A 63,961-nucleotide genomic window follows, 5' to 3' on the forward strand; every position below is an offset into this window, starting at 1 on the left:
CCGTATTTAATGTTAAATTAAAATGACTAAACTACAATTGTCGTATATAATGTTAAATTAAAATGATTAAACTACGAATTGCCGTTTTAATGTTAAAATAAACTACGAATTCCGGTATTTAATGTTAAAATAAACTAAACCACGAATTGCTGTGTATGTTAAATTATAATGATTAAACTACGAATTGCGGTAATTAATCTTAAATTAGAGTGACTAAACTGCATTTTATGTTATATTAAAATGACTAAACTATGAATTGCCGTATTTAATGTTAAATTAAAATAACTAAACTACAAATTGCCGCATTTAATGTTAAAATAAAATAGCTAAACTACGAATTCCCGTTTTAATGTTAAAATATACTACGAATTGCGGTAATTATTGTTAAATTAAAATGACTAAACTACGAATTGCCGTAATTAATGTTAAAATGACTAAAATGTGCGAATTGCACTATATTATGTTAAAATATAATGACTAAACTACGACATGCGGTAATTAATGTTAAATTATAATGAGTAAACTATGAATTGCCGTATTTAATGTTAAAATAAAATGACTAAACTAAGAATTGCGATAATTAATCTCAAATTAGAATGACTAAACTGCCAATTGCGATAATTATTGTTAAATTATAATTACTAAACAGCGAATTCCCGTTTTTAATGTTATAATAAAGTGACCAAACTACGAATTGCAGAATATAATGTTAAATTTAAACTACGAATTTCCGTATTTAATGTTAAAATAAAGTGACTAAACTACGAATTGCCATATTTATTGATAAAATGAAATGACTAAATTACGAATTGCCCTATTTTATGTTAAATTAAAATGACTAAATTACGAATTGCCTTGTTTAATGTTAAAATTAAGTGACTAAACTGCGAATTGCCGTTCTAATGTTAAAATAAAATGAATAAACTACGAATTGCCGTTTTAATGTTTAATTAAAATGACTAAACTACGAATTGCCATATTTAATATTAAATTTAATTGTCTAAACACTATATGATGTTAAATTATAATGGCTAAACTGCGAATTGCAATATATAACGTTAATTTATACGAAATGCGGTAATGAATGTTAAATTATAATTACTAAAATACGAATTGCCTTTATTTTTGTCAAATTAAATTATCTAAACAATATATGATTTTTTTTTTTTTTTTTTTTTTTTTTTTTTCTCTTTAGCTTTCACCTTTTCTGGTGGTAAGCTCCTTCAACATCTCTCTCCACTTTATGTTATTCGTACAATCTCTTTTATCTATTTTATACTTCTTTATATTGGCTCTAACTTTATGGCCCCATTGAAGTTTTGGCCTTCCTCTTTTACGTTTGCCCATCACTTCCAATCTTTCAACTTTATTTCCTATGTAGTTCATAGGCCTTCTCATTGTGTGCCCATACCACCTAAGTCTGTTTACCATTAACTTAGTCTTAATGGGCACTACCTTTAAACTATTTAGTATTCTTGTACTGCGCACCTTATCCTTTCTTGTTACCCCAGCAATCATCCTCAGCATTCTCATCTCCATAGTTTGTAGACTTCTCTCGTCTGATTCTTTGGTTGGCCATGTTTCCGAACTATATAGAATAGTTGGTTGTACTATGGAACTGTAAATTTTTCCCTTTAATTTGTGTGGGATTCTTTTGTCAAATAGCACTCCAGATAAAGATCTCCACTTTAACCACCCTTGATTAATCTTATTCTTTATCTCTTTTTCTATTGTGCCGTTTGTTTGTATAGTGGAGCCCAAATATTTGCAGCTTTCAATTGCGGATATCTGCCAATCATTTATATCAATACTCTCCGTTTCATCTCCTCCTATCACCATATACTCCGTCTTTTCTCTATTTACTTTTAATCCGTGCGTTTCTAGGATATTTATCCAATTCACTAACCTTTCTTTCATTTCATCCTTGGATTCGGCAAGTATCACAATATCATCTGCAAATATCATATTCCACGGGACTGTTTGAGGTATAGACTGTGCTAATACATCTATTACTGTAATGAAGAGAAGTGGGCTGAGAGCCGACCCTTGATGAACTCCTTCGGCTATTGTGAAGCCTGCTGAAGTACCTGTTGTGCTACGGACCATTGTTGTATGTCCCATATACATATCCTCTATTATTCTTATATATTTTTCGGGAACTTTTTTGTGGCGTAGCGCCCACCAGATAAGTTTTCTTGGGATTCTATCGAAGGCCTTTTCTAGATCGAGAAAGACCATGTGTAGCTTTTTGTTCTTTTCCCTGTATTTTTCACTCATTTGCCTAATTGCATGGATAGCATCGGTTGTTGATCTTCCAGGCATAAGCCAAACTGTGTCTCTCCTATTTCGATTATATCTCTTAATCTTTTTTCTATTATTTTTTCGTATAGTTTTAGACAGTGTGACATTAGTTTTATGCCCCTGTAATTTTGACAATTGTGTGGATCCCCTTTATTTTTGAAGATAGGAACTAGATAGCTCTGCCTCCATTTTTGGGGGACCTCTTCATTTCCAAGTATTTTATTGTACAGATTTGTGAGGAGATGTATTCCATCATCTCCTAGTGCTTTAAGGCTTTCTATTGGAATATCGTCTGGACCCCTAGCTTTGTTGTTTTTCATATGCTTGAGGCATGTGATTATTTCTTGTTCCGTTATAGGTTGTACAAGGTTTTGACAAGTCGAGATGCAATATGTGGGAATTAAAGTTGAGAAGCTCCTGAAAATATTCTTTCCATCTATTCATTATTTCTTTTTCCTTTATTATCAATTTCCCATCTTTATTTTTGATTACTTTCGGAGCTCCGTTTATATCCTTAGAGTTCTTTTCTCGCTGTTTGGCTAATCTGTATATTTTATTTTGCCCTTCTTTGGTATGTAGATCTTCGTACATGTCATCGTATGCCATAGATTTGGCCCTAGCCACCGCCTTTGTAGCTAATGTATCTTGACTTGTCATCTGCATTTTTGGATTTGTACCATATTTTATAAAGGGCTTTTTTCTCCTGTATAGTGGTTTGTACCTCTTGATTCCACCACCATAGTTCTTTGTGTGATTTGTTGCCTCCTCTTGTCAAGCCTAGCGTCGATTTTGCAGTGTCTATTAATCTGGATGAAAGGTCTGTCCAGATTTTTTCACTGACTTGTGAGCAATTTATTGTTTCAATGTTTGCATTGATTGCAAAGGCATTGTCATTGTTTTTAATTTGCCCCATTTGATGCATGGTTCCAGTTTTATCTTATTTTGAGTGGATTTATTTGAGATTTGTAAATCCATGATTAGTAGCTTGTGTTGAGCGGCGATATCTTCTCCTGGGATGACTTTGCAGTCTATTACATCTTTTAATCTTCTGCGAGAGATTAGCATGTAATCTATCTGTGTTTTCCTAGTACCACTTTCATATGTTATTAAATGACTGTCTTTTTTCCTATAGTAGGTGTTGGTTAAGGCAAGGTCGAAGGCTTGCGCAAATTTCAGTACGTGCTCTCCTTCATCATTTCTTTCTCCATATCCAAAACCACCATGATGCCTTTTGTAGCTATCTCTTGCTTTCCCCACATGCGCATTTAAGTCACCACCAATTATGACTAGGTCATCCTTAGGGATTTCCATTACGGCTTCATCAAGGATAGCTCTAAAGTCATCTTTCTCTTCTTCCTTGCAACCCGTTTGAGGAGCATATACTGATAGGATGTGTAGTATTGATTGACCAATGCAGAGTTTTATCCTCATTAGTCTATCAGAGATCCTGTTGACTTCTACAACTGAGGAGGTTAGATCTTGACTGAGGATGATGCCGACACCGTTCCTATTGCTAACAAGTCCATTATAGTACAATTTATACCCATCTCCAATCATCAAAGTCTTCTGTCCTTTCCATTTCGTCTCTTGTATGCACGCTATATCAACTTTTCTCCTGTTCAACATTGATGCCAATTCTCTCGTCTTACCTTTAAGCGTCCCAATATTCAAACTTGCCAGTCTTGTCTTCTTTGCTTTGACCTTTACTTTATTTTTCACAGGATGGAGGTCTACACCCTGCGCGTCGCATGGAGGGAACGCCCTAGCTTTCATATTCATATTTTCATTTGTGTCCTTCATTTTGTTTATTGGACAGGTATCCTTAGCACCCGGCTGTCCAGGCCTGTCGGTGACCGGGGTGTCATCTCTAAGCTCCGAAATTCATCATACCATATGTCTTTACACATCAGTCATCGAAGAAAAACTTGAAAGTTTTTATGGTTCTTACCAGGATTGAACCCGCGTCCTTGTTCATACTCATGTTTCCAAGCCTACATCTTACCCATTAGGCCACCCCGGCGATATCTAAACAATATATGATGTTAAATTTAAATTACAAAACTGCGAATTGCCGTATATAATGTTAAATTAAAATGACTAAACTACGAATTGCGGTAATTAAAGTTAAATTAAAATGACTAAACTGCGCATTGCCTTAATTAACATTACATTTAGATAACTTAACTTTGATAGAAAATACTGATGATAATCACCAAACTGCTAATTTTTTTAATTGGTCAAAAATATAAGATTTTATCAACTATATTACCCTACATTCATACTATCCTTTCCTCAATACAAAATTTAAACATTTTCCTAATTTATTAATAAAATATGCTGCAATTATTAGCGTTTATAGACATAATCCTCTCTATATATTCAAAAAAATTTAGATTATTAAAAATAACATAACATATTAAAGAGGTATTTTATTTTACAATTTCATAATATATGAATCAAAAAAATGTATTTAGAAAAAATTATAATTATTGACTAATTTTATTTAATTTCAATATAGATATTTATTATAAATAATTTATTTAGTTCATAAATTTACAAAATATAAATGCATTAACAATTTTCATCCGATTATTTGTTAAGAAGCTTTTATGTTATGAATGTACTTTATATATTTACTTAAAATAAAAATAAGTTATATAAATAATTTAATTTATAAATTTACAAACATTATTGATATCTGTTTGGATTTCCTTGTGATTTTTGATAGGGAACTCCTTAGTGTAGTGTCGCAAAATGTTAAATACAGCATATATAAATTTATATATTTTATCGCATATTTTATAAATAAAAAAGGAATTTTACGATTGCAATTTTTTTTCATGTTGCAAGCTCAGGTTATCCATATATTAAAAAATTATAATCATAAATGTAAAGATTCTATCTCAATTTTATTTTATAAATATTAAATTATAAATTAGTATATCTAAATAGTTTACTATAGAAATGAACGTTTTGTAAATAAAATCCCCTTATTTCTCCTTTATTATAAAATAACTAGTTGATAACCCGTCAAAAATGACGGGGATGAGAATTTTATTCGTTCTTTTACGATAATCCCTCCCCCTCCTCCTTCATGCCAATTCCAACCCATTAAGACTAAGAGAGAGGAATTGTCTTTTTTATTCAATGATTGATGAATAATATATTTTACCTTTATTTGATGATGGATGAATCAGACATTTTCCTTTTTATGAGATGTGATTTCGAAATTTATATTTTAAATTACAAAAATTAAACAATATCTCTTATTAGCACCCTAAATACTAACATTATTTACCAGAGCTCCTGTTAGTCAGAATTACTGTTCACTCCCCACCGCGTGAAGGTAGGAGATGGATATTAGGGGAGCAAAGAAATGAAAAAAAGAATGAAAACAAGAAGGAAGAAATAGAAAAAAAGAGACAAAGATATGAATTATAAGAAAATATAATAAATATTTATACTTCAAGAGTTGATGATTATCGGGTTACAACACATATGCATTTGTAGCCATATAAAAAATATAATATAATAAATTTTATAATATAGAAAATTTTACCTAAAAAAGGAGATTTCAATCTCTTTTCTTTGCTCAAGGTGGTTTCGTTTTTGAAGATGATGTTGTGATTTCCTTGCTCGTAGTTTGTCGTAAATAACCTGAAATAAAACGTGTAAATTGAAATTAAATAGAATATACTGTTGTTGGTGAGGAAGATGGTTTAGCGATGGTGAAGAAGTTCTCTTTTCTTTGCTCAAGGTGGTTTCGTTTTTGAAGATGATGTTGTGATTTCCTTGTTCGTAGTTTGCCGTAAATAACCTGAAATAAATCGTGTAAATTGAAATTATAAAATAGAATATACTGTTGTTGGTGAGGAAGATGGTTTAGCGATGGTGAAGAAGTTCTCTTTTCTTTGCTCAAGGTGGTTTCGTTTTTGAAGATGATGTTGTGATTTCCTTGCTCGTAGTTTGCCGTAAATAACCTGAAATAAATAAATTGAAATTAAATAGGTGGGATTTAAACACTATTTGTAGGAAGATCAGAATTGCTGCGTGATAGCCCATCTCCAATTTTAAGTAACCAAGCATTGTAATCAACTTGATCTGATGAAATACGCATATTATCAATCAAATGTATTATTTTAAAATGACTCCATAAATATGAACTTTTTATACAGGACTCTATAATATCGACTTTAAGCCTTAAGGCACTACTGGTAAAGTCTGTCTAAAATCACCACCTAATAAAATTACTTTTCCGCCAAATGGGTGGGAATTTTTCATAATGTCTTTAAGTAATCGGTCAATGCATCGCAAAGCGTGTTTAGTCATCATTGTGGCCTCATCAATAATAATCAATTTGCTATTTTTAATATCTAGAGCTAGCGAACTATGTAAATTCATATGGGATGTAGAAGTTTCAAAGATAGGCACAGGTAATTTAAATCCGCTATGGATGGTTCTTCCCCCCTTTAAAATAATAGAGGATATGCCGGTGGTTGCAAAAGGCAATACAATTTGATTTTTTGCTCTTATATAACACATTAAGGTATTGTAAAGATACGTTTTACCTGAACCTCCAGGGCCATCCACGAAGAAATATCTTTCTGGAATATTTTCTAATTCAATCGCTTGTATAATTAAATCAAAAGCATATTTTTGTAATTGGTTTAATTTAGATATACGCTCGATTGAATCGGCAGCTTCAACATGGGCATCATAATGTTGTTTTGGGGGGATTTTTGTAGGTGAAGGAAGATCAAAACTTTGACAGCATAAACCATGATCAAGAAAAACGTTTTCAATGTCCATTAAAGCCATGTTTATTGCAATTACTTCTGAATATTGACGCAAATAATCTTCAATCATCATAAATCTGAACCTATTCCATAGATATGCAGGATTTTCAGGCTGACAAAAAATGCAGATAAAGGCAAAAGTACTCCGTAGTTGTGACGGCATTTGATATATTGATCCCTCTTCTAAGCATGATTCCCACTCTTTATCATCTGATAACAAATTTCTTTTAATAGCTGCCTCTTTAAAAGTACTCATTAAAATTCCATTAATAGTTTTTAAATAATCAAAACTTGTAGCCCCGCAAACATGAAGTAATAATAATCGAAGGAAGAATCGTTCACCAGAATTAGGATGAACGGAATACATTCTCGAAATTACATTTAATCGTTTTTTTCTTAGTTTCCAATGGTAATTTGTAAACACATAATGATAAGGTATTTCCCCATAAAGATATTGTCTAGCATTTAGATCTGTCTTATTTAACTCAAACCATGCCGTTAAAGTAGTATGTTTATTTTCTGATCTCAATAAAGCATCTCTTTCATGTCCAGCAGTGAAATATACTGGCTGTTGTAAAGGTAAATGAATTCCTAAGCGAATAACAGCGTGCGAGCGGTCATGCATATTATTTTCTAATAATCTCCACATTGATTCACATGCACTCACATATCGCGCATTTAAATGTGATTTAATTTCGTCATGAATATTTATATTTGAAGCAACATTAATGTCGACATTAGTACAGTCATAGCCCTTATAAATATACTTAAAGATATATTTTACCGATTTAATAGATGTACAAATTTCCACGTTAATATGAGCATTGAATTTTAACATTAGATATCGATTATATGGAATAACATAACGATTATCCGTAGGTTTACCGGAAAGAATTGTAATACCATTATCTCGCCTTTTATAATATGGATACCCATCAATATTTGGTCTTGTTTCCATTTGAAAATCCTTCGGAAATTTTTTGGTACATATGCCATTTTCCATGCAAGGCGATTTGGGGTTAAATATCCCGCAAGGACCATGTATCATAAAATGGGTAACAATCTGAAAAAGTTTAGGATCGAGAATTTTATCTGGCATTTCGGCACAAACAAATTTATCTATAGCTTGAGATGTTTCAATTTTGCTATCATCGTTTAAAATAATAAGTATATGGGCATGAGGCAAACCTCTTTTTTGGAACTCGATTGTATATATAAAAGCCATAGATTTACCAAATAAATTTTTTTTATTTATATCGAACAATAATTCATTTAATTTCAATTTAAAAACACGGGCTATTAAATCTGGTCTATCTGTAGGACTTTGCCCGGGAAATAGATTTTCCTTAATTTCACGCCAATTAGGATTGCATGTAAAAGTAATAAAAAAATCAGGTTTGCCAAATTTGAGCACAATGGCCATTGCATCGTGATAGCGTTCTCGCATATTTCTTTGAGAACCTTGAAAAAATGATGGTAATATTACTGCTTTGCAGGGAATTATATTGTTTGACTTTGTTTCCAAGTAGTCCATTAATCCAGAATATTCATCTACTCGTAATTTTGGCTGATTTTGTCTAATAAAATTTAAATTATTCGCCTCGACCTGTAAATAGGAATCAACAATATATTGTTGTGATAATTTCCCAACAAAAAGGATTGGGTTGAATTCATTTTCACGAATTGCTAATCTAAATATTTTAAACTGTAGTAGTGAGATATTTGCCCTTGTACGCCCTGTATCTTCACCCTTTAAATCTGGTTTCCAACCAGGGTCACCAAAAGGAAATAATAGAGGATATACCATTGGATCAAGATTAGGGCTTAATATATTTATATTTATCAGATCACTACCATCAACTCGAGGATAGACCTTGATATCCCGTTTAAATGGGGGTTACTATTCTCCTGTAGACTTCTATATATTATTAAAAAATAATATCAAGCAAGTTTTGGAGGTCTGTAAATAGCTGCTTAAAATAATTAAAAACATTCGGCTAGTGGATAAGATAATAAATATTTAAAAAAAAATAATTTGAAGATATTCCATAATTTATCATTGTAACTATAAAATTCAATAAGATATTCAGTTAAACCAATTTAACTAAATGGGTCTCGGGATTTTTTTAAAACTATTAGCAATACATATATTATACTTTTATTTACAATATCAAAAGATTAAGAGATATAATCGAAATAGGAGAGACACAGTTTGGCTTTATGCCTGGAAGATCAACAACCGATGCTATCCATGCAATTAGGCAAATGAGTGAAAAGTACAGGGAAAAGAACAAAAAGCTACACATGGTATTTCTCGATCTAGAAAAGGTCTTCGATAGAATCCCAAGAAAACTTATCTGGTGGGCGCTACGCCACAAAAAAGTTCCCGAAAAATATATAAGAATAATACAGGATATGTATATGGGACATACAACAATGGTCCGTAGCACAACAGGTACTTCAGCAGGCTTCACAATAGCCGAAGGAGTTCATCAAGGGTCGGCTCTCAGCCCACTTCTCTTCATTACAGTCAGTGGCGTAGCTACGGGGGGGGTTTTCGGGTTTGGACCCCCCCCCCAGAGCAATTAATTTTTTTTTTAGAATATTCGTTTAAAAGACTCAAAAGTGACTTTATATCAAATAAATACCATGAATATTAATATTTTTCTGGTTTTGATGTTTGTGGAAGGATATTATTACTTTTAATTTTAAATATATATATATAAATTATTCTGTATATTATTTTAAAGTCATTGATAATAATCTATTAATTTTAATAATATATTATTGATGCATTTTTAAAAAAATATTTATTATAAATTATCCAAGATATGGTTCGAAAATAATAATATGAAATAAAAAAGTGCATAATCTACCCCCCCCCCCCCTCAGAGCAATTTTTTTAGATTATTCGTTCAAAAGACTCAAAAGTGACTTTATATCAAATAAATACCATGAATATTTATATTTTTCTGGTTTTGATGTTTGTGGTAGGATATTATTACTTTTATATATATAAAAATTATTCTGTATATTATTTTAAAGTCATTGATAATAATCTAATAAATTATAATAATATATTATTTATGCATATTTAAAAAAATATTTATTATAATTTATCGAAGATATGGTTCGAAAATAATAATATGAAATAAAATAGTGCATAATCTACTTTCTCATGCTTTTGAGGTTAAAAAATATTTAATCCAGTGTACTAATTAATATCTTATGCATTATAGGCTCTATTGAAAATAATAAGGATGATGTAAATACACCAGGTCAAAATAACATTTAATATAAAAAATATTAAAAATTAATAGCTAACTATTTTTATTTTAGAATTAAAATTAAACACCTAGTCATAGTTTTAACTAAATTAAAATTGCCAGTACAAACCACTTTGGGTAATTTATTATTTTAAATAATTTTGGCTAACCAAAATATTTTGACATTTATAAGATATACCCAAACGTAGGAGGGAAGAAAATGATCTTGATACACTCATTTATATACCCAAAGACCATATAAAATCACTACCTAGTACAAGTAATATAATCTATTAAGATTTAAATATTTTTTATTATAGATTTAGATATATCAAGTATTACATTTAATAAAAATGATGATAGTCAACAAAATGAACACACCAAATCACTAATTAATATAGAAAATCAAAATTTTAATGATGAACTTGATATCATAAGCAACAATTTACTACCCACATCAGGTATTTTATAATGACCTTATTTAAATGAATCACTAATTAATATAGAAAATCAAAATTTTAATGATGAACTTGATACCATAAGCAACAATTTACCACCCACATCAGGTATTTTATAATGACCTTATTTAAATGAATCACCAATTAATATAGAAAATCAGAATTTTAATGATGAACTTGATATCACAAGCAACAATTTACCACTCACCTCAGGTATTTTATGAACTTATATGACCTTATTTAAATGTATTCATTTAAATTTTAGAAATACCTAGATACTCTATAAAAAATTATGATAAAAATAAGCTAAATACACTTGATCACTTCAAATCTCTACCTAGTAAAAGTAATGTTAACTATTACCTTTAAATATTTATATCATAATTTTAGGTATATCAAGTATCACATTGAAGAAGAATGATAGTAGTCAACAAAATTTTATAGGCTGTATCAATTTAGAATTTAAAGGTTATCTAATATGTTGTTTTATTTTAATTTATTTTTATAGGAATATCTCAATTAATATTCACACCAAGGGGTAAAAAAAATAGTGATAACAAACAAAAAAATACACTAAGTCACAACAAATCACTATCTAATAAATGTAATGTAATCAATTACTTATTAATATTTACATTAAAATTTTAGATATATAAAAAATCTAGGTAGAATTTAAATGGAAATGAAGTTCCACTCATGTCAGGTATTAGTCTTATTTAAATTATATTTATTTAAAATCTTAGCAATTCCCACATACTCCAGAAAACTAAAGGATAATAGACAACCAATTATACTAGATCATTTAGAACCATCACCTACTACAAGTGATATAGTCTATTACTTTATACTTATAATAATCAAAAGTTGGTTCCAAAGCTAACATGTCATCTATGATTATTAGCCTAGGTTTCTCAATATTAATTTTAAACATCTATCATATATTGGTAAAAAAATATTGCCAACACAATTTTGATTTTTTCACTTTGAAGGATATCGACTTAAATTTACAGTTTAAAAAAAAACATTTATTTTTTAATCTATAGTTTTAATGTGTTTACTAATTATAAAATATATCATTTATAATTAAGGCAATATAATATTTATAATTAAAGCAATTTATATGTGTAATACTAATATTTATAATTAAGGCAATATAATATTTATAATTAAAGCAATATAATATTTATAATTAAAGCAATATAATATTTATAATTAAAGCAATATAATATTTATAATTAAATCAATATAATATTTATATTTTAAATAATCGCTTTTTATTTGTAAATAACTTCTAAAAGTATAATAAAATGAAACGTATATCAATAAAATTGTGTCAATGTGTTATTTTAATTAAAATTAGTGGCTCAATTTTAGCCGATATGGCTAACTCAATATATTAGCCAGAAAATTTTGCTCATGGAGATACAAGTTTTATATTATTCGAGAAATCTCTAGGCTTGAACAATATTTTTTGGCAAAAATATTGAGTTAGCTGTTTATAAAAATCAGCTCAAGTCGAGCCGTTTAACAACACTAATTAAAATAATTAATAATTCTAGGACTTATATATTATAAGAAAAACCAATATGATTTTTAAGATAAACCCGGCAGGCTTTTATATATGGACCCCCTCTAAGGAAAATTCCTAGCTACGCCACTGATTACAGTAATAGATGTATTAGCACAGTCTATACCTCAAACAGTCCCGTGGAATATGATATTTGCAGATGATATTGTGATACTTGCCGAATCCAAGGATGAAATGAAAGAAAGGTTAGTGAGTTGGATAAATATCCTAGAAACGCATGGATTAAAAGTAAATAGAGAAAAGACGGAGTATATGGTGATAGGAGGAGATGAAACAGAGATTATTGATATAAATGAATGGCAGATATCCGCAATTGAAAGCTGCAAATATTTGGGCTCCACTATACAAACAAACGGCACAATAGAAAAAGAGAATGTTTAGAACCAAGTTATAATTTAATAGGACTGGTGCAGCCATTCATAGATGCCATCAAGTAGAGTGCTATTTGACAAAAGAATCCCACACAAATAAAAGGGAAAAATTTACAGTTCCATAGTACAACCAACTATTCTATATAGTTCGGAAACATGGCCAACCAAAGAATCAGACGAGAGAAGTCTACAAACTATGGAGATGAGAATGCTGAGGATGATTGCTGGGGTAACAAGAAAGGATAAAGTGCGCAGTACAAGAATACTAAGTAGCTTAAAGGTAGTGCCCATTAAGACTAAGTTAATGGTAAACAGACTTAGGTGGTATGGGCACACAATGAGAAGGCCTATGAACTACATAGGAAATAAAGTTGAGAGTTTGGAAGTGATGGGCAAACGTAAAAGAGGAAGGCCAAAACTTCAATGGGGCTTTAAAGTTAGAGCCAATATAAAGAAGTATAAAATAGATAAAAGAGATTGTATGAATAACATAAAGTGGAGAGAGATGTTGAAGGAGCTTACCACCAGAAAAGGTGAAAGCTAAAGAGAAAAAAAAAAAAAAATCAAAATAATTCAAAACAAAAAAGAAATATATTCAATTATAAATATAATCATTTATCACTATTCTGCACTATTTATTATAAATTTATTTTAGGCTGTTGGACTTTATTTGCTGATTATCTCCACTCTCCTTATTTATTTCACAATTTAACCATGATTTACGAAAACTCCACCAAATTTATCTTTATAACCTAATAACCGATTCAAATAGATGTCATTGTTTTTGATAAACTCCTAAAATACGAATTGCTAAAAACTACGAATTGCCAGGTAAATTGCGAATTGCAATGACTAAACTACGAATTGCGCAAATTAATGATATTATGATAAAATGTTGCAAAATAGGATGACTTATATAAAGTTAAAAGGAATAAACTACGAATTGCCGTATTTTATGTTAAATTAAAACGATTAAAGTGAATCATGCTGTTATGCAATTAATATTTTTATATATCACTCGCAATCCAATCCAGTGGATAATAATAAAATCTTTTTTCATTTTTGTAATCTAATATACGCTTATTGACTTTTTTATTCTTCACTTTTATATCTAATAATTAAATAATATTTTATTCCTTTCCATGTCAAATCGATCAAACACTTTCGGCCGATCCCTTTTAAAATTCTTAAAAATTTCATGAATTATTAAGATAGGTAAATAAATGAATGATAAAGCCATTTATTTTAGCTCGCTAGCACACCTGGTTCCCGAGTAGAGGCTCAAAGGGGAATCTGCAAAATTTTTAAAATACCTCTATCTCAAAAACTAGTTATAGTAAAAAGGTATATTATATATCAAATTGTAGGTAAAAAAAATCTCTAAAGGGCTTATAAAAACAATAAAGATTGGCGCCAATTTGAGCCGTTAATTGGTTTACTTATTTTGCTTTACCTGTGTTTTTAAGTAAAAAAAGAAGTTTGTTTTCGAAATTTTTTTTTGCTTTTTATTTTGACACCTTTGCTAAATTATATACAATGTTAAAACTTTGGCGATGCTATCGACTCTTCCAAATTAGACATTTTTATTAAAAACTTTAAAAAAAATAGATGGCGCAAATGTAAAATATTATTCCTAAGGAAAATGAAAATATTCATACATTTATAAGAAATGTGATAAAAATTTCCAGTTCTTCCCCCACCCTCCACAATCCTTAATAGTTTTACATTTTTTATATCTCGACTTTGCTACTATAGCGGATGCTTATCCACTCGATAATATATAACAAAAACTATTTTATTAGACATTTTCTATTATATTTTATGAGCATATTATTTAACAAAATAAACTGTTTAAAACTATCTCTCTTTCTATATAATATTTTTTACTTGCCCGTTCAGATTTATTTTAAACAATCGTCTGTCTACCAAAGCATTCAGGATTTGAAGAATGCAAAAACATATATTCTAGGTGCAGATCTTTTTATTCCATATAATAGATGGACGTACCATGTTATAATATCAAAATGTTGCAACCCATTTAATCTAAAAAGACATGCTCATTATCGTAAGAATCTAAGAATGATTATACCCTGAATGACCACAAAAAATTTAGCAATCAATTTTTGTTTCTATATTAAAAAATAGTGAAAAGATTCAAGTTCAAAAATTATTAATTTTAATTTATTTACGATAGCTATATCTTAAATTTATAGGTATTCATTAAAATATTAAAATTGGATTATCTAAATTTTGTAATCTTCGCCCAGATAATTGTGTATCACTTGGCAGCAACGGTACCCATTCAATATGTGTTTGCTCCATTCATCAAAACACAAAATTAATACTGATGAATTTGCCCAAAATTACTTCTGCTTTTCAGATGGAGCAGCAGCTAAATATAAAAATCGCAAAAATTTAATCAGGGGATTTCGAGATAAAAGCTGACTGAAATTTCTGGGCCACATCTCATGGCAAATATGCCTATAACGGGGTCGGAGGTACTGTCAAACGTTTAGTGGCCAGGACTAGTTTATAAGACCTGTTTCAGAACAAATCAGGCGCGTGCTTAGCGGGGGGTGGGCAGGGGGACAATTCTCCCCAAAGCCAAAAAAAGCAGATGCCGGATTATATTTTTCAAAAATATTATTGTTAATATTAATTTATATTTGTTAATATTTATTCCTATCTCGTATATATATTTAATTACATTTATTTATCACATACATTCATCTACTAAGTTATTATCAATTAATTTCGATTTAGAGTTTTTCTTGGCTTAATTTACCTATTATTTTCAAATTTTAGTGGCGTATTATTTATCAAAATTTCTAGTCAAATAATAATTATCTCTGAAACTCCTTGTCCAACAGGGAGAAAGATATTGTAAGCTTGTCCAACGAGATCGAGTGTTCACCATCAAGCAGTAACCGCTTTTATTGTGTTAGAAGAGCCGATTATTAATGCTATTACTGAAATATCACAACGGCCTGAAAGAAATATTTTCTCAAAAGCAAGAAAATTATTGTATTCAATACTTATTAAAAAAAATTTTCTCATTAGAATGTATTATTTAATTATACAACTATTTTATGTAATACTTTTCAAAAACATGACATTGACTTGATTAAGAAGATGAGAATAGCGGAGAGCATTTTATTAGAACTCAAGCAAATTAGAGCTAATGTTGATGAAGAATTTCATATTTTATAAGTGATTGTTGAGTCAAAAGCGAGCTATCCATGTTTAATATTTGTCCCCCTCGACTTGCAGCAAGCAAGCTCATCGCCAAAACATTAATATAGGATCAATAGTAGAGTATTATAAAACAAATGCCCTTTTTATTTCATCATGCAATACTTACAAATCCGCAGATATTACTTCTACAAAAGCCTTTTCAACCTTTTTCAGATGGTGATAGGAAAAAAAAAATATTTGTTAGATTTTTATCATGAAGATGTTAAAATATCTTATGATGCCTTATTAGCAGGGATGTGAACCCTTCGACAAAAAAAAAGGGTCCGGGTTCGGGTCTGGTAATAAATTTAAAAAGGACCCGGGTCCAGGGTTCGGGTCCGGGTTCAGAGGAAACATAAAAATAATGACTCAAAATAAAAAAAAATTTCATTCATTTTTTATTATACTTCAATATATACACATTTATAATTCGAAATGAGATAATTTATATTTTAAATATTTTATTCAATCGCACAATCATGATATCTTCTAAAATATCATCCTTCAGATTTCCACGTAAATTAGTCAACGATGAAAATCCACGTTCTACGCTTACCAAAATAGATAGTCATTTTTATAATACATAATTTTTTTTTTTTTAATAATATATTTTTATTCAATATAGTTTTCTCACATCAAATATAAAATAAAATAAAATAAAACAATATTATATAAAAACGGAGGTGGGACTACAAGTTCCCAAAAAACATGCGTAATTATATTTTAAAATTGTGATTTGAAGGTTTTGTTTTAAAAAATAAAATTCTTTAGGTTCTGATGTAAGGGCTCTTGTTTATCCCCTATATTTTTTAAAAACTTTAAAGTTCCGCTTGGCATATGTCCAAGGGAAGAGATAACAATCGATGTAAAAATATAATTTGTGAATTTGGAATATTTAATTTTTTTTTCTCGGCTATATAAACCGGATTAGAATTTAATTTTTTTGGGAAAGAAGATACGCCTGTGAAGTCCCAAATTAAGGATTTCCCTAAAGACCAAGGCACGGAAGTTAAGCCATCATCTAACGATAAATTTGTAGGCTCCAGGATGTTTGCTATTCGGGCCCTGGTAAGAGAACGGCTAATAGCTAAATTAATTGCTGCATGCCTTGCATGCCTGCCTTGACTATATATACAATTTAGACCATATCTCTATTTGGAGTCAACTAATATTTTACATTTGATGCATGTATGTGGTTGAACAATGTTACATCCAAGTCGATGGCCTATGGCAACTCTTAATTGTTCATCTGATAAGAGGTTACCTAGGTTACGACTTGGTAATGCTTCCAATCATTCATAACCACTAGTACATTCAGCATTCTGTAATAGTTGAATATACTCCAAAGGGGGGTTTGATGAGATTATTTTAAAAAAAATTTTAATTAAAGGTTCGAAAATAGATTGGTGTGTTAAGATCGTGGGTAAGACAGCTTCAGGTGGAGCTAAAGATACCCAGGCTGTCAAGGCTGAGTTTAAAAGGTTATCTTTAGGAGAGATAAAAGAAGATATCATGGCGTTATTCATCAAACGCGATGCCAAAAATGAGGAAAGAGATATAAGATCAACTTGATTACCAAAACGATAAACCATTTGGACAACAAACTCTCTGTGACTTCTCCGATGAAATTATCAGAAGAGAGAATGTTGCGTTATAATCTAATTCTTTATTTTACTTTTTGTTTTTGAACTTTTTGTAATCTAATTTTTATTATTTTTTGTAATTCAATTTTATAACTTTATTGCGTAACCTTATTTTTATAACTTTCGGCGTAACTTTACTTTTTATATTTTATAATATTTTTACTTTTTTGTTTTTCGTTTGTATTCTAATTTGGACTTATAAAAATGTATATAAACGAAGTGTGAATTGGAAAAGACAGTTATAATAAAGTTAAATATAAATAAACACATTTTTACTTTTATACACATTATCATGTTACTTTGCATGTTAAAACAGTTTCTAATTCTTATTTGATCTAAATGTCTCCTCAAAATACCTTTTCTGTCTTAATTTGGAACATCATATCACTTTCTTTATGTGTGATCATACCTTTGCCTAATTTATCATCACCTTGTACTTTGTACCAAACAAAATCTCCTATGTTAAAGGTTCTATTACGTGGTAAAGTAACGTTTATTTTGTTCTCCTTCTCCTCCAACGGTTTTAATAAGTCCCATTTAATTCTAACATCTCGATTGAACATTCTCTGAGAAGGTGTAACACCTGTAGTATCATTACGCGTATTTCTGTAATTAAATAAAAAATTGCCAAGTGCGATATCTAGGTCAATTTTAATATTCCTTTTCATATGTGTTTTGAACGTTATCACCATGCGTTCTATCTGGCCATTGGATTGCTGGTGATACGCAGATGTGAGCACATGTTTGATACCGAAATTGTTGCAAAATTTTTCAAAATCGTTACTCGTAAAGTTAGTGCCGTTATCAGTAACTATAGTTTCAGGTATTCCATATAGCGAAATAGTTTTAAAGATTTCTTTTAAAGTAACATCTGTCGTAATATTTTTAACAGGAATAATAATTGGAAATTTGCTGTAGGCATCGACTATTATCAACCAATTTTTTGTGAAAAACGGACCCGCATAATCTATATGTATTCTTTCAAACGGTTTGATTGCCGAAACCAATGGTTTTTGTATCTTTATAGGATTATCATGATATATGTTACAATCGTCACAACTTTTCACTTCCATTACTATGTCATTATTTATACCAGGCCACCACATGTAATCTTTGGTTAAGGATTTTATTTTTCCTGCTCCCAAGTGACCTTCATGTAATGACTGTAGTATATTTTTTCTCATAGAAGACGGAATTATGATTCTGTTGCTTTTGTAAAGACAATCCTTAATTATACTTAATTCCAATTCAATATTTTTATAAATGTTATTCATTATAAGCCTGTTGTTATTAATATCATTTATGACTTGTTTTAATTCCATATCTTTCAAAGTTTCATCACGAATTTGATTAAAATTAATAGGTAAATCCCCATATTCATTTATTATAGTGATATTTTCAATAGTTTCATCATGACATTCTTGTGGTAATCTTGAGAGACAATCAGGAACAACGTTATATTTACCGGCTTTATACTTTATATTAAAATCATCTCCTCCTAATGTAATATTCCACTTCTGGAGTCTTAAGGACATGGTGCTATTATCCTTAAGACCCTTAGTAAAGATGTGAACTAGAGGTTTATGGTCAGTAAAATTGTAAATTTTGTGCCGATTAAGTATTCCTGGAACCTCTTTATAGCGAACATAATGGCGACAGCCTCACGCTCAATATTGGTATAGTTCATTTCGAATTTTAATAAAGTTCTTGACGCGAAAGCTATAGGTTTTTCTTTACCATCTTTTTCAGTATGAAATAGTACAGCTCCTAAACCACATTTCGATGCGTCAGTGGCTATCCCTATAGGTAATTCAGGGTTAAAATATGTCAAAGCAGGTGGAAGACTAATTAACTTCTTAAGATTATTAAAACTTTTAGAGTGTTTAAGGTTCCAAGCCCATTTTTCTTTGTTGACAATCTTATATAGAGGATCAGCAATTTCTGCAAAATTGTTCAAAAATTTTCTATAGTAGCCAGCCATTCCTAGAAATATTGATAATTCAGCAGCTGATTTTGGTTCTGGCATATTAATTATTGCTTCAATTTTGTCGTGATTAGTATGAATCCCTTTAGCGTCAATATCATGACCCAGGAACCTCACTTTGTTTTTAAAGAACTCACTTTTATTAAAGTTAGATATTAGCCCAAACGATGATATTCTATCAAACACTTTTTTTATGTTGTTAAGGTGGGCTTCATCGTTTTTTACAGTTATAAGTAAATCATCAATATAAAATATGACATCATCCATGTCACCGAAGATTTGATCCATAATCTGTTGAAAAATTGCAGATGAGGTCTTAAGCCCAAAAGGAAGTCTAGTAAATTGGTAATATACCTTGTGCGTAGATATGGTTAAAATATTTCTGCAACTTTTATCAATTGGTATCTGTAGGAAAGCATTTTTAAAGTCAATCTTCGTAAATTTATTTCCTTCTGAAAGTTTAGCTATTAGATCATTGATTCGCGGTAAAGGGTATCTGAAATCTTCTAGAGCTGGGTTTACAGTGTCCTTAAAATCAGCACAAAGCTTAATGCTCCGATCATCTTTGTAGACAGCGGTAACAGGACTTGCCCATCAGAATCATTTACCGGCTCAATTATCTTATCATGTATCCATTTCTTAAGTTCATTGCTAACAAGATCAATTTTTGAATAAGGAATACGTCTAGGCGGTATAATTTTAAGTTGGGCATCTCTTCTTAAATGTAACTTGACACTTGCTTTGTTGATTGGCCCATTAGACAATTTAGATTCACACTCTTTAATTAATTTTTTTATTTCATCTTCGTAATTAGTGTCAACATTTGCTATAAATTTATTTAAAATATTTTTGAAAGCATTGATCCATGTACGTCCCAACAAGGCATTTTTACTTGATTCGATGACTACCGCTTGTAAATATTTTGAGATACCTTCATAAGTCTCTTTGACTTGAGTGGTGCCGATGATCTTGATTAAATCTCCGTCATAAGTGGTGAGTTGTAGCTCGGATTTCTTAACATCTCTAATACCAAGTTTTTTAGCCAGACCATGAGGTATAATAGTAAGTTTAGAGCCTGCATCAACTTGCATACAAGTAACAATATCGTTCACTTTTAAGGTAGTCATAATTGCGTTATATTTGTTACTGAGCATGTCACCAGATAAGTTGTTAACACTGAAATCATTATCATCTTTGATCTTTGTAGAGTCAACTTTCTCTTCAATAATTTCTTCAATATTCATATTAGAATCATTGTTGTATTGTATTTGCTTTCTATTATTGTTGTCCCTATAATTATTTGAGTTATTGTTATATTGTATTTGTTTTCTCTGATTATTGTCATTGCCTCTATAATTATTTGAATTGTTGTAATAGGATTGGTAATTGTTACAATTTCCATCACCGTATTGGATCTGTTTTCTTTGATTATTATCACGCCATGTATTATTTCTACCATAATTAGATTGATTATTATTGTTATAGCGATAGTTATTGTAGTTATAGTTTTTATAATTATCGTGGTATCTCAAATTATTATTACCGTAATTCCTATCATTGTATCTAAAATTATTATTGTAATTCCCATTTCTATTTCTATTTCTATTATCATAATTATTTTTGTAATTATTTCTAAAATTATTATCAGGTCTAAAATAATTATTGTTGTCGTTTATATTTTTATTGTAAAAGTTTTTTAATTTATATTATCATCTGACTTATCGCTAATGCTGTCTAACTTGATCCCTAACTCGACCATCTCATTTAAAGTTAAGTTAATGTTTTTACAAAACTTATATTTTATCTTATCATTTAAAGTAGAAGTACGTAATTTTTCTTTTAATCTACTGTCGTCCGAAAAATTACATTTTTTATGCAGTTTCGATACTCTAATGTGCCACAGCATGAAACTCTCAGACGAGTTCTGCTGTAATAAATTAAATTTATTAATTAAAGTATTATAATCTTGCGCTGGTAAAAGGTAAGTTAACTTTTTAGTCACAATTTTAAATCTAGTATGTCGGTATCAGAACAAATTAATTTAATATTGTCAAAAACTTCGTCAGATAAATTATTAAGCAAAGTATTCATTTTAATAGAGTCCGATAATGTGCTGGTCGAAAAATAATTTAATATTCTGTCTAAATAAATCTAAGTAAGTGGTCCCACTAACTTAGAAATCTTATGTATAAACTCTAGTTTTATTTCCATATTTTATTAGTAAAACATATGTATAGAAAATTATAACATTTTATATTTTAACATTTTATATTTTGATATATAATTTAATTCAATGAATTCTGACTCATTGTATTAATAACTCAAAACAATTAATCATGTCTTTGAGGTTTACAAACTCAAATAAAACATCTTCGGTACCCCGTATTCTAAAGTAATTCACATCACAGTTATAAGTTAAATCAAACAATATGTCGTAAATAGAAATTTCGTGAGGAATGTTGATTAATTTAAAAGCAAACATGATAAAAATAATATCACAATGATTTTACCTTTTTTTTCTTCTTTATATAGAAATTTAGTTGCTTTTTATTTGAGTCTTGCTTTCTTAGATTTTCTTCTCAAAATATTTCACCTATAAAAAAAGTAAATAAATTTTTTTATAAATTATAAATATTATTTACCAGGATATAATAGTTGCTTTTTATTTGAGTCTTGCTTTTTATAAAAGATAAATAAATTAATAAAAATAAATAAATCCGTAGCGATGACATGACGTAGCGATGACATGGCGTAGCGATGACATGACGTCACAATGACGTAGTGAGGACATCGGAAAATTATAAAATAGATGTTGAAAAAATAAAAAATACATTTTTAAATAAATCGAATAAGTTAAAAAATAAATGTTATTTTTAATATAACATCTAAATATTTATAATATTAAGTTAATAAAAGCAAATAGAAATTGAAGTTAATACAATCGGACTTACTTCAAATTTAAATGCTAATAAGAACTAAGGAAATAAAAAACTAATCAAATTTAAATTGTTATATAATGAAAATAAAGAATTCACCTTAACCATAGATAACGAAAAGGATTTTTATTATTAGAATAAATACCAAGATTTTATTCCCAAAGCTAATAAAATTAGATTAAAATATTTTGGCGTTATAAATTTGTGATTTGTTATATTTATTTTAAAATAATAATATTATTAATATATTTTGCTATAAATCTACTTATTTATACGAATAATTGTAACTATTATAATTTCCGAGTTTTTTTTTAAATTATTAAAATAAATATGAATCCAATTTTTTACAAAATATTATATAATCCGCCTTTCTGAATATTTTCAAAACGTAAACGATTGTATAAAACTTATATATGCAAATATAATGGCACAACAAAATGATATGCCTACGTTTAAAGTAATTATTTATATATTTTCTAGTTTGTAAACTTTTAATTAGCTTGTACTAGTAGGTGATGGCGGTACTGGTAAAACAACATTTGTAAAGAGACATTTGACTGGCGAATTCGAAAAGAGATATGTCGGTAAGTATTGCGCATAATTTTTCTAATTCCGAATGTTTTATAGCTACATTGGGTGTTGAAGTGCACCCCTTAGTGTTTCACACTACTCGAGGTCCTATACGTTTTAATGTTTGGGATACCGCAGGGCAAGAAAAATTTGGCGGTTTAAGAGATGGTTATTATATTCAAGGTAATCCAAGATTAAATTGAAATTTTATTTTTATCACTTTATTTTCAGTTAAGTAAAGCATAATTTTTTTTAGGTTGTTATTTAAGTTATTAATTTAACAATATAAGTATAAATCATATTTTTATATCCCTTTTTATACAATGATTTTTCTCATAACTTTATGAATAATTAAAATATTCCAAACCTATGGCTTTAATAATTAAATGTATATTATTGCTAAATATATAAACAAAAATAAATTTGATATTAATTTAATTCCAGGTAATTGTGCTATAGTTCTTTTTGATGTGACATCCCGTATTACATATAAAAATGTACCTAATTGGCACCGAGATTTAGTTAGGGTATGTGAAAATATCCCAATAGTACTTTGCGGTAATAAAGTTGATATAAAAGATAGGAAAGTTAAAGCAAAATCTATAGTTTTTCATCGTAAAAAAAATTTACAAGTACAATTTAATTATCATTAATATTTTTACATATTTATAAATCATTTGGATACTGTATTAATAAAAAAATAATTTTTCTTAATTTGAGAACCATTGAAACCAAATTTTGTTCATATAAAAAAGCACTTACTGATTATCAATATCAGCTAAAAAAAATTTATCATTACCATAAGCTATACCAAATTATTCAAATCTTTAAAAAAGTTGAACAATTTTTGATTCATTTTATTAGAGATCACAAAATATAATATATTTTTAAAATTATTAGTATTATAGGTATTTATTTTATTATTATTATTTAATAATAATAATCTTGAGTTATAAAGTTCTACAAAAAAATTAAATATTTATTAGAGTAAATCGATTTCTATTTTAGTGAGAATATTAACTCAAATTGGCCAATTCTATGAATTGTTAATAAATATGCCACTTCTCTTAATAGACATGGTGGGCAATTTTACTAACTTGAGGCCAGAATCTGATTGTTTCTTATAAAAGTACTACTTTCCACATAATTTGCTACATGCCACTTTTACTTCTGAAATTTATAATATCATTTGAAATATTTTGATCATCAACATATTTCAATAAATCACTATGAGTGCGATGATTTTCTTGATATTGAGAACCTATTAAATAAGCAGCATTGTGATCACATACATTTTTTATTGTTTTTTCTTTTTTCAAACATATTTTTATTTTTTTCTTCAGATTTTTTAGAGTAATTAACCATGTTAAATATTCTCTTCAATTGACTGAATTTGACTGGTTAATTGATTAACTTGTCAACCCTGTTATAACGAATTAATATTCTAGATTTTATACTGGCTATATGTAGAATAATATATATTTTAATAAACCTGTTAGAATATGATGTATTTAGTAATACAGTGGGAAATGGAAATTGCTTAAATGAATAAGTGAAATGTGGTATGTGCGGATTGACATTTTGATGAAACAAAATATTATTGAGGATATTTCAAATATTTAATCTTTGGGCCTTGGGTAGGGCTACCTCTTATGACCCAAACCCTAGCCTTGTCTAAGCCAGAGTGTCTGGCCTTGGACATCTCTTGCAGGGCTATGGGTGATGGTACTAATTAAATATTGAGTATAGATGAAAATATATATAATAATGATTATCATGGTTTATATATTATATTAGTAAGAATTAAGAAAATATATAATCAGTGAATTATAGTTTTATACAGATTTCTATATAAGATTAGTTAATTTTTTAATTTGTGTTTACCTTCTGATGATTATGAATCATGAACATTAAAAGAGTAAAAATTATTCTGTTGATAATGATTATTACCTTTAAGTTTGTATAAATTTTTTTTACTTGATCAAAGAAAATTTTATATATTGAATACCTAATTATTAAAAAATGACAGTTATGTGACTTTTTTCCTTGATTATTTTAGTTATGAAAAAATTTTAATTTCATTTAAAAATTCAATGGACAATTTTGAAATGAATTTTTCCCCTGCAAGGTTTAAAAAAATGAATAATTATATTCTTTTTTTAAAATTGAATGTCAAATAAAATAAAGTATTTAGTAAATGCTTTATTTTATTCTCTCAGTATTCAAAATTTAATGTGTGTTGTAATGCTATCTACATATTTACTAAATTGTAAGATTAATTTAAAAAATATATATTTTAAAATTAGTATTATGACATCAGTGCAAAAAGCAATTACAATTTTGAAAAGCCCTTCTTATATTTGGCCCGCAAGCTTTTGCAAGATCCTAATCTGGAATTCGTTGCCATGCCAGCTCTTGCACCACCTGAGGTTCCTTTAGACCCAGAATTATTGAATCAATATGAACAAGAACTAAAGGTGGATTATATTATAATATATTTAACAAGATAAAGGCACAATTTCTCGTTAATTGGATAATGGTTCTACAAAATGGGTTTATCACCTAGAACCATTGTAGACCAAACCTGATTTTATAATATAATTAGAATCAGAAATATATCATGCAAAATAATTTTTATAATTGCAAAGAAAATTAAATAAACTTTTTATGATTGTAGAAAAACAGGATCTCTAAATTTGTTTTTTTATTATGCTGTGTTTATGCTTTATTCATTTTTTATTTGTAAAATTCAATTACAAATCCATGCTTTGTTTATTTATAACCCTTGTTTTTGTAATAATATTTTTAAATGTGAAATTCAGTTGCATGGGAATTATAATTAATATTTGCTTTGGACTTGACAAATTTTTGTAATATAATGCAGGACTTATTTTTTGAATCTAAGGTTTCAAACTTTTTGGTACCTTATAGTAGGTTATCAGAAAAATATAATACATTTTACTAACATGGATCGAAGTCTTAAAGACCTATAATTAATATATTAAGAATTTGAAAACTACAAATTTTTAGTTTTCTGTGTTTTTAAAGGCCCAAATACTTTTCTTCAATATATTTTTACACTATTTTGGATAAAAATAGCTGTTTTTTTTGTAAGCTCATATATCTTTAGGTATTGACATTTAATCATAAATGATGATAGAAAATACCATTCCTGATAAAATTAATTTTCTTTGATTCCAATCCTAATCTAGTTTTAAATCAAATATCGTTTAAATTACATTCAATGCTGCATTTTTCTCCTTTATCAAGATAAAATATTTCAGCAGGCTCACTGTCATAGCTTAAAATTATTAATTAACAAATCGATCACGATTCAGCCGACCCCTTTTAAAATTGTTAAAAATTTCTGAAATTATTTAGATAGTTAAGAAAATGAGAAAGCCGTTTATTTTAGATCGCTAGCACTCTGGTTCCCGAGATATAGGGACTCAAAGGTGCAAAAAAGAGCCACTTTGGAATCTGTAAAATTTTTAAAATGCTTATATCTCAAAAACTATTTATAGTAAAATAATATATCAAATTGTAGGTAAAAAAATCTCTAAAGAGCTATCAAAAAACAGGCGCCAATTTGAGCCGTTAACTTCTGGATTACCTATTTTACTTTACCTGTGTTTTTAAGCAAAAAAGGGAGTTTGTTTTCGAATTTTTTTTATTGCTTTTTATTTAGACACCTTAATTAATGAAAAAAATAGATGGCGCTTTATGAAATTACGGATTATGGTTAAAATTTTGCTGCTAACTTATCAATAACCGGATATTTTCACTTTTTATACTAAAAAATTTTGAATTTCTATTAAATATACTAATTAAATTGAGGAGCAGAGTGGGAATATGCCCTATAGACACTTAATAATGTAACAAATTTCCAATAATAAATATCTTTCATATAATTTTTTTAATTTTTAAGGTATCTAGAATTTCATTGAATTTTTCATCATTTGATGAAGATAATAGTATAATTTTAGTTGAAACTTTTTTTCTTTGAATATTTCTTTTCACATAAGCATTTTCTTTTAATGGGAGATTCCCCATTTGATTGTAGGGATATATTAGTGTTATCAATAGCCTCTTGATTAATTATATGAGGGGAATCAATATCTACATTGTCATTTGAAGTATAAGGAATGTTTGCTAATTTTTGTCGGCATGAAGAGCATATTAATATCTAAATTGAATAGTAAATTTTTTTGGGTCATCCAGGGTAGAATCTTTCTTAGATTCTCGTGATAATAAGCATGTCTCTGTAGATTAAATGGGTTGCAACATTATCTGTGATATAGAATAAAATTTTAATTGATCTGCACCTAGAATACATGTTTTTGCATTCTCCAAATCCAGATTGTTATTGGTAGACAAACTATAAAATTAATCTGAACGGACAGGTCAAAATTATTTCTCAGAAAGAGAGATCGTTTTAAACAATTTATTTTGTAAAATATAATCGAATATATGCCTAATATTTTTACTGCAGCTGTTATATATTATCGAGCTAATAAGTCATTCGCTTGCTATAGTAGCAAAGTAGAGATCTAAAAAATGTAAAACATTTTAATGATAGTGGGAGGGGGGGGGCAGTACTGGAAATTTTTATCACAATTCTAATAAACGTATCAATATTTTCATTTTCCTTAAGAAAAATATTTTTCAACCATTAGCGATATCTACTTTTTTCTTCAATTTTTGATAAAAATGTATATCGGAAAAGTCGATAGCGTCGCCAAGGTTTTGACATCGTATATATATTTGTAAAAATTTCGAAAGTAAACTCTATTTTGCTTAAAAATACAGGTGAAGCAAGATCGGTAAACCGAAAGTTAAAGACTCAAATAGGCGCCAATTTTTTTTGATAGCCTTTTAGAGATTTTATTTGTCTACAATATGATATATTATACATTTTTTTTACTATTAATAGTTTTTGAGACATAAGCATTTTAAAAATCTTACAGATTCCAAAGTGGCTCTTTTTTGCACTTTTGAACCCCCTATATCTCGGAAACCAGGTACTAGCGAGCTAAAATTAACGGCTTTCTCTTTTATATCTATCTAAATAATTCCAGAAAATTTTAAAAAGGGGTCGGCCGCCTTTTTTGATCGATTTGACATAAAATGGCCCAGCCCATATGCATTACGTGAATTATTAAAATATGGGATTCATACTGAGGCAATTGTTAAATTTGGAAAATTTAATTTGAACAGAAATATATTACATTTATAGGTATTTCAGATAATCTTCACAAATCTTTTAACCACTTATTTTTTCTTATAAGTTGATAAAGTTTATAGTGAAAATTATCGGAAATTCAGGTCTCAAATTAGACTTTCCAAATTAAAAATCGACATCTTGAAAGATTCCGAATCTTGATAGATTCAATATTCCAATACCACATATATAACGCACTTTATTAGAGGCAAATTTTTTTTATAAATGACATGGTTTCAAAAAATTAAATTAATTATTGCATGAAAGATTCTTTTTTACAAAAATTTTAATTAATGGTTTTATAAAATAATGACTGGAACTCAAACATATAAAATAATAGTTCATTCATTTTTTATAAATTTTTGAATTAATTTATAAAATGACTAGAACTAAAAAGTAATTGATAAAGTTGAGGGACAACATTAGTAGTGATTGGGGAGAGGAATTAATTTAGTTGTAAAGAGGTAGGTTAAAAAATATTTGTTAAAAATAGTGTTTGTAATGTTTATGGAAAAAGTCAATTATAATTATTATTTTATGCTATGATAATTCTTTTTTAATAAAAATATAGGCTGCTCAATCTGCAGCATTACCTGATGATGATGAAGATTTATAAAATGCGGATAATATCAATAATATGGCCTAAATCATTCGTTTTTACAAAATTTAATTTTTAAGTTTATAATATTTTAATACAAATATATGTGATGACATAACCAATATGAAATAATTGTTTTATTTGTTAATAAATAGTGTTTATAATGATGTTAATTTATATCACAAGATTTTTTGATTCAAAATTAAATCTTTGAATATTCCTACTTAATTAATTGTATGGTTAATATTTATTTCACCTATAACCCTTCAATGGTATAGTACATGTGTGTTATAACAGCGTTCCTACACTAATTAGAATTATTCATATTTATATAAAATTTTAATTATATTGTACACAATTTGCATAAAAATATATTATTGTTATTGGATCAAATATGAAACTATTGTAAATATAAAAATTATTGTAAAATAACTCGATTGTATAGGCAGGCGTCAATAATAATTTATGGGTCAATTTATATTCTATCAACATGTCATGCATTGTTTTCACTTTTTAGTAGGATTTTTAAAGAATCATAGTTAGACTGTTTTAAAAATATAGTACCCTTTTATATTCTAGATAAAACAGGACAAACCTACCTCATTGATTTCCTAATTGGCGTCTGAGCTGCACAAACTACTTTAAAAATTCGTTTTATTTAATCATATATGGCAAGTAACAATTTAATTAAATACCTATTAGTTAATTATCATTTAGCATATCATAAAAAATGAATATATTAATGTAACATTAGGTTAGCTAAAATTCTGAGTTTGATATAGTAAAAAAAATTCTATTAAAGCTACTCACCTGGATGAAATTTTATTCAGAATATTTATCTTGCTTGAAAGGAAATGAATGAAATATTTTTAGGAATTATCATTTGAATAATAAAATGCATAATTTATTTTTAATATTATAAAATAATAAAACATTAAAAAATATTTTTTACGTATTTGAGATCTTTTGAATGATCATGGATTTTAAAATAATAAAATTTCAAACATCCAAACCTTGTTTTAAGTCACTTATTGTTTGACAAATTATAAATATAATTAGTTTAACAATCTATCACACTTGATTATGTTATGCCTACAATGGAATTCCTTATATATTTAGAGCTGCACATTTTTATTTCTTATTGTTATATTTTTTGTAAAAGCTCAAACGTCTACATTTCTTAAAAAAGCTTGATTCTAAAAGGGAATTCTATTTTTGAATTTTACCATTTGTAAACATTAATATATATTATTGTCCTCCAATTCTTATATAAGAACTGCTAAATAAGACAACCATGATCTTTAACAAAACTTATTAAAAATAAGGTGTGGGGGGATTTAGTAAATACAATTAACACAATATTAGAATATCATAAGATATGCAAACGTGAACTGGAATTGGCCAAAATGCGGTTTATAAAATTTAAAATCTGGACCAAATTTTAAAGAAGTGATTAATCATTGAGAATTGTTTTTGAATATTTTGGACTGCATTGTAAAATAATAGGAAATCTCAGCCTGAGTTTGAAAATAATTATTTTACAAATCCATTATGCGCATGATAATGATTTTTTTACATCTTGCTTGGCCGCACCTAAAATTTCGATCTCTACAAGTTTTGTTTTCATAAAAATGAGATTTTGTGTAAAAAATTTTAAAAATATCTTATTAAATCTTAGTCAAAATCTTTTAGTTTTGCAACTAGCTTTTTAAAAATTTAATTATTTTATCATATTTGATTCTTTGAAAATTATATAAATTTAATATTTTATTCAATTTAGATGTTACATATACATCATATAATATAAAATCTATTGGTAATTGCAATTATACTACATAAAAATTATGAAATATTTATAAAATATTACTTTAAAAGATACTTTTTGAATGGATCTAGATACAGATACATCATCTAAAAACGTAGCTAGACACATACAATTTTTATAATATGTACAGGGTTCACCATTTTCTCGAACAGAAACTCTTATTATGAGAGCATAAAATATGTATACAATATTTTTATTCTCATTCAATTCGAATATTATATATAATAATAAAAAAATGCCAATTAGAGATCTGAAAGTAGACTCGGCCCGAACGGGCTTCGGGGCCAGGCTTATTTTTTTGAAAAAAATCGGGATCATTTGGGTCGGGCCTAATATATTTAAAAAAATTCGGGTCGGGCTTTGAATTTTTTTTTAAATATATCCAAATTTATCAATTTTATGTTGCTTTTTTTATGTAAAATAAAAATATTTTATTTTATTTATAGAAACTAGACGCCATATATAACATATATCTTTTATTTTGCATAAAAATATTTGATTTTATTTATAGAAACTAGACGCCATATAACATATATCTTTTATTTTGAGTAATTATAAAAATTAATTTCTATATTAAAATAAATTCGGGATGGGCCGGCAAAACTTTCTAAACGGGTTTGGGCCAGGCCTGTAAAACTTTTTAAAAAAATTTCCGGCCGGGCTTGAAAAATTAGGCCCGATCCAGATCAGTAATGTCAATATCCCTATTTTTGTCATTCTTTCGAACAAATTCTCATTTGAAACGAGCATTTATTTAAAAAATTTTTTTTTACATTAGACTTATAAATTCTTCATTAAAAGTTAGGTGAATATCTAAAATTTTTTTAAAAATTAAAAATTTATTTGCTTATTTGTGCATCAATGGTGTCGTTTTAAAAATAGGCGTTATGGCAGGTCCGTGAAGTTGGCAGATTGAGGATATATTAACAAAACCTATGCCAATATTTAGTCTTAATTAATTTTCAAACCAGACACCGGCTAAATCAAAGCTTAGTGAGTTATAAGGAAAATGTGGAATGATGTCTGCGGAACGACTTGAGTATCAATTATTGAAACTTATACCATTGTGTAACCCGTTAATTGTTCTACAATTAGGACAACAACGGAATCAGATGTTATTGAGTTATAAGCAAAATAAGATAATATTTAATGAATATTTATAAATTAATTTTATATATAAGTTTTAAAATTTTATATATATATAAGTTTTAATATTATATATATATTTTTTATCATTTTAGCCTTACTTATTTTAATATATATTTATTTAATATGCCCATATGAAATAAAATGAATTTTGCATTTGAATATTTTTATAAAAACGTTAAATATAAATATATCAAAATGTATCTTTAAAAATTTCTTAAAATAGATACAGATATCTCGAAAGTAGGATATAGATAGAGATACTTTAAAATGAGTGTATCTAGATAAAGATATGATATTTTTATATCCTTTAACAACTGTAAAATATGATATATAGTTGAAAGTTCTTGAGAATTTGTATTTTCATATGTTAAACATTTGTTGAAATAATTTAACATGTTGAGAATTTTTGAATCTTATTTCATCTATGATAGGTAAAGAATAAGGGAATAGAGATATTGCTAGTGTTATGTGAAAGTAAACATTTTAAAATAAAGTAGTTTTTAATAGCTGAAATGAATATTTATGATTATTTTTCATAAAACATCTTTAACTAAACCATAGATTTGTATAACAATTTAATATTTATGTATTACAAAAAAAAAGTTTATAATAAGTGTCCCAGTTTTATGCAATTTTAAAGATATGTGTATTAAATTTATGCCTACATAAAATTGAATCGATTAATACTATTCTTCACATTCGATTCGATTCAAAAACTTTTCTAAAGCTTATAAAAAATAAATAATTTTTTGAAAAAAAAATTATTAAATGACATTTTTAAGGATTCTTTAAACTATATGTCATTAGCATATCAAAATTTATAGAATAAAAATCCAATGATTTCATATAACGTTATCCAAACAAATTGGATGAACACCCGATTTTTAGAATTAGAATTACTTTATAAAAATATCTAAATTATTTCTTCATTAAAATTTTCCAAAAATGTACAATGATATCATTTTATAAACATCAAAATATAACATAAAAAATATAATTATGCTAGATCCGAATTTGACATTAAACAGTTTTTCAAGCATTAAGTCTTTCTAATGGTTTCTTCCTTCAAATACATTCTATTCTATTCTTCATTATCATATTTGTCCCTATTGAGAATAACCGCTCGCATGAAGCCGAAGATCCCTGAATGGACAATATAACAGTTGCCATTTTCGACAACACGGGAAAACTATCCCTATGCAATCTCCACCATTCTAACAGGCTTTTATTAGAAGTGTTTCTTAATTCATTAAGTTATATATTTCAACCTCACATATCGATGAGGTGATATTTTGTTTAAAAATTTTATCCATATTTGTACTATTTGGGTTAACTAAATTTTTTTTTTTTTCTTTAGCTTTCACCTTTTCTGGTGGTAAGCTCCTTCAACATCTCTCTCCACTTTATGTTATTCATACAATCTCTTTTATCTATTTTATACTTCTTTATATTGGCTCTAACTTTATGGCCCCATTGAAGTTTTGGCCTTCCTCTTTTACGTTTGCCCATCACTTCCAAACTTTCAATTTTATTTCCTATGTAGTTCATAGGCCTTCTCATTGTGTGCCCATACCACCTAAGTCTGTTTACCATTAACTTATTGTTGTATGTCCCATATACATATCCTGTATTATTCTTATATATTTTTCGGGAACTTTTTTGTGGCGTAGCGCCCACCAGATAAGTTTTCTTGGGATTCTATCGAAGGCCTTTTCTAGATCGAGAAAGGCCATGTGTAGCTTTTTGTTCTTTTCCCTGTATTTTTCACTCATTTGCCTAATTGCATGGATAGCATCGGTTGTTGATCTTCCAGGCATAAAGCCAAACTGAGTCTCTCCTATTTCGATTATATCTCTTAATCTTTTTTCTATTATTTTTTCGTATAGTTTTAGAGAGTGTGACATTAGTTTTATGCCCCTGTAATTTTGACAATTGTGTGGATCCCCTTTATTTTTGAAGATAGGAACTAGATAGCTCTGCCTCCATTTTTGGGGAACCTCTTCATTTCCAAGTATTTTATTGTACAGATTTGTGAGGAGATGTATTACATCATCTCCTAGTGCTTTAAGGCTTTCTATTGGAATATCGTCTGGACCCCTAGCTTTGTTGTTTTTCATATGCTTGAGGCATGTGATTATTTCTTGTTCTGTAGTACAAGGTTTTGACAAGGGGAGTGTTCGTCGAGATGCAATATGTGGGAATTAAAATTGAGAAGCTCCTGAAAATATTCTTTCCATCTATTCATTATTTCTTTTTCCTTTATTATCAATTTCCCATCTTTATTTTTGATTACTTTCGGAGCTCCGTTTATATCCCTAGAGTTCTTTTCTCGCTGTTTGGCTAATCTGTATAGATTTGGCTCTAGCCACCGCCTTTGTAGCTAATCTCTTGGATTTTTTGTATCTTGACTTGTCATCTGCATTTTTGGATTTGTACCATATTTTATAAAGGGCTTTTTTCTCCTGTGGTTTGTACCTCTTGATTCCACCACCATAGTTCTTTGTGTGATTTATTGCCTCCTCTTGTCAAGCCTAGCGTCGATTTTGCAGTGTCTATTAATCTGGATGAAAGGTCTGTCCAGATTTTTTCACTGACTTGTGAGCAATTTATTGTTTCAATGTTTGCATTGATTGCAAAGGCATCTGTCATTGTTTTTAATTTGCCCCATTTGATGCATGGTTCCAGTTTTATCTTATTTTGAGTGGATTTATTTGAGATTTGTAAATCCATGGTAGCTTGTGTTGCGCGGCGATATCTTCTCGTGGGATGACTTTGCAGTCTATTACATCTTTTAATCTTCTGCGAGAGATTAGCATGTAATCTATCTGTGTTTTCCTAGTACCACTTTCATATGTTATTAAATGACTGTCTTTTTTCCTATAGTACGTGTTGGTTAAGGCAAGGTCGAAGGCTTGCGCAAATTTCATTACGTGTTCTCCTTCATCATTCCTTTCTCCATATCCAAAACCACCATGATGCATTTTGTAGCTCTCTCTTGCTTTCCCCACATGCGCATTTAAGTCACCACCAATTATGACTAGGTCATCCTTAGGGATTTCCATTACAGCTTCATCAAGGATAGCTCTAAAGTCATCTTTCTCTTCTTCCTTGCAACCCGTTTGAGGAGCATATACTGATAGGATGTGTAGTATTGATTGTTAGTCTATCAGAGATCCTGTTGACTTCTACTACTGAAGAGGTTAGGTCTTGGCTGAGGATGATGCCGACACCGTTCCTATTGTTAACAAGTCCATTATAGTACAATTTATACCCATCTCCAATCATCAAAGTTTTCTGTCCTTTCCATTTCGTCTCTTGTATGCACGCTATATCAACTTTTCTCTTGTTCAACATTGATGCCAATTCTCTCGTCTTACCTTTAAGCGTCCCAATATTCAAACTTGCCAGTCTTGTCTTCTTTGCTTTGACCTTTACTTTACTTTTCACAGGATGGAGGTCTACACCCTGCGCGTCGCATGGAGGGAACGCCCTAGCTTTCATATTCATATATCCTTTTATTTCTGTCACTTTGTTTATTGGACAGGTATCCTTAGGACCCGGCTGTCCAGGCCTGTCGGTGACCGGGGTGTCATCTCTAAGCTCCGAAATTCATCATACCATATGTCTTTACACATCAGTCATCGAAGAAAAACTTTGAACCTGCGTCTTTGTTCATACTCGTGTTTCCAATCGTACATCTTACCCATTAGGCCACCCTGATAATATGGTTAAATTATTGAGAAATGAATCCTTCATGGTACTACGAAGTCATTTTTAATTAATTTAATTTTACTCATGACTCTTTTGGCAGTATATGAGGTTGTAGGAATGGTTAATAAATATTCATATAAAATTCTTAAATTAGGGAAAGCAGAAAAATTAGAAAGTAGACTATAAGGTAAAATAAATGAATAGTTTTTCCAATCTGAATCGTAAGTCCCTGAATTATCATAATCACAGAAGAAGCTAAATAATGCATTGGTAAAAATATTTTATAAATAAATTTACAATTCTCAGAATCTGACAAATCTTTAGATTCTTGAACTTCTAGGTCATGAGCATAATTACATTCCCCATTTTTGCCATCTTATAAATATTTCTAAACTTCAACATTTCTTCGAAAATTTGACTTGAATATAAATTGTAAAATTCACAGATATCCTCGATATCTTCTTTAATAATTGATTTTTCTGCCATTCCCTTTGGCGTAAAAAATGATGTTTGATGTAAAAATTTCATCGAATCATCATTAAATCTTTCGTTAAACTGCATATGTTGTATTCATTAAAATTTAATAAAGCTAAATTAATATTTATTACTAAAAGAGAGATAATAGGAATTTCTTATTCTACTTTATCAAATCTCTGCTATGCGTCTGCCTATAAAAAAAATATAGCAGAGATAAAAAATATGAGTAATTATGACCTCAGGTTCACTAATTTTATGATCATTATCAGAATCATCAAGTACTATATTTTCTTCTAACACATTTTCTTTATTATTAGGACACTTTTAAAAGATAATTATATTAATTAAAAATATTTATTATACCAACAGCATTGAATTCCCAGTTTTTATTTCCTTTTTCTTAAATTGCGATTCATACCCTTTATAATAAGATAAGTATAAATAATTAAATATTTAATAAAAAAATTACTTTGCTATTTGTCCAATTTTGAATAACATTCTTAAAAGCTACTATTTCAAAGCTTTTCTTTATATCTTCAAAATTAAGCCCACCATGTCTTTTTCTAATGTGATCTATCCATTTATCATCTCTTATATTATGCGATTTGCAATTTTTAATTAGGCATTTGTATTTTCTTTGGTTAATATTTTTAGGCATATTTCAAAATTGGAAAAATAATTTATGACAAGAAATCTCGGATAACAACCTAATTTACTAAACATCGACCAAAATTTCCGTCAATATATATTAAATTAAATATTAAGTGGGGGGGGGTCTTATTATTGCATTTATAAACCAGAAATCACTTGATCATGATGGATGTAACAAAACAGTAAAAGAATTAAATAATAAAGAAAATTTAAAAAAAAGTACCCCCACTCAAATTTACTGAAGCAGTCGTACCCCCCCCCCCCCGTTATAGGGACCACTGGTATCGATATTATTTTATGTACTCATCATATATACCCTTAAATTTTTATAATAGATTTGTAGTATCTATATTATATGACGCAAATTGCTCAAAAAATTGCACCTTTAGTCTAGGATCTAATATGATTGATATTATGGTTTCAATATTTGTTAGGTTATAATAATTTTCTATTTTGTGCACTGGTAGTGTTTATGAAATCGCCTTCAAATGAATTTAAATGTTCCATTAGAAACATAAAAAGGGATGACAAGATTTAAAGTAGGATATGTGTCATCACAGATATGTTCAGTAAAATCAAAAAAGGTCTTTAATTTGTTTTGTATATTTATTAAAATCGTCCAATCATCTTGGTAAAAATAAAAATTAGTTTATAAAATTTAATTAGTTGTCTTTCTTCGATATCATATACAGGGTTGCCAAATCAAAATTTTCAAATTGCGGGAGATAATTGGTATTATGCGGGAGAAATAAGAAAATTGCGGTAGAAATATAAAAATTGCTATTAAAAATTTTTTGCGGACCTTCGGCAGGGATTTTGAATTGAATTAATTACTCGCTTGTTGGATTATGCAAATTTAGTTAAAAGATATTTATGGAATAAAATTAATTTAAATGATGGATTTTTATTTTATATTTCTTCGAAAAATAATATTTGTATATGCAAAATAAATTTTACATTTTTTATAGTTTATGGAACAAAATTAATTTAAATGATTTTCGAAAAATTATTATTTTAATATGCAAATACTTATAATGTTTAATGGCTATAAAAAATTATATAAATAGCTAAGAAAGATAATTATATTGCAACGGATGATATTTTAAAAATTAATTTAATAAATTAGAATTATTTAAAGGAGTTACATTATATATTTTAGGTGTGCATAAAAATAAATAGTTAGCCATCGTTATTATTAAAATAAAAGTAAGTCTACGATTTAATAAATTAAAATTATTTAAAGGAGTTACATTATATATTTTAGGTGTGCGCAAAAGTAAATAGTTAGCCATCGTTATTATTAAAATTAATCCTTTATTTTAATTATATAGATTTAATACACCTTTGATTCTTAATTAGCTCTCCCAATACTGTGTTAACACTCTGAGTTAAGTTCGGACTTGTAACACAGCTTATTATTTTTTATAATTAGTTTATATAAATACAAAGTCGGTAACTATTTTTCAAAATAAAATAACATCTTGATTAATTAAAATATATTAATTTAAAAAAGACCAACGATCTTTTATAAATATAAAAGAATGTAAACAAGATAAAATTTTATAAAAAAAAACGAATTTAATTTTACAATTAAAAATATATTTTATGCGAATATCCCACAAAACGACCGCAATTGGAAATCTATCTTGTGTGTATAACATTATAGGGATAGTAATTATCACGTATCACGTTTAAATACATAATAAGGTACTCCAAAAATAAGAAATAATACAGATGCAACTACAGTTCCGGCAATTGTAATCACTTATCTTGTAGTACAACATTCACAGAAAAACTTATCATCACAATGTTGGTAGAATCTTTTCCCCATAATATTTAACGACTCTAATATAAATGAAAACTATACTTGTAGAACAAAAATGAGCAAGACTATCATCAATATTTTAGGACCTAAATACAGGAGGTCAATTCTTGACGATTTGAAAGATGGGCCTACATATGCAATTCTAACAGTTGCATCTAATAAGGGAAATATTAAAATATCTCCCTTGATCCTCGGCTATTTCAACAAAATTAAGGTCGTTTCAATAAAAATATTAAATTTTTTCCCCTCAAATAGTGAAAAATCCAAAGACATAGCTAACCATATAATGGTAAATATAGCAGATTCGAGATTATCAATAAATTGCATGTCAGCTTTCTGATCTGATAATGCCTCAGTGAATTTGGTAAAAACAGAGTGAATTTACAGAATTGAGTCAGCACAATGTTAGTTGCGATATGTTCCTAATACCCGCCATCGATAGAATTTTAAAATTTTATAAACCTTTAAAAAAATATCTTAAATAAAGATTATAAAAGCTGTCCTAACATTTTTAAAAATTTTTTCAATAATTAATGGCAGAGGTATATTTAGGAATGATTTCACATGTAGGAAATCTACTACATGCTGTTAATGTGTAGTTGCAATAAGAAGAATCTTAATAAAGATTCACAAAATTATGCTGCAGATGTGTTCATCTTTACAGTTAATAATTGACAATATATTTTATAGCGCCATTGCTAAAACTTAATTATATTTTATTTGAGATTTAAATAATAGAACTAAATGTTTACCGTTGTTATTGAGATATTTATAAAATTCCTGGCATGACATATTATATATTTGTTTAACCATTAGCTCGGCCTTTAATGTTGTTAAAGCAATCCGATTTCTCTCCTTTATTCAGGCAGTCCACAGCAGGCTAAAAATGCGCTCTATGCAGGGCCGTAGCCACGGGGGGGCGGCCCCCCCAAAAATTTTTTTGGCCCCCAAACCTGGCCCCCAGAAAAAATCTTTTACCCCAAAAATTTTTCTGGCCCCCCAAATTTGAAAATTTTTTTTAGAATTGATTATTTTTATATTTTTAATATAAATTTTGAATATTTATTCAAAAATATTCAAAAAACATGTCTATTTAGAATTGATTATTTTTATATTTTTAAAATAAATTTTGAATATTTATTCTACAAACATGTCTAGTTTGTATTTTTCTATCCAGTTTTATTTATATTTTTACCCAATATTAAAATATCCTTCATTCATTTTTTTTTCATATGTTTTTGTTGTGTATAACATTCTCTATAGGTATCACATTTATATTATAATATATAACCAGTTATTTTATTTTACAGCTATTTTAAAATTATGAAGAAATAATCAGTTATTAACTCTTATTTTAAGTTAAAGTTAAACAAACGTCAAGCAAAATCATTTCTACAAACTACTAGTAATACTACATCAGAAATTTCAGAAACTGATTAGACCGATTTACAGAAGATAATTTTAATCTTTTTTCATCTTTTAATACATTGCCCCCCCCCTTGACCCTGATTATTTTTTATCAGATAAAATGGCCCCATTAAAATCCCTGTTAAACTTAAATATGGAAACACTGCATCATGAAATGAAGATAGCAAAAGGATTGCTAGCTTCGGAAGCTAAAGAAAATCATAATTTTGAAAATATCTTACATATTATGTATAAAAAATATAATCATGCATTTAAAGAATTATATAAATGCTACTCAGCAGCGATAAACGGCTTCTTGTGAGGCCTCGTTCTCTACATTAAAGAGAATTTTATCGAGCAGTAGAGAGTCTATGAAGGATAAACGTAAACAAAATATATATTAATGGCGTATGAAAAAAGAATAACGCAGAATTTATCTTTTAGTTCATTTATATTAAAATTTAAAAATAAAAATCGCTGTATTCTATTATAGTAATATTTTGGTATATGCATATTATAGTATTATTTTGTTTTGTATATTCATATTATAGTATTATTTTGTTATTAAATTTTTAATAAAAATAGGAAAAAATTTCTATGAATGCGTAATTATTTGTTTGATTTTAAAAAAATAGTGGCCCCCTCAAGTAAGCACTTGGCCCCCCTAAGTGAAAATTCCTGGCTACGGCCCTGGCTCTATGAGGCATTAGAATGAGGTAAGGAGAAGACATACTCGCATATTTTTTCCAAGCATGGGGATTTATCGTTATTACGAAAAAATTCTACCCATTTCTCCTCTGCTTTTATACCATCTAACTTTAAGTATTTTGGCAAATCATAAAAAATAGAGAGAATTACAATCTCCTCAAATAAGACATCAATGTCTTTCGGTATTTTTAATATATCTATATTATAATTTTCCGATGTCCTCACTACGTCATTGTGACGTCATGTCATCGTTACGTCATGTCATCGCTTCGTCATGTCATCTCTACGTATTTATTTATTTTTTTATAAAAGCAAGACTCAAATAAAAAGCAACTATTATATCCTGGTAAATAATATTTATAATTTATAAATTTTTTTATTTATTTACTTTTTTTATAGGTGAAATATTTTGAGAAGAAAATCCAAGAAAGCAAGACTCAAATAAAAAGCAACTATAATCCTGGTAAATAATATTTTTATTTATGATATCAAAAATTAAATATTAATCAATTATTAATTCAACCCATATTCATTTTGAGTAGAAAGGTTAAATAATATTTTTTATTTATAAAAGTTTTTACAAATCAAACAATCATACACCCTTAGTTTTTACAAGGGCTAATATCAAAAAATAAATATCATTCAATTCTTTCAAGTAAATTAAATTATAAATGCTTATATTTTTTTTACATTTAGAACACATCAATTTTAGCTTCTGATGATATTCCCACTATTTCTAGAGAGTTGAACCTTATATTGATTCCTCTTCAGGTTTAACACATTAATATTTTTAAAATTATTCTTATGTTTTTATTTTAGATAACAAGCCCTGTCTTAACCTCTCTTAATGATTGTACAAATGCTGATTAAGCAACTATTATCCTGGTAAATTATTATTTTTTATTTATTAAAATGAGTTTTTACAAGAGTTGATATCAAAAAATAAATATCATTCAATTATTAATTCAGCCCATATTAATTTTGAGAAGAAAAGCAAAATAAAGGTAAATAATATTTTTAATTTATAAAAATGAGTTTTTATAAATCAAACAATCATCATACATCCTTAGTTTACAAAAAGTATAACATCAATAATTTAAACTTTCCCATTCCAGCTACACACATTCAAAATTATTATAAATATTTATGAAAATAGTTTCAAAACACAAAAGATTAACCCTACCTTTTTTTAAACAAAAATGTGGTATAAAACAAGGATGTGCCCCCCCCCCCTACCCATTTTCATCACAAATACCAGTAACCTATAAAATGTAGACTGGCTATGCTACGACGACAACATATATATCATTATTGAAGATGTCACTAACATTAATTATTTTAACAATAGTCTCAAATAATATGTGAAAAATCAGCCTGATAAAAAATTTTCGATTTTCCTTTCCTTTCCTTCCCTTTTAATTTCTTTTATTATCTTCACCTTTCTCAAACTTTTTAATTTCCTATTTCTTTCTCTTTAGCTTCCTTTCCCTTTTATTTCCCTATTTTCTTTCCATTTACAATACTTAGTATGATAATTTTTATAATTTAAATAAATTTATATATCTATTTTAAACATTCTACATATTTTTAAAGCTATCCATTTTGTCGGGCCGCACAATATGCCCTTTTATCTCTGATGAATATTTTTTCTTACTAACAGAAAAATATCCAAAGTACATTATTTTTAGTATTTAACTAAATTAATATATCAATTTTTAAGGATCCTAATTTTTTAAAAGCTTGCCTTTTGTCAGATCCACAATTGCTCTATTCTCCATGCTGATTATTTTGTATAACTCACCAAAAAATAAGTACATTATTTTTATTATAAATAATTTTATATAGGATTTTATATCTATCCAAAAATCAATATATCTATTACAATATTTTTTTTATTCAATTAAAATTATATATTTATTTTTAAGGATCCTACCTTTTTAACAATACTCTTTTTTATTCTTACTAATTTTTTTGTATAACTCAATAAAAAAGACAAAACGGGGTTTTCTATCTTTAGGATTTTACATTTATTCCAAAACAAAATCTATACTATGGTATTTATATTATTTAAATTATTCTATATCTATTCACAAGGTTCCTATTTTTTTTTAATTTGACAATTGGACTCTCCGAATGGTATTTTATTTTAATCCTACCTTATAAAATTAACTTGAGAATTGTTTTGCTTTTATTTTAGTTAACTATCCCCATCTTATTTCCTCTTCATAATTGTTCAAATATTGATATATTAGTCATTAATAATGAACAAATGCAAATAACCTTTAGAAAAACATGACAGGCTTGATAAGTCCCCCCAATTTTTTTTTTATTATTATAGCCACCCAACTACTAGAAATATACTTCTAATATTGACTCCTCTACAGGTTTACAGTATATTAATGTTTGTTTAATTTCAACAATAGTTTATTTATATTTGTGGCTGATTTCTTTATTTGTCTAGGCTAACCCAATTTTAATCCCTCACATTGTTACAAAACATGATGAATCTATTATTAAAGATAAGCAAAGAAACAAATGGCGATTCAACAAACGACTTACGTTCTAGAGTAACTGGTGGCTAGATAATAAGGAACTGTGAACTCCTCTGGAGGTTTATTTTGTTTTTTATCTAATGTTTTACATCTATATGTTTATTTTATATTCACCCAGTTGCCTCCAAATGATATTTCTATCACCACTACCACAATCCCTATGCCACCTCTGCCTAATTTTTAACAAATATAAGCATTTAATTTGACTATCATTCACCTTACTAGGAGTTAATATAAATAATACTTTATCCGATTCCCTGAGGAACTTTCATGAATATTTAGAGGGATGTTCAAACGTGAAGGTGTAGTGCGGCTAATTTCATTAACATTATTAATGGGTAAATATGCGCTAGTTTTGTCATGGCCTTTATAACAATACTTACGACCGTTTTATGGTTGAGTTGATCGTTCATGATTGTATTTTAGAGGGGGATGACATTTTTGGATTTACATTATCATGACTCTATTAGTATAATCATTTTCCCTTATGATTTATATATTAATCTATTTATATATTATATTATATGTTTCGATTTGTTTAATACCATATACATATCATCAGATATAAATATTTTGGATTATTTAGGTTATATATTCAATCTTAAAATCTTCAGGTTCCCCTAAATAAGGTCAGTAAACTGGAACCTTAAATAATGTTATGTGTATACTATCTTTGATTATTATAACGTGAATAAGTGTTAATTTTTATCCCAATTTCTCTCCGAAGTTGGTTATAAATTAATTCTTTAAATTTTCGGCGCCTATGTTGATTGTAATATTTATTTTTTTCCTTTCTCTTTCAGGCGCCTTTACGATTTATATTTCTCTGTTTATGTAAAATGTTTTTTGTTCATGAAATACATTGATAATTATTTTTCTTCATATGATTCGGCTCCTTTTGTCTTAGTTTTTTTGAAAAACTTTTAATACTAGTTTTAAATGAAATATGAATTTGCAGTTTTTATAATATTATCGTATTTTTTTGAAGTTTTTTTTTTCGTTCGAGAAATCCTACCTAGTGTCCTCCCCCTTGTTATTATGTTTCTCTTCCTCATGAAAAATTTAATGAATAGTTTTATCAAATTTCCTGTAAATTAATTCAAATAGGCAATTTTTAATTTGCTTATTATATTATTATATGTTTCTGTTCTTTAAATTTCCTTATTGCGCCAATACACTTTTTAGATTCAAGCGAGTACACATAGCTATAATTTCTCTAACCTTAGTTTAACAAATTTTTTGGATACCTTTTGATTTTATTAGTCGGTACTCAATTCATTTTCTTAAACTTATCTTTCTAGAGTTCCTCTATTATAAAAACTCCAACTTTATGTAATGTTTTACACTTTCATTTTGTATTTGGTAAAAAAATGGTAACATGGTTAGGAAAAATGGAAGGAAAATACCTAACGTTAACTTTTCTAAAAATAAAAAGGAAAAATCTCAAAAATTATTTTTTATTAAATTTCTTTTATTAAATCTCTCTTGGCGCCGGTGAGATGTAATATTGAAAAGTTTTGCCTTTATTTAAAAATAACTCATAATTAGTTTTTTTTACAGATTTGCTTCTTGTAGTCTTTTTTTCTTATTTTTAAATAAAACAAAAAAAATCCCACTTAGTGCTTTTCTTTTCTTTTGATATTTTTTTATTTTTTTTCTCTCCCTTTTCATCACGTGGCAGTCTTGATTGAATAGAAGTTGTTGTTATTCCTCATTTTATTTTTATACTTTAGCAAATCCATTTTCCTTATACTTTTAATTCAAATAGGTGATAGCTTGAACGTTTTTCATTATCTCAATCTAAATTATTGTGTTAGCTGTAGTTAATCTTTAGCTCTTTTTAACTTAGTTTTTGGGTATGTTTTGTATTTTTCCATAGTTTTTGAGTTCGAAATGTTTCTGTGGTAGAAGGTATCCTCTTTTGTTTATGAGACATTTATTTGTAGTCATCTATTTATTTTATTTTTAATTTATTTTTTTCTTCTCCAGTTTCTTTGGTCTCTCTAACATGTCCGCTCCCTCCATAGACTAATATAGGTATTGTGGATGTGCCCTCAGTCTAGAAAATACTGATTTCTCTCTTATCTTCCATACTTTTTATATACCTTTAAAAGTTTCCACTCTCCTTTGTATTCTTATTTTTCTTCTTCTTTGCAACTACTTTTATTATTAAGTATGTTTCCTAAGTACATTGTGACTACATTTACCCTGTTCTAACTATAAGTTTTTGAAGTGGTTACATGTTTTTCTTGGGAAAAATAAGGAGGAAAACTGTTTTATTTTATTCATTTCATTATTTTTCTTTATTATTGCTAGTTAACTAGATTTAACGTCTTTAACTTTTTTCTTTTTCAAAAAATAACATCTTAATTGGAGTCTTCATATAATACATTGGCCGTTCCCAGTGTTTTTCTTTTGTTTTTATTTTTATGTTTTTATTTAGGAGTGGCAAGAGTTTAGCCTTGTTTTACTCCTTTTTTACCTTGGAGGTAGGAGATATTCTTCATCATTGATTTCGAAACATTTAAACATGTATTAGTGGTTTTCTGGATCTGGAAGATGTTGGGGTCTTCCCTTTTCTGACAACGAAGCTGCATGGTTAACATTATCAATAGCTCTGCTATAATTTACAAATGTAAAGTAGAAGGGGATTTGTACTTACTTTTTCTGAATAATTTTTTTTTAAATTAATTTTTGGCCCCAGTATATTATTTTCTTTGCCTGTATATACTTATTGGGGGGAGGGGGGGGATTCGGTGTAGGTGATATGCTTGTGGTTTTTTGAGTGAACCCAAAAATTTTTTTTTCCATGCTACAGGATGTGATGGCTATAGCTCAATAACCCTTTAATTTCTGTGGTCTTACTTTTTTGGGTAGTTACTTAGGTAGGATTTGTTCCATCCCACTGCAGTAGTTCCGCTCTCCCATATTTTATTGAAAGAGGGCAAATAGGTAGAGAGATATTGTTATAGGTGCTATTTTTGGTTTCTCTGCTGTGATATTATCTAGCCCCGGAGCTTTGTTTTTTCTTAGTCTTTGACCACTTGTTATTTCATTTATGGAGAAACCAGTCGACAGGGGGGTGGCGAGGTTTGTAATTATGTTTGTTGGTAGAGTCTTTCCGTGAGTGATAGACTATCATATAACAATCAAGCCATAATGCCTTTTGTTAATCCTGGCCAACAATTACTTTTCCATTTCCTAAAACTTACGGAGCTGGTTCCTATTTCTGCGTCATAGTTCCTTTCTCTCATATCTTTATCATTATCAAAGACCTTTTTCGCTATATAATCTATCTATCACTCCATAGAGTATTTTGTTTCTCTGGAAAAAGAAAAAAAACCTTTGTTGTGTGGTGTTCATTGCTGGATAGTCATAAACCTATTACTGACTAGTCTTTGACTATTCACTGAAATTTTCACCTATTTAAACAATTTGCGGTAAACCCATTAGCTCTTTCTTATTTTCATGAATAAATTCTAATCTCAATTGATATGAATACATTCTCAATTATTGATAGTAATTATCAAGGCTTACATTAGATGTTAAACTTAAAATTAGCCACCACCCACCCTTAAAGTAATTTAATTATTTTTGCAGTTCTTGGGTATAGGCTTTTGTTTTGCCCATTTCTTTTTGTCTATTAGCCTATAGACGTTTAAGCAACAGTTCTCGGACTGTTTCGCGTACAAGTACGTGCGGCTTGCCCACAAACGTGTGAAGGGCTCCTCATTTTTCTCCCCTTAATTAACTATCCAGTTTGATTGATTTTTGAGGAAAACCTAGCGTAGCTCTGTTGTATCCACAACCAGAGGGCGAAAACGCTTTTATCACGTATCACGTAAATATATATATTTAAATATAAACGAAAAATATTATTAAATATGTTGATCTATATAAGAATTATATACTTTTCTAAATATTACTCAAAATATATATTCTCTTGAGGTTAAGTTTTTATCATTATAAATGTTTGTGTTAAAATTTATTCGATTACGGGCATCCAGATACATGATCTTCCTGATCACATTTAATTTTTATATAACGCAACTTGATTATTATTATAGGATTCTATGTCCAATTTTGATCTAGTTTTCTAGACACTTATATTTACTTTTAAAAAACTTGAAAAAACTTTAATTTTATGTGCTTAAATTAATTATGATGTTTAAATTATTATTAAATGATGATATAGATATAATATGTTAAAATTTTCTAAATATTAATAAAAAAAAAAGATATATTCTTTTAAGGTCAAGTTATTTTTTACACATTATAAATGTTTTAGTTAAAATTTATAGTTTAAATAAAATTATGTCGGGGATAAATAACACATTCAATTATTTATATATTGAGCTAATTTATCTCAAAATTGGTCAAAATGTGAAAGGACTGAAATAAGTATTTAGTATGTTATGATAAAATTTATAAATGAGTGGTTATTTTAAGCATGTTTAACATCCAGATAATAATTTATAAAATATCATCATTAAATAAATATTTTATCTAGGAATTGCTTAATAATTCAAAATTTGGTTCTGACACCCATAATTTAAATAGATCGATTCGATTGGAGAATCACAATTTTAAAAAAAAATTTCAGACTACTAAGAAAAAAAAAATGCAAATGTAATTTATGTGATAAACATTATTAGACAAGTACAGTGACAAGTATATATTTAATCAATTTATAAATTCATATTTTATTTTTTAAGCAAATTTAAAAAGTTTGCAAACTGTACACCAGGATATAAATTCTGGTAATTTTCAAGAAAATATTCCTGAAACGTTATACTTCTAATGAAATACCGACATAAATAAATTAATATTGAGATATCTTATAAAACAAAATATATCATTTATAGATAGCAAGCATTTTAAATATATTTTTTAAATATTTAAATAGAAACTATAAGATTTGGTGCAGGCAAAGTGCAACCAGATATTTTAATAATATATATATCAGAGACCTGCAGAGGTACCATTTGCACGGCCCGGCCCGGTTTTAAATTTTTTAGGCCCGGCCCGGCCCGGATATTTTTTAAAAAAATTTCAGGCCCGGCTCGGAATTTTTTAAAATTATATTCGACCTGGTATATACAATTCACCTATGAGGTATTTTACCATATTTTTTAGCGAGTATTATCGCTTATTATTTAAAAAATACATGTAAAAAGCTAATATTTTGAGAATATTATATTGAATTTATAAAAATTATAAAACTGTTATTTATAAAAATGGATATTTTGAGCATATACTATATTTTATATTGCATTTATAAAAATAAAACTAATATTCATAAAAATGGTAATAATATTTTGAGCATATACTATATTTTACATTTAAAAAAAAATAAAACTACTATTTAATTTATAAAAATGGAAAATATTTTGAGAATATAATATATTGTATTTAATTTACTATTTAATTTATAAAATAAAAATAAATCGCTATTTAATTTATAAAATAAAAATAAATCGCTATTTAAAAAAATGCATGTATAATAAATAGTATTTTGAAAATATAATCTAATTGCACAAAATTAATATAATTTATTTTATAATATAAAATTTTAACAAAAGAAGATATTGTATTATATAATATTGTAAAAAAAAAAATGAAAAATGTTGGATTAAAAACTATCATGACCAGGATTGCCGTGCCTCCCCCCATCAGTGGGAGTCTCCCACAATTTTTTAGTTTACCCACATACATCTCACTCCCACAAAACTCCCACAATTCGAAATCTCCCACAATCTCCCACAAAAATCTCCCACAATTTTTTAATTTCTCCCACAATTTTTTTTTTAGCATTTTTATGTTTTTAATATATAAATAATAATTTTGAGAAACAGTATTTGATTATTTTTATATTTTTAAAATAAATTTTAAATATTTATTCGAAAAATATGTCTAGTTCTTTTATTTTATTTTTCCGCTAATTTTAAATTCTCCATCCAATCCAATCCATTCGACATTTTCAAAATTTGAAGTTAGAATAGTATGTATAATTATTATAAATATATTTTAAATTTCTAGATTCTATAATTGCAGTGCTCCACTCAACATTTTCATAGAAGAATAGAACTTTTAGAAGTGGATTACTTTGGTATTTCTGCAGCATAATTTAGTGAGCCTTTATTAAATTATATTCTTCTGATTGCAACTGCATATTAACAGCATATAGTAGATTTCCTATATGTAAAATTCCTAAATATACTTCTGCCATTTATTTTTGAAATTTTTTTTCAAATAGGACAGCTTTAATCTATTTATTTTTTAAAGGTTTGTAAAATTTTAAAATTCTACGATGGCGCGTATTAGGAGGAACCTGTCAACAACATTATGCTGACTCAATTCTGTAAATACACTATGGTTTTTGCCAAATTCACTGAGGAATTATCAGATCAGAAAGCTGCCATGCAATTCATTGGTAATGCCAAATCTGCCATATTTACCATTATATATGGTTAGCTATGTCTTTGGATATTTCATATCTGGAGAAAATTTTTTTAATAGTTTTATTGAAATGACATTAATTTTGTTGAAATAGGGGAGGATCAAGGGAAATGTTTTGATATCTCCTTATTAGATGCATCTGTTAGAATTGCATATGTTTGCACATCTTTCAAATCGTCAAGAATTGACCTTCTGGATTTATATCCTAAAACATTGTTGATAGCCTTGCTCATTTTGTGTTCTACAAAGTATACTTTTCATTTATATTAGTCGTTAAATATTATGGGGAAAGATTCTACCAACATTGAGATGTTGAGTAACTCTCTGAATGTTGTACTGCATGATAGGTATTTACCATTTCCGCAACTGTAGTTGCATCTATATTATTTCTAATTTTTGAAGAATATTTTTGTTTTGCAATAGATGTTGATAGAATGCCCTGTACTGATTTATGCTTTGAAGATTTTTGATACCTCAAAATATCATATTCCCTTCCCCCATTGTATTAACTAAATACTGTAGAACAACTTCCCCGCACTGATTATAAATATTTTTTACATTGTAAATTTAAAATTGTTTGTTTTTTTATAAAATCTTATTTATACATTTATTTTTTTACATTGTAAAATTACAATTTTTTTATAAAATTTTATCTTGTTTACATTCTTTTGTAATTAAAAAAGATCGTTGGTTATTATTTTTAAACAAAATTAATATATTATAATAAATAAATATGTTATTTTAATAATAAAGATAGTACTCTAAGAAATTTTGTGTCGTACAGTAATTACCTATTAAAAATAGTTGCGTATTTTATTTTGGAAAATAGTTGGATATTTTCTTTTGAAAAATAGTTGGCTATTTTATTTTGAAAAATAGTTGGCTATTTTATTCTAAAGAGTTACCTATTTTATTTTGAAAAAGAGTTGGAAATTTTATTTTGAAAAATAGTTGGCTATTTTATTTTGAAAAATAGTTGGCTCTTTTATTTTGAAAAATCTCCACCAATTTATATATTTCTTTCACAAAATACCTAATTTCTCCCACAATTTGAAAATTTTGACCTGGCAACCCTGATCATGACTCAAGGTAAATATAATAAATGCAATAAATATTTGACAGTTTGCAAAGTAAAAAACCAGCATGATTGACGAAACCCTATACTCATGAAAGATATTAAAAATTCACAAATTATCATGAAGAAAGAGAAGCATATCTACCTTTTCAGGTTGAAGATTACTTCTTCTTTCTTCAAGAATTCTCCCAGTAGTGGAAAAATTCCGCTCACGGCTTGCACTTGAAGCAGGAATTGCCAATACCCGTTTTGCCAAATTTTGCTAAAATTGGAAATTCGCTTTGATGAGCCGCCCACCACTCTAACAAATTATCCACCTTAAATGTTTCATCTATTTTTTTATTTATGTAATTATAATATTCATCATCGCGTATTGACATATTACCAGAATTACCATCGCCCTATTTGTCATAAAACGATTCAGTTTGTTTAACAACAGTCGTAATTTGACTGGTCGATGGTATTTCATTTACTTCCTGAGCCTCTTGTAATTTAATATTTTATATAATTTTCCGTCATCTTGCGATCTGTCCCTGACAACATATGTAATTGCTTGAATTTGGGACAGAGAAAAAGAGAAATAAAATGATACTTGTGTAAAACAAATTTTTCAATTAAAAAATGCTTTATATTAAGTAAAATCAATTTTATTTCTCCTTTTTCGCTTTGAAAGGCATTACAAACTTCAAGAAGTGATATTCCTTTATTTGATTGTTTTGGTAAAATGTATTCTAAAAATTTAGATATGAATTATAAAAAAATATATTAATAATACTTGAATATTGGGGCTTATTTAAGATATTCCTTTATTTGATTGTTTTGGTAAAATATGTTGTAAAAATTTAGATATGAATTATAAAAAAATATATTAATACTTTGAATAAATTTGCAGGAAATTAATAATTAGATCGATCTGTGGGTGTTAGGTAGTGTTAACCATCACCCAATATTATATTAATCATAACTATAATATAATATAATCTTAAAACCATTAACTCATAATGTAAAAAATTTTATAAAAAATATTAAGGCCCGGCCCGGGTTTAACAATCTTAGACCCGGCCCGGTCCGGATATATTTTTAAAAAAAATTTATAGGCCCGGCTTGGATATGTTTAAAAAAAAATTTTTAGGCCCAGCCCGGCCCGGATATATTTAAAAAATTTAAAATAGGCCGGGTTTAGGGCCGGGCCTGCAGGTCTCTGAAATATATACCTCTGCAAAAATAACATCAAGACGTAGTGAATTATCCTTAACATATATTTGAACCAGATTACATAAAATGGTATTTTATTTCTTAACATTCCTTACATTGATAAAACATGGAGTATTTTTTATGAGATATTCTTGCCACACCCCCATACAGGGGAAGAATTTGTAAACTTATAAAATCTACATTAGAAGATTATGACATTTATAAAAGTAATAAGCATAACTAATGATAATGGGCCAAATATTATAGTAGGAGCTAATTTATTATTTCAACATTTAGAAAAACATTTAAAAAATATGATTAATGACCGCTGCTTAGCCCACACGATAAATTTAATCGTAAAATCGGGCTTGGACTATTTTTTCCCAGCCTTAGAATATATTGAGGGGTTCGTAAAAATATTCACAGAAGCCCAAAATTAATGCAAGATTTTATGGCAATAAGAAAGGGTATTAAGAATATCGATGGATGTTGCCACGAGGTGGAACAGCATATATATAATGATATCAGCCATTAATAAGGTATTTTTAATGCTAAACATTTAAATTTTAATTTTTAATAGAATTTAAAACTCATAAAACCACTTGCCAATTAATGTAGTGTTTATAAAGTTTTTTACATCAACACAGAGGAATCAAAATTCTTGAGGCTTGTGGACAGGGGTTCGAACCGAACCGAACCGCAAAACCGGAATGAACCGTTATGATTTTCTGAACCGTAACCTTAACCGAACCGTTATGAAGAAAATATTAAAAGAGCAAACCGAACCGTTATAAATATTTTGAACCGGTTTAAACCGGTTCAAAACGGTTTTAAAATAATTAATTTTAAATTATTAACCTAAATTTAAAATTTTAATTTTCCTTGGGGGCATTTTTTAAATTGGTGATTTCTTTTCAAATTAAATATTTCCATATTATCAACATTATATATCAAATTAAATATTTTTATACTATCAACATTATAATCAAATAATACCAGGTTTGTTGTTTTTTCTTTAAATACTTAATTTATAAGAGATTAGACAATTTATCTGTTAATTAGATAAGATATCTTAAAATCAGACATAATTATTCTTGGCTAAATTAAATTTTTTATCTCATTATAAATACTTGGATCATAGAATTTAAATGACAATAAATAAAATAGTCAGCAATATTTTAATTATATAATAATTTTTTATTTATAATCATTGTTTTTTTAAATTCAGAATTCTAATATTATAAATTATTTATTATTATAATATGTTAGTTAGCATTTACCATTATCATATATGCAAAATAAAAAAATATGATTAAAGAATGGCATTTGTAATGAATATTTTTCTAAATCTGTATTTTTAAATAATAAAAATCTTACTATAAATCGTTTAAATAAGTTAATTAACATTGCATTAAATTATTTTTATACTTTTATTTATTTATTAATGTGTTTTATATTTAAATAAACTTACAGTGAATTAAAAATGGGAATTACATTTTGATGTTAAACTAAATATAAATACTATAGTTTAACTTAAATTACCTATTCTGTCATATTATACTAACATCTAACAGAAATAAAGTACTGACCAATTTTTATATAATATTGTTTTACAATAATTTCTTATTAATTGATATATTCAAAAAAAGTTTATCTTAGTTTATATAGAATATATCAGAGTGGGTAATTTGAATTAAACTATACTAGTTATATTTAGTTTAACATCAAAATGTAATTCCTATTTTTAAATGTAAGTCTATTTAATATAAAACACAAATAAATAAAAGTATAAAATAATTTAATGCAATGTTAGTTAACTTATTTAAACTGAAGATTTATAGTAAGATTTTTATTATTTAAAAATACAGATTTAGAAAAATATTCATTACAAATGCCATTCTTTAATCATATTTTTTTTTATTTTGCATATATGATAATGGTAAATGCTAACTAACATATTATTTTAATAATAAATATTAGAATTCTGAATTTAAAAAAAATATGATTTTTCTAAATAAAAAATTATTATATCATTAAAATATTTATTGCTGACCATTTTATTTATTGTCATTTAAATTCTATAATCCAAGTTATTTAAAAAAATAAAAATGAAGGTAAAATTGTTTCTATTAAGCTTTTTTATTTATTCTATTTATATAATAAAAGATTTTCATCTATCATCATATAGTTTTTTAGTTATCTATTAAATGGTTCGGGAAAAGTCAAATCCTTTGCGTTCCTTTTTAAATTAGATATCATAAAAAATCAATCTATTTGTAAAATAGAAGATTGTGGTAAGATCTTAACTGGAGACCATGCTGCAAATCTTGAACGACATATATAAAGATTCCACAATAGGGAATTCAAATTATTAAGAAAAAAGAAAGAAAATTTGACTATTAAAAAAATTCAAATAACGAAAACTGCAAACCAGTATAATACAATCCAAGATGCTTTTAAGTCCAACACTACTACAATACAAATCAATATAAATAAAGAAACTTTAATCCGCTCCTGCACCGAGCTAATAACAGTTCACGGTAGGCCAAATTGACGACAAAGAATTTCGAAATATTATAGATCCAATAATTATAGGATTGGGTGGAAATTTAACTATCAATTAGGAAAATATACGCAATAATATTAAAAAAATGGCGTTAGATTTTTCGGAAAATATAAAAAAGGAAGTGTATCAAAAACTTATTTCGTTAAAATTAGATATAGCAACTAGATATGATAGGTCCATATTGGGGATCAATATTTAATTTATAAATAACGGAAAAATAAAATTAAGGACTCTATGCATGAAAGTGATTAAAGAACGACACACATCAGAATATCTTAAAAAAACTATTCTAGATGTTTTAAAAGAATAAGAAATAAAAATTGAGCAGATTTACACAATAACCACCGATAATGCAGCAAATATGATTAAGTTAATTAAGCTATTAATACTACACGATGAAGAAGATGATGAAGATGATGACCTTAACGATTATTTAATTAATGATGATTTAAATAATAATGATATAGATAATGATGATTTAAATAATAATGATATAATTCATGATGAAAATAAAGAACCTTTTAATATTGAAAATATTGCATCAAATGCCAGACCCATATTAATAGGTGTTAGATGTGCTTCACATACATTTCAATTAGCAATTAATGATTGCATTAAAAATTCAAATGAAATTGTCATTATAAATAAAGCAAGAAACATCTGCAAAAAAATAAGAAATCAGACAACAATGGCTATTCTCTCAAAATTAAATTTGAAAAAACCACTAATAGATTGTTGCACAAGATGGAACTCTATCTATTTAATGTTGGAGAGATTACTAGAGTTAAAAAGCTTTTGCCAAGAAATATCGCTCCAAAGCGATCAAAAATGTTTATCAGAGAATGAATGGGAAATAATTAGTGACATATTAAAAGCTTTATATCCAGCTTATGTTTTGACAAAATATTTACAAAGTGAACAATTGACAATGGGCGATTTTTATGCTGCGTGGATCAAATGTCTCATGCAAACGAGTAAAGTAGACACTCCATTTGCCAGACTTTTAGTTTCTACGATGAAAGCATGAGAAATAAATTTTAAAAGTTTTTTGCTCTGCTATTTATCTCGACCCTAGATATAATGTTTTTAACTTTTGAAGAAAGAGAGATCGCCAGAAAACATCTTTGTAAAAATTGGAACTTGACACAAAATCTAAATAATCAGAATATTGAAATTCTAAATACTATGCCTACGTGTTCGTATTCGAAGGATAATTTAGATGATGATTTTGAAGATTTATTAAAGTCGCATGAAAGTCTTAATAAGAATAATTCTCAGAGCATCGAAAATTATAATAAATGTATAGAAATAGAATATATAATTCGGTCATTTGATAATAAAGAGAGATTAGAAAAAGATACTAATCTTTTGAATTATTGGGAAAATGTAAAGAATAGTATGCCAGAACTTTATAAGTTAGCTATAACTGTGCTAGCAGTTCCAGCTACGCAGGTCTCCGTAGAAAGAGCATTTTCAAGCCTTAAGTTTATACTCTCTGCGCAGAGAACTAAATTATATCCTGAAATATTAGAAAATATTTTAGTTATCCGTTCGAATTCCCTTTTTAAACCTAAATAGTATAGTATACATATTATTTTATTGATTATTGTATTTACGCATGTTTGTTTATATGTTTTTATTTATGAAATAAAAAAAACTAATTTGTCTAATTTATATTTCCTAAATTTAATAAAAATATCTATTAGATTATCATGGATAAATTAAATAAGAAATTATAAACTAAAAAGATTTTTCTCTAAAATGAATATATACATGGTTAATGATTAATTTTTTTTAAAATTAAATTTATAAAAACCGGAACAAACCGAAAAGAACCGTTATAAATTATAAACCGAAGCGAACCGATATGATTTTTTTTTAAAAAACCGAAATGGAACAAAACCTTTATAAAATTTTAAACTAAAAACCGGAACGAACCGAACCGTTATACTAAACGGTTCGAAACCCTGTGTGGAACAATATTTGTATCCGTTTTATAAAATGGCCTGTGAGATAAGTGACAGTGTTTTACATGGACTAAATACAGAAATTTAGAGTCTGTCGATTTAGTACAAATAGTTGTATTAAAAGTGGGACTAAAAAATGTTGGAAAAATGTCAGCTACATTATTATTATGACATCCTTTCCTAATTACGTTTGTGGCTTACTTGATCCTGGGATTAAGAAAAAAAAAATTTGACGTCGATTTTAAATGCATCTATTATGAAAGGTTCAAAGATTTTTTTTTGAATATTATAATGATAACGGATGCATATAATTTTATCAATAAATAAAATGAATCCCATTTGATGTCAGTAAATATGTTAAATGAATTGCGAACGTAATTATTTATAAACTTATATACAAATTATATATTTATTTTTAGATATGCCCATGAATCCATAAATCCTGCTATGGGAAAAATAGAGGATTATTTGTCAGACCCAGTGGCACAAATCACCGAAAATGATAAAGGATGGAAGTCTCAGTATACTAATCTTTTTCCAAGGCTATCCAATATCGTTAAGGATTTTATGGCACAACAAACGACATGGGTAGCCAGTAAAAGAGTATTCTCAAGAGCTGTTGATACAATGACGAAGAAATGAAATAGGATGTCGTCATCCAGTCTAAAGCAGACCTTGTCTTTAAATTCATGGGATAATAATCTTTTATATTTATTTTGTTTGTTTAATATTTTTTATATTATTTATATAAATAAAAAGTTATAATATTCGAAAATATATTAATAAAAATCAAATTATTGCGTTAATTGATCTTTCATACAATTAAATAATCGTGCAGGATTTATAAAGGTAAATCTGAGGTAACAGAAATTATTGAGAAATAACTTGATTGAATTCATATATGAAAAAAATAATATTATTAATGGTGTAAAAAATTTGTTAACTTGAGCAGAATATATTATTTATAAGATTAAAATAATATTCAACTTTTTGGATATCTATAAAATCAGGGTATTGCATAGACTCTTAGCTGCCCAGGAAGATAAATCTATAGCCCTTTAAAAAAAATACATTTTACAGGGTAGATCTATAAGTCGAAAGGCTTCATGATACGAAAGGCTAAAAAATAATATTGAAAATAAAAAAAACATGAGAAATTTGATTGATTTATTGCTTTCTTTACGAGAAAAATATTATAATAACATTACATTATATAATATTTTTAAAAATGGAAATTTTAAGATCTTTTCAATTTTTTTATATATTCTTTGATATAAATTCCGGTTTTAATGTAATTCCTTAAAAAATATAGGCGATAAGATAAGAGCCCTTACATCAGAACCAAAAGAAAACTATTTTTTATAACAGAATCTACAAATAACTATTTTAAATATAACTATTCATGTTTTTTGGGAACTAGTTAAAATAATGTTTTATTTTATTTTATATTTGATATGTTAATTTTAATATTATTTTATTTGATAGTAGTAATAAAATGCATTTTATTTTTTATAAATTAAATTATATTATTTTATTTGATAGTAGTAATAAAATGCATTTTATTTTTTATAAATTAAATTATATTATGTTATGATTTTATATGAATACAATTTAAAAAAAATGGAAACTTTAAAATTATATTTTTATTCTTTAAGTTTTTTTCAAAATTAATTATTATATAGGAAATTTAATTCTGAGTACAATGATATAATGATATTTGAAATTACGCTGAAGATGTTAGCCAATTCCCTCTGAATGTTTTCACAACAAAAAAAATATTTTTCGATAGGAAACGTAAAAAAATACATCTAAGCATTTTTAGATAGGATATTTAATTCTGAGTACAATGATATAATAATATTTGAAATTACATTTAACATGTTAGCCTTTTCCCTCTGAATGTTTTCGCAACAAAATAAATATTTTTCGAACCGAAACGTAAACATATATGTCTACGTATTTTTAGATAGGAAATTTAATTCTGAGTACAATGATATAATAATATTTGAAATTACGAATAAAATGTTAGCCTTTTTCCTCGGAATTTTTTCGCGACAATAAAATATTTTAAAACAGAAAACGTAAAAAAATACTACTAAGCATTTTTAGATAGGATATTTAATTCTGAGTACAATGATATAATAATATTTGAAATTGCATTTTAAGATGTTAGTCTTTTCCGTCTGAAAGTTTTCACGAGGAAAAAAAAATTTTTCGAACCGAATCGTAAAAATATATATCTTAGTATTTTTAGATAGCAAATTTAATTCTGAGTACAATGATATAAATATTTGAAATTAAGGTATCCCGTCATTACAGAGAAACCATTACAGAAAAAACCATTACAGAACACCATTACAGAAAACCATTACAGAAAACCATTACAGAGAAAACCATTACAGAGAAAACCATTACAGAGAAAACCATTACAGAGAAAACCATTACAGAGAAAACCATTACAGAGAAAACCATTACAGAGAAAACCATTACAGAGAAAACCATTATAGAGAAACTTTTACATAGAAAACAATAGAGAATGTCGTTTATAGAGAATTATTTTATAGAGAATTATTTTATAGAGAATTATTTTACAGAGAATTATTTTATACATAATGTATTTTACAGAGATTATAGAGAAAAAAATTATAGAGAATGTCATTTATAGAGAATGTCGTATATAGAATGATTTTACAGAGAATGTTTTTATAAAGAATGAGTTTACAGAGATTGATTTTATAGAGAATTAATTTATAGAAAATGTATTTTATAGAGAATGATTTTATAGAGAACTATTTTATAAAGAATTTTTTTAAAGAATATGATTAATACCATTTGTAAATAAAGTTTTTATAAGATAAACCTGATAATCTACTAAATAAGAGTTTTACAATATTCATTTCGAAATATCAAATAAATTTTTATTCAATAAACATAGTATAAATAATATACCAATATAAAAATATACAATTAATTAAAAATTTGAATTTATATTGTGGCATAAAGCCCTTAAATAATCTATCATGATTCTTGGATAAAAATCTTCAACAATTATAAAAATCCTTTTGGATCTTTCGCGATATTATTTCTTTGGCAGTGGAGCCAATAGTCCTAAAGAATATTGTTCCAATTTGTAACAATTCAGGCTATCTTCGTCTTTGAGAGCTAAAAATGTAAATGTTTTTAACATTTATAATATAATATAATTACTAACTCTTTATAAATTTCCAGATCAATGGATGATGGGAACTTATATGAGATGAAAAACTTCGATGCCAGCCCTCTAATTTTGGCGACCTCCTCTCCATCGATATCATTTTTCCAATCTACGTCTCCTCAAAGTATTCTTTGAAGGGGGCGAGAATATTACTATTTTCTTGATAGAATTCAGAGGCATATAATTCCTCGTCCAAATTACATCCTCAAATGGTACACATGTCAGACATTAACCTTACATAGCAAAATTTGTTTGTGTTTTATATTCATTGCAAATTAGCGGATTTTTTGAACTGTGCGCCATATGCATTGCGACATATGAAACAGGCACCTGCGCATTGCAGTCAGTGGAAACGACTGTTTAAAAGCAGATAACGTTGGTATACCACATTGAGGTATTGTACGATTAAGGTTTATCGCTTCGTGACAAATATCTTACTAAAGAATGGATTATCCGTGTGTCACATCTATAATTTAAACATTTTAGGAAAAATAAAGCCCTAAAATTAATCTTTCTGAAGATAAAAAAAGCTTATAAATGAAAATCTCTATATTAGTGATGTTAAATTAAGTAGTTACCATTAATTAGCTACATTTTTGCTAAAAATTAACTAAACTAGTTACATTTACAAAATCGTAACTGTAATTTTTTAGAAAGTAACTGCCCAAAGTAACTAGTTACTTAATTATATATGTATATCTTAATAAATATAATTAAATAATAAATTTAAACTTGTAATAATTTTTTTACATTCTATTACATTATTATACAGAACTGATTTAAATCTTAGCCATTGAATACTTATTTTATTTTATTATAATATATGAATATATTATAATATATTCGATTTAACGTAATTTAATTGATCCGGCTAGCCCTGAATCTACTATCCACTAGATACTAATATAATTATAACCTTCTAAAATTTTATTATAAGATTATAAAACTTTCTTAAATTCGAAAATAGAGTTTTGTATTATATGTCAATTTTATATTTAAACTCTTATTATTTAAATGCCACCAAATATAATGATATAAAAACATTTAAATTTTATCTCAATGATGCGCTCTATTAATGTTTTACGAAGTAACTATTACTATGAAAAATAATTGCAACTTGTGACTAGTTATATTTTAAAAATAGATAACTAGTTGAACCTTGTGCAAAGATATCAAACAATTTTCTGTGCCGATTGTTATAATCTTCTTACAATAAAAATAACCAATTAGTTTATTTATATAAGTTAAATATTTAATATTATTTCAAATACTGTAATTTTTTTCCCTATCACTATGCAGAGCCTAAGTAATAATTACACAAATTTATATAAAAATGTTGTATATTATATTGATATAATATTTTTTACAAAATAATCATATTCTTTAAATAAAATTCTTTATAAAATAATTCTCTATAATATGCATTCTCTATAAAATACATTCTCTACAAAATACATTCACTATAAAATACATTCTCTATAAAATCATTCTCTGTGAAATCATTTTCTATCATTCTGTGTAAAATCATTTTCTATCATTCTCTGTAAAATCATTCTCTTTAAAATTATTCTATATAAAATTATTCTATATAAACGACATTCTCTATAATTGTTTTCTCTAGAAGTGTACAATTTCCATAAACCTTATTCTCTTATAAAAAAACTTTATATATAAAATTTTCTCTATAAACGACATTCTCTATAATTGTTTCTCTATAAGTGCATTCTCTATTTTTGTTTTCTTATAGAAGTTTCTCTGTAAAATACATTCTCTATAATGGTTTTGCTGTAATAACGTGGAACCGAAATTACGTATAAGATTTTAGCTTTTTCCTTCTGAATGTTTTCATGACAAAATAAATATTTTTCGAACCGAAAACGTACAAAAATACATCTAAGTATTTTTAGATAGGAAATTTGATTCTGAGTACAATGATATAATAATATTTTAAATTACCTTTAAGATATTAGCCTTTTCCATCAGAATGTTTTCACAACAAAAATAATATATTTCGAACTGAAAACGTAAAAATGTATATCTAAGTATTTTTGGATAGGAAATTTTATTCTGAGTACAATGATATAATAATATTTGAAATTACGCTAAGATGTTAGCCTTTTCCCTCTGAATGTTTTCGCAACAAAACAAATTTTTCGAACTGAAAACATAAAAAAAAAATACAATATCTTTATACTTATTATCAATTTAATTTTGAAAAAATCTTAAAAATTTAAATAGAATAAAAATATAATTTTAAAAATTCCATTTTTTAAAATTGTATTTGATGACAAATGAGGGATGTTAGCTTGTCTTGTATGTCAGAATAGATAGGAATTTAGCAGAGTTGTTAAAGTAGCGCGCTAACTTTTTTGGTAGCTATAGCTAATCGCGGCTACTTTTTTTGTAATTATTTAATTTTTAGCGCGCTATTTTTTTGGAAAGTAGTAGCCGCTACTTCGCTACTTTTAAAAAATATAATGAAAGTAAGTATAAACATGAAAATTTAAATACTATATCATAATTAATTATAATTTTTATGATTTATTATTTAATTTGAAATTGAAATATAATTTCAATTTGTAATTTATATTTTCATTTGTATTATAAACCTAAATCACGTGTTAATAATTTAAAATGGCATCGTCTATGGATATCCAAATCGTTTAAAGTGATTCAGACAATGATATTAATGAAATGGAAGATACCAGGGGAGAGAATGTTCTTAATAGCTATAATTCAAATTTCCCATTCCCTAGATTTGAAAATTTTTTAAAATAAATATATAACCAAAACTGGTTTCAAATTTATTTGTTTAAAATGTAAAAAAAAATATTTCCTCAAATCAATCCAGAAGTTATAACTTCAAGAAACATCTAAAGGTAAATTGTCATTTTTACATTCTAATAATATTTATTTTATAAGACTGTTCATGAGTTTTAAGAAAATGGAGAAACATCTAAATAATTTTGGTATAAGCGACTATACATCCAAAAAGACTAATTCAATTCACCAAATTAATTAATAATGCAAATGACAATATTTCTCAGAAACTGGCTGATAAAGTTATTGTTGAATTTATAATTTATACAGTTCAGCCAATATCCTTAGTTGATAATTCATCATTTACCATGATGATTAAAACTCTATCCCCTGGTACATCAATTTTATGCTGCCAGACACTAATGAATAAAATAGCAGATAACTTTAAAATGATGAAAGATGCTCTAATAGTAGAGTTATCAGAGATATCATATATATGTACCATGGAAGATAGTTGGACACATAACAGAAGGCAAAAACTTATTTATATTTATAAATTGATCTGATTAAATAATTTTGAGCTTATTTGGGAATCACAGGCCATTGGCTAGACCCTAGGACTTTAAAAAGAAGATCTGTGGAATTAGCCCTCAAAATGATAGGATGCTAGACATACGATGTAGTTGCAAATAAAATTATTGATAATCTATCTTATATTAAAAATATGTAAATAACCTTACCCTCAAGTGCTAGTGTCGAGAGATTACTTAGTAAGGCAAAACTTATACTTTCTGATCGTCGCTCTAGACTTGGAGAGGATAATATTGAAATGATTTTATTATTAAAATGCAACAAATTATCATAAATATTTATTTTTATTACATAAATTTTTTATAATCAAAACTAACTATATTTTAATATTTATAAATGTTGATTTTTATATATTTACTATACAATAACGTTATAAGCAAAAAATAAAAAATTTGTTTGTAAATTTTTTTTATAAAAAGTAGCTAAAAAAGTAGCTAAAGCTACTTTTAAAAAATAGTAGCTAATAGCGAGCTACTTTTTTTAACAAATAGCGATAGCGGTAGCGCGCTACTTGTAAAAGTAGCGTTTAACAACTCTGGAATTTAGTCGGGATTTAGCTCAAAATATAGAATTTAATTTAAATATAAGATTTTAAAACAATTTATTATTATAAAAAAGTTAACTGATTAAATTATATCATATATAATCTCTTTTTATATACAACGTAAATCAATTATGTAAAATTGTATAACATATAAAATCACGTTATCCAATTTACAACATATGATATATTATTACAATATAATATATCTTTACTAAAAAACGATAGCCTTAATTCTAAAATGAAAAAGTAATATTAAAATATATAGTTACAAATATGTAACAGTATTGGTATCATAAGCGTAGCCAAGGGGGGTGGGGCAA

At 27.3% G+C, this 63,961-nt stretch overlaps 2 protein-coding genes and 2 long non-coding RNA genes across 5 annotated transcripts; 3 read left to right on the top strand and 1 right to left on the bottom strand.

Moving 5' to 3' along the window:
* Positions 1-6,501: 6,501 nt before the first annotated feature.
* On the bottom strand, positions 6,502-8,904 carry LOC135924956 (uncharacterized). Its single transcript, XM_065460095.1, has one exon. The coding sequence runs from the start codon at positions 8,902-8,904 to the stop codon at positions 6,502-6,504; it is 2,403 nt and encodes an 800-aa protein (XP_065316167.1).
* A 1,418-nt stretch (positions 8,905-10,322) lies between these two features.
* On the top strand, positions 10,323-10,818 carry LOC135922390 (uncharacterized). The gene is made up of 4 exons (XR_010570871.1): positions 10,323-10,375; positions 10,437-10,501; positions 10,557-10,643; positions 10,684-10,818. It is a non-coding gene; the product is annotated as an uncharacterized LOC135922390 (long non-coding RNA).
* Positions 10,819-10,874: 56 nt separating this feature from the next.
* Positions 10,875-11,156, top strand: LOC135922391 (uncharacterized). The gene is made up of 3 exons (XR_010570872.1): positions 10,875-10,929; positions 10,975-11,034; positions 11,087-11,156. It is a non-coding gene; the product is annotated as an uncharacterized LOC135922391 (long non-coding RNA).
* Positions 11,157-22,896: 11,740 nt separating this feature from the next.
* On the top strand, positions 22,897-29,440 carry LOC135922791 (GTP-binding nuclear protein Ran). 2 transcript variants are annotated; one of them, XM_065457262.1, is made up of 6 exons: positions 22,897-23,034; positions 23,077-23,161; positions 23,205-23,330; positions 23,592-23,779; positions 25,454-25,624; positions 28,940-29,440. In XM_065457262.1, the coding sequence occupies exons 1-6, from the start codon at positions 23,002-23,004 to the stop codon at positions 28,982-28,984; spliced, it is 648 nt and encodes a 215-aa protein (XP_065313334.1). In that variant the 5' UTR covers positions 22,897-23,001; the 3' UTR covers positions 28,985-29,440. The 2 variants fall into 2 exon arrangements, with proteins under 2 accessions (XP_065313334.1, XP_065313335.1); XM_065457263.1 differs by having other exon boundaries at positions 23,592-23,674.
* Positions 29,441-63,961: the final 34,521 nt, after the last annotated feature.

Source organism: Gordionus sp. m RMFG-2023, chromosome 1 (genome assembly GCF_954871325.1).
Source record: "Gordionus sp. m RMFG-2023 chromosome 1, tfGorSpeb1-WG-v2, whole genome shotgun sequence".
Classification (NCBI taxonomy): Eukaryota; Metazoa; Nematomorpha; class Gordioida; order Chordodea; family Parachordodidae; genus Gordionus; species Gordionus sp. m RMFG-2023.

Coding starts and splice junctions, on each gene's coding strand:
- LOC135924956 (XM_065460095.1), bottom strand. CDS start 8,904: ATGGTATATCCTCTATTATTTCCTTTTGGTGACCCTGGTTGGAAACCA.
- LOC135922791 (XM_065457262.1), top strand. CDS start 23,002: ATGGCACAACAAAATGATATGCCTACGTTTAAA. Junction 23,035..23,076: donor ATGATATGCCTACGTTTAAA/GTAATTATTTAT, acceptor ACTTTTAATTAG/CTTGTACTAGTAGGTGATGG. Junction 23,162..23,204: donor ATTCGAAAAGAGATATGTCG/GTAAGTATTGCG, acceptor AATGTTTTATAG/CTACATTGGGTGTTGAAGTG.